The following is a 71,676-nucleotide window of genomic DNA, read 5'->3' as shown; positions in this document are numbered from 1 at the left end:
CCCCGATGACCCGCAGAGTCTAAGTACCGGGAAGAAAGTGCTCGGGGAGGTGCCCGGTCACCCCCGAGCACCCTAGTCCCCCGACGATCAGAAGAGCTATGTTCCGGGAGAGAGTGCTCGGGGACTGCGCACAGCAGTCCCCGAGCGCACGGTTCCCCGAGGGTCAGTGTGAGAGTGCTCGGGAGAGAGTGCTCGGGGCTGCACGTGGCAGCCCCCGGGCTCTCGGTTCCCCGAAAGATCTGTGCAAAAGTGCTCAAGAGAGAGTGCTCGGGGTTGCATGTGGCAGCCCTCGGTTTTTCGGTTCCCCGAAGGTTCGTACAAGAGTGCTCGGGAGAGATTTCTTGGGGAGGTAAACAGTACCCCCGAGCACCCGGTGCCCCGAGGACAAGGATAAGCATTCTCGAGAGAGAGTGCTCGGGGAGGTGAACAGTACCCCCGAGCGCTCGGTGCCCCGACGACCCGGAAAGGCCCCCGAGGGGCCCACCGATGAGGTGTCAATCAGTCAGAGGCCTGAGGCCGCATTTAATGAGCGTGCGCGGCCTGTCATTCCCAACTGCTCCCGCCGCAGTGTCAGTTCCTGCCACGTTTTGGCAGAGAGGCGTGGGGCTATTAATTGCACGGGTCCCGTCCCGTATCATCCGGTGTGTCTCGGGATAACATCGCCAGGATCAAGGCATTCCGCCTGCCGCCCTGCCGTGGCAGAGGAACAAGACAGGGCGGGCACGCCGGGTAGCTCTGTGGCTGCCTGGTGGGCCCTCTCAACGGCGCCCGTTGCCAGGGCGTTTATGGTGACAAGTGACCGGGTGTGCGCCGCGTTTTTCACCTCCCCGGTCACTTCGCCCAGAGTAAATGATGACGCCTTTCCCAGTCATGGCGTCTTGGAACTTGTGCCCCCTCCTTCCCGTTCGGGGCATGTCGCAGCCGGTGAGTGCATAAAAGAGCCGGCACACAGAAGAGAACGGGCAATCAACCGCCCCCCGATCAACCAAGATTAGACCGAAAGAGAATCCGATCAAAGATACATCCGAGACGTCCAAGAGACCGCAAGCATCGAGCACAGAAGCACCAAGAACCAAACCGTAGTCCCTGCCCAAGAACAAGGAGCCTCAAGCTCTTAGTTAGACACAATATTCTTGTAACCAGCAACATCCTTGAGGGACTTCCTCAGGACAGTTATTACATCCACACAGGAGTAGGGTATTACGCCCCCATGCGGCCCGAACCTGTCTAAATTTCCGGTGCATTTACTTCTTTCTACACTAGATCATCATCCCCACCACCGGCCGTTGCATTTACTCTCATTCATTTCTCCGGCGAACTTGTTCAGGATCATCCCCCCGGCCGAATCTCTAAAAAGGGGTCTCTCGGGATCTCTGCGACAGGAGTTAATCCTCCGACAGAGTCGGCGCGTGATACGACCGTGGTTGAAGACGATTCTAATCTTCCGGATTTCTGCGAGTGTTGCTTGGGCAATTATAGGCAGCCACCTGAGCAGCAAGGCAAGCAACTAAGCATATTTCATCCTTTTTGTTCAATTGAATGAAGTCTAAAATTGATAAGCTATGCCTTATGTATGTTTGCATAGTTAGTAAGTCAGTGTCGGGTTGGTGGGGTAGAACCTATGTTAAATTGCATATCCATATCCTTGTAATATTGGTAGCTTGGTCGATGTCTAAGAGTCTATCGATATGCTTAGCAATGCATAGGTCAACAGTAGAAGTCGAACGACGACGCATCCTGTTGTTCGCGAGCATAGGGCTCACTTATGGATACAAATGCGTAATGATGTTGAGATGATTGGATGAGTGGTGAGTATGAGATGAGATATGGGCAGTGCTAGGGGTGTTATCTGCTCCGGAGGAAAGTCCTGGATGCAGGCCGGAAGAGGAACCAGGACACAATAGACCGCTTGCGTCGTTTAAGCACCGATCATCGGTGTAGTTGGCTTTAGCACTTACCTTACTCACCACATGCCAATCTAATGGTAAGGCTAGCCAAATACCTCTGTAGTTGTGATCATTTGGGCATGAACATCGACGGTGTGAGCGGGCGGGCTTGTAAGAGGTGCTAGTTTGCTCCGGGAGTAGTTCTAATACCTCCGCACTAAGCGATGCATGATCCAAATGGTCGGGGCTTATTGAGAAAGGTTGACATGTGATGAGGACATCACTCTTTCGGATACACACACCGAGTATTCCTCCAACAATAGGTCCATTGACACGAGCTCTTGCACGTCAACTAAATCATGAGGTGAGCTCGTTCCTTAGTGTTCCTTTATATTTTGATAAGGATGGGATGCTACTGAATAATTGTGATGTATTGTTACTTAGGAACACGGGAGAAGAACAGCAAGGGCGCCCAAGCCAAGGTGGAGGTCCAATCAAGTTCGAGTCCGTTTCGGAGTCCAGGACCAGCCTGCACTAAAATCGTCGCCCAGGACGCATACGGACTCCGTTTTTGACGTTCTACACATGGTTGGAAAGCTAAGGAGATAAGATTTCCAACGGGATTGGTCTCATGTCCAAATTCTTTTTGAGTCAACAGGAATCGTCAAAACAAGTGGACGTCCAGAATCTGTCAGGGTGCTGCGCCACCATCTTTTGGGCCGTTGGGCCGTGTAACGTCTTGGAGTCCATTAGGGACATGTCCAGGGGTCCTTGGCCGACCCTAGTCTTTTATATACAGTAGCCGCCGCCCAAATTAGGGTTGGGTTTTGATTAGATATTGATCTACACACAGATTGTGAGATTTTCGCTCTTGTTCCGGACCGACTAGGCAGCCGCAAGTGTTTGTGGAACCCCGACTTCGAGTGCTTGAATTCTATTCGCAATATTTCAGATTGCATCTTCTACGTTCTTGCTTGTGTTCTCGGTACGCTTGCAGGGATTGAGCCTTCTTGGCGAGGTCAACCGCGCGACACGGTTGATAACCAACGGAGCTGTGGTGTAGTGATTGCAAGGGAGACGATCTGTTCGGGTCGAAGCCTTTGGATCATTGACGTCAAGTTCTCCACCTACCGACTTATCGCTACCTATCGGAAGATCAGGCCAACATTACTCATCAACTGGTATCAGATTTTTAGGTTGCCCGTTAGGTAATTTCGTTTTTCCCCTTTAGATTAGTCTGTTTTTCATTACCTAGAGTCCAGAAAAAGCCAAAAAAAATTCCGTCAACTTCCGCTGCCCTAGAACCCTTTGTGCCTTTGCAATTTTTGTTTTCAATTGCGCATTGTTGAGTTTGTGTCCGTGGTCGAGTCTTGTTGCTGGTTTTAGAGTCGTGTTCTTGGTCTTTAGTTAACGCCCCGTGCTGTTTTGATCACGCAGCTATCCCATCGCCACCATCCCCACCAACAAGTCGAGCCACCATATTACTCGATTTGCCACCGCGAGCCGCCTTGTGTTACTTTCTGCCACGCCAACCCTAGATAGGTCGCAAGCCGCCTTGTATCAATTGCCCTACCACCGCTATCCTCCTTGTTCATCTCGCGATCCTATTGCTTGCAATACCTTAAAGAGGTCAATTTCTCCAAAAGGTGCTTTGAAAAAAAAAACCCTAACTCGACAGGGGTTCAGTAAAACGGTCATAACTTTCTCATACGGACTCGGAATCAGGCAAAAAAAAAATTTCACAGACATCTACAGAAAAAGTTTTGTCGAAATTTTTTTCCCAAATTCGGCTCGGAAGATTGAGTATTCGAGCTGCGAAGTTTCTGCACGATTTTCAGAGAACGTGCTTGATTTTCTATAGGCCACATCTTGCATCCGTTTGAGCTGAAAATTTTTGTGGTTGTTTCTTGTGTGCTCCTAGTTCAGAAAAAAATATCAGAAAAATACGAAAAAAAATTCGTGATTCCTACTAGTGCTAAAAGACAAAAAAGAGGAGCACAGAGAGAACACCCAGATAATTGTGCTGTTTGATGTGTCTTTCTCTGATCTTCCTTTTTAGCTTTGTTTCAGCTGTTGTGCTAGGACTAGGGACACGTGATAGACCAGCAACTGTGATTCATACTTTGAACACTTATTTAGCTTTGCTCATCTGATTACAGTTATTGCTAATCCTTGCTACCATATTGTGCCTTTCCAAGCTCCACCTCCTTTGATCCGAACAGGTTCACTCTTGCAATCATCCCACGCTTCCAGACTTGTCACTGGTTGTTCCTCCTTGCTGCGTTGGTAAGAACATTTGTAAGAGTGTGGTAAGACGCTTGAGTGTGTGTGATTCCACCTTCCACTACCTAGTAGTTGATTGGGATAATATTGTGTTGTCCTTTGTTTTTTTCTACTAACCATGTCAGGTGATGGCTCTCCATAGGATTTTAAGGATTGTGTGTCCAAGAAAGAACTCAACAAAGCCTTGCAGGATCATACTAGACTATTGACAGACATTAGAACAAGCATTGCTAATCTCGTCACGCGAGTCAACGACCTTGAGTTGCGACAGCCACCACAGGATGATGAACATTCACATGATGATGATACTAATAATGGTGACCAAGAAGATGGTGAGGTTTTTGTTGGGCAAGATGCGCGTGCTGAGCAATGTCCTCGTGCTGAACAATTACGTCGTGACCAACAACAACGTCGTCAAGGTAATGGAGGTAATAATGTTATTCGCAACGGTCGCGATGATCCTTATTCTAAGATTAAGTTTTCAATGCCTCCTTTTGATGGTGCATATGATGCTGATGCTTATTTGAATTGGGAAATGACGGTTGATCAAAAGTATAGTGCTCATATGGTTTCTGAAATGCATAGAGTTAGACTAGCCACTTGTGAGTTCACGAATTATGCTATTATTTGGTGGAATGGTTTAGTTTCTAGTGGCTTAGAACCTGAATCATGGCCTAGACTAAAGCGTGCCATGCGCAATAGATTTATTCCTCCTGATTATACACGTGAATTAAAAAAGAAATTGCAGTGCTTAAATCAAGGTTTTAAATCTGTGCATGATTACTATCAAGAGCTTCAAATTGCTATGCTTCGTTGTAGTATACAAGAGGATGATGAGGATACCATGATTCGTTTTTACTCCGGATTGAGACGTGAAATTCAGGACCTTGTTGATTATAAAGATTACAATACTACCAATAGGTTGTTCCATTTTGCTATCTTGGCAGAAAAAGAACTGCAGGGTCAACAACAGGTGCAGAAATTGCGGAACAATTTTGGGAGTACACCTACTTCACGAGTACCACCGGGACAAGCAACAACATTCCCTTCTACATCTACACGATCTACTGCCCCCTCCTCCAACACTCGGGCGCGTTCAGCAGGAGCACCACAACCATCACGTGAGGTGAGTAAATCTAGTGTTTCGCAGGATCCAATGCCAAGCTTTTCTTCAGGTGCAGCTACCACGGGTCGTACAACGGGCATTGTGTGCCGTCGCTGCCAAGGTATTGGCCACGTCATGAAGGATTGCCCAAGCCAGCGAGCATACTCCGCAACAGCAGATGGTGGATATGTTAGTCATAGTGATGTCGAGGAAGAATATGCATTTGAAGCTAATCTTGCAGCCGATCATGACATGGATAGTGAGGGGGAGGAGATTAGTGGTACCGCTGCCACAGAGAGTTATGCAACACGCACCTTCATTGTGAAGCGAGTTTTGAGTTCTCAAATGGGGCAAGCAAAGCAGCTACAATGCCATAATCTATTTCAGACATTCCTCATTGTCGAAGATGCACGTGTTCGTACCATAATTGATGGCGGGAGTTGCAACAACCTCTTAAGCTCCGATCTTGTGAAGAATCTTTCCTTGCCAACACGTGCACATCCTCATCCATACTACATTCAGTGGTTCAATAACAGCGGTAAGGTTAAGGTAATACAATCTGCGAGAGTACATTTTTCTATTGGTTCCTACCATGACTATGCTGATTTTGATGTAGTGCCTATGCAAGCATGTTCACTTTTGTTAGGCCATCCTTGGGAATTTGATACCGATGCTACACACCATGGTAGAAGTAATAAATACTCTCTCATGCACAAGGGAAAGAAAATCTCTTTGCTTCCTTTGACACCTGCTGAAATTGTGCAATGTGATAAAGCGCTAACTGAAAAAGAAAAGAAAGAACGTGTTTATGAATCTGAAAATCAGCAAGTAGCTCAATCTGTTTTCCCACCTAAGAAAGAGAAGAACACACCTAGGTCCAAAGGCATTAAGTTAAAGGGTGGTGTTATGCTTGCTACTAAATCTAACCTTGCTGAAATTCAAGATAATGATACTTTTGTGCTATGCTTTGGTATGCAAAGAGATTTTATTTTCAATTGATGATATACCTAGCTCTTTGTCTGCTGCTGTCACTAACCTTTTGCAGGAGTATAAGGATGTCTTTCCAGCTGAGATACCCCCGGGGCTGCCACCATTGAGAGGGATAGAGCACCAAATAGATTTGATCCCGGGAGCGACTTTGCCAAACTGCGCTGCATATAGGACCAATCCGGAGGAGACTAAGAAAATTCAGCGATAAGTCCAAGACCTTTTGGACTGTGGGTACGTACGAGAGAGCCTTAGTCCTTGTGCTGTTCTTGTTCTTTTGGTTCCTAAGAAAGATGGTACATGGCGCATGTGTGTTGATTGTAGAGCCATTAATAATATCACAATAAGGTATTGTCACCCTATTCCTAGGCTAGACGACATGCTTGATGAGTTGAGTGGTTCTATTATTTTCACGAAGATTGACTTGCGTAGTGGTTACCACCAAATAAGAATGAAATTGGGAGATGAATGGAAAACTGCTTTCAAAACTAAGTTTGGTTTATATGAGTGGTTAGTGATGCCTTTTGGTTTAACTAATGCACCTAGCACTTTCATGAGATTGATGAATGAGGTTTTACGTGCTTTCATAGGAAGATTTGTGGTGGTGTACTTTGATGATATTTTGATCTATAGCAAGTCACATGAAGAACACATTGATCATCTACGTGCTGTTTTTACTGCTTTGAGAGAGGCATGTTTGTTTGCTAACCTTGACAAGTGCACCTTTTGCACGAATAGAGTTGCTTTTCTTGGCTATGTTGTTACTCCACAGGGAATTGAAGTGGATGAAGCTAAAATTGATGCCATCAAGAGCTGGCCGACCCCTGGGACTATCACACAGGTGAGAAGCTTTCATGGCCTTGCAGGGTTCTATCGGCGTTTTGTGAGAGATTTCAGCACCATTGCTGCCCCACTCAATGAGTTGACAAAGAAGGGTGTTCCGTTCCAATGAGGGCCAGCACAAGAACAAGCTTTTAATACGCTGAAAGAGAAGCTTATGCATGCATCTTTACTCCAACTTCCGGACTTTGGTAAGACTTTTGAGTTAGAATGTGATGCTAGCGGCATTGGAATTGGAGGAGTGCTACTACAAGGAGGTAAACCCGTTGCTTATTTTAGTGAGAAATTGAATGGGCCATCTCTGAATTATTCGACTTATGATAAGGAGTTGTATGCTTTAGTGCGAGTTTTAGAAACATGACAACATTATCTTTGGCCCAAGGAGTTTATTATTCATTCTGATCATGAAGGTTTGAAACATATTAGAAGCCAAGCCAAACTGAACAAACGTCATGCTAAATGGGTTGAATTTATAGAGTCATTTCCTTATATTATTAAACACAAGAAAGGTAAAGACAATGTCATTGCAGATGCGTTATCTAGACGTTATACCATCCTGTCCCAACTCGATCATAAGATTTTTGGTTTAGAAATAATTAAAGGATTATATGCTACTGATTTGGACTTTAAAGATGCTTTTGAACATTGTAAAGAAGGAAGAACTTGGAATAAATATGTGCTGAATGATGGATTGCTATACCGTGCTAACAGGCTATGCATCCCAGCTAGCTCTATTCGCCTATTGTTCTTGCAGGAAGCGCATGGAGGTGGTTTGATGGGACATTTTGGAGTGAAGAAGACCGAGGATGTACTGGCTTCTCACTTCTTTTGGCCTAATATGAGGCGCGACGTCGAGCGCTACGTGGCACGTTGCACTACTTGCAATAAAGCTAAGTCTCGCTTGAACCCACATGAACTTTATATGCCTCTTCCTGTTCCTAGTGTGCCTTGGGAGGATATTTCTATGGATTTTGTTTTAGGATTGCCTAGGACCACGAGGGGGAGGGATAGTATATTTGTCGTTGTGGAGCGTTTTTCAAAAATGGCACATTTTATACCTTGTCACAAGAGCGATGATGCTACAAACATAGCTGATTTGTTTTTCAAGGAAATCATTCGCTTGCATGGAGTGCCTAACACCATTGTTTCGGATCGTGATGCAAAATTTTTGAGTCACTTTTGGAGAACACTTTGGAATAAACTTGGGACAAAGCTGCTGTTTTCGACAACATGTCACCCTCAAACCGACGGACAAACGGAGGTTGTGAACTGCACATTATCCACCATGTTGCGGGCTGTTTTGAAGAAAAATTTGAGAATGTGGGAAGAGTGTCTACCCCATATTGAGTTCGCTTACAACAGATCAGTTCACTCCACCACCAAGGTAAGTCCGTTTCAGGTAGTGTATGGTTTTAACCCCCGTGCCCCTATTGATTTACTTCCTTTACCAACATCCGAGAAATTGAATTTTGATGCTAAGACACGTGCTGATTTGATTCTGAAAATGCATGAGTTGACTAAGAAAAATATTGAAAAGATGAATGAGAAGTATAGAACTTATGGTAGCCAAGGTCGGAAATATATTACTTTTGAAATTGGTGACCTTGTGTGGTTACATTTGCGCAAAGATAGGTTTCCTGATTTGAGAAAGTCTAAATTGTTGCCTCGAGCTGATGGTCCTTTTAAAATTGTGGAAAAGATCAATGATAATGCATATAAGCTTGAGTTGCCTGCAGATTATGGGGTTAGTCCCACATTTAATATTTCAGATTTAAAGCCTTACTTGGGAGAAGAAGATGATATTGCATCGAGGACGACTCCAATTCAAGAGGGGGAGGATGATGAGGATATTACTCTTTCGGATACACACACACCGAGTATTCCTCCAACAATAGGTCCATTGACACGAGCTCGTGCACGTCAACTAAATCATGAGGTGAGCTCGTTCCTTAGTGTTCCTTTATATTTTGATAAGGATGGGATGCTACTGAATAATTGTGATGTATTGTTACTTAGGAACACGGGAGAAGAACAGCAAGGGCGCCCAAGCCAAGGTGGAGGTCCAATCAAGTTCGAGTCCGTTTCGGAGTCCAGGACTAGCCTGCACTAAAATCATCGCCCAGGACGCATACGGACTCCGTTTTTGACGTTCTACACATGGTTGGAAAGCTAAGGAGATAAGATTTCCAACGGGACTGGTCTCATGTCCAAATTCTTTTTGAGTCAACAGGAATCGTCAAAACAAGTGGACATCCAGAATCTGTCAGGGTGCTGCGCCACCATCTTTTGGGCTGTTGGGCCGTGTAACGTCTTGGAGTCCATTAGGGACGTGTCCAGGGGTCCTTGACTGACCCTAGTCTTTTATATACAGTAGCCACCGCCCAAATTAGGGTTGGATTTTGATTAGATATTGATCTACACACAGATTGTGAGATTTTCACTCTTGTTCGGGACCGACTAGGCAGCCGCAAGTGTTTGTGGAACCCCGACTTCGAGTGCTTGAATTCTATTCGTAATATTTCAGATTGCATCTTCTACGTTCTTGCTTGTGTTCTCGGTACGCTTGCAGGGATTGAGCCTTCTTGGCGAGGTCAACCGCGCGACACGGTTGATAACCAACGGAGCTGTGGTGTAGTGATTGCAAGGGAGACGATCTGTTCGGGTCGAAGCCTTTGGATCATCGATGTCGAGTTCTCCACCTACCGACTTATCGCTACCTATCGGAAGATCAGGCCAACATTACTCATCAACATGAGTACCCACTTGTATGGATCTGTGTGGTCATGCAAGCCGTATGGTCATCAAGTCGTGTGGGTCCAGGAGTATCCCTTGCAGGGTATAAAAATATTTTGAAATGCCGCGCTCTCAGTTAGGAGCATGCTTCTGTTCATCTACATCGATCGTAGAATTTTCGCTTGTGGTTGATGGTTGGATATGTGGGAGATAGTTGAGTTGGTTATTGTTACATGTATGTTCATAATGGTTCCAGCTATTTATGTTCAGTTGGTTTTTGCAGGGTAGAATTATGATTTGTTGGTTAAGTTACTTGCTCACACATGTGTCTAGGTTGCTTACCGCTTATGTTTAACTTAACCATGTGGCTTATCCTTACTAATGGCTCAATGCATAATCCTTCGAGTCGAGCTATGTATATGTGCTCTATATGGTTTAAGTCTTGCGAGTACCTTCATACTCATGCCTGCATTTTCAGGTGCTGCTGGTGTGGAAGAACCGGTGTTTGGCTACTTCGTGCCTACCGATCAGGATGACGGGCAAGAGTAGTTCATCCTACTCTCAGAGGTTGTGTTTTGGGTAGAGCCTAAGGGCATGTTGCACCACTCTCTTTTGTTGTATAGGTTTATGTTTCCGCTACATAGATGTTGTTGTCTTTTGATGTAAATTGTTGGAAATGGTTGCATGTTAAAGACTTGTAATATAAATGTTAATTACTCGCTCTTTATTAAGTTATGTTGTGATGTGTTATGTTGGAAAGACATGTGTTCCGATCTTGGGCACAAAACACGTGCCGGGACTACCAGGATGATATTCTGTTTAATCATCGAAGTTGTGATTATGAATAATGATCCTCCCGGTGATTAATTAGAGTATTATTTGGATAGTTCCTCACAGGTTGATCACATAAGCGCAGCTTGGAGCAGATCTTATGAATAGCTGAATTATAGTCTACCATGGATTTGAAATCCTGAAAATGAATGAAAGACCATTTGCGAAGTACTTCGGGCAGAATCACAACTTTTTGCTGATCATAACACTCTTTAAGGGATACACAAAGAGCCCTTGGATCTTCTTCCATAAGATACTCATATTTGAGATCCGGATGAATATGGTGCCTTGAAAAGTATAAGACTCCATATTTAGTTGTAGCACACATGTATCTCGAGGGTAGGCCTGTTCAAACGTCGGACCGGGTAGGGTAATGGGTCGGGCTTTGAAAAGCCTAACATGAAACCCGTAGGCCCGAGCCCAACGTCGGGTCGGATTGCTAAGCCCGAGCCCGGCCCAACATTGAATTTTTTTCGGGTTGGGCTCTGGTTTTTTCAGGTCGGGTTAGTTTTTTGGGTTTTTTCGGTTTTGGGCCTGTTTTGAAGCCCGAGCCCAACGCGACTAGAACTATGGGCCTATGTTTTAAAGCCCGGCCCATGCACCGGTCGGGTCAGACTTTTTTGGGCCGGGCCAAGTCGGATTCCTCGGGCCGAGTTGCCCATGAATAGGCCTACTCGGGGGCATCTGGTAGAGGTTTTTCTATTGCAGAAATAACATCGTGCAATGTCATAGAAATCTTGACATCCATTGCCCAAGTGAGATAATTACTCCTAACTAGTGAGAGTTACTAAAAATCTTTGTTGATTATATGTGCCATATCCTACATGAAATACCATGGATGTAATTAATTTACTATGAGAGTAAATTAAATATCATGGAAGTGTTGTAATAATGCAAAATTAAAAATCAATATGAGTATTGAATAATTATTGGTGTAGACCTTCATGACAGGCGAAATATTCGCTGCTAATGTATTGGATTCCACTTCTAAGGAAGTAGTGATATGTGGTCACTGTCAAATATATAAGACTATATAGACTCTGTACATAAAAAATATTGGGAAACACATTAAAGGTAATCACCAAAAGGTGTATACCTCGCAACAATAGGCGATTAAGTCGCTGCTATAACATGGACTCCATCCAAGTAAGACGGACGATGCTACAGTCGCAGTCAATGTTATAGGCTCTACTACCTTGTGTTTTGACAATATTTTATGAAAAGATAGTCACCGAAAATTTTGCACAAATAACTGCAAATTATTTAAGCTAAAGCTTAAAGAAATAATAAATTAGAGAATAAAGAAATCAATAAAATAGATGCATAAAATAAACATGTATATCAAACTGCAATTATATTGATATGTGAAGTATTATTGATGTAATACATTGGAATTGCAGAAAATATACATCACTATGCTATTCCATAGAACCTGAGGGTCCAAAAAGCATTTTTACATGAGGTAAACAGAATAGAACATAAATTACACATAGTTTGAGGACTAAAACATAAAAAATAGAGGTTCTTTATTTTAATTTAAGTTCTGTCATGCAGTTAAGTAAAAAATCAAGGTCTTTTACATAAATTTGAGTGCCAGTTTAGATAAGCAGGCCATTGTGGCCTGGTTTAGCCCACTTTGGCCCATTGGTGGCCAGGTCCACGGCTCATGACAAGACCGGCCCATTGCATCGTCGCCCAGAGGGCCTAGCTAACACGCTCGCTAGCGCGGCCCATCTTGACGGTTCCTAGCATGGCCTCGGTGCGGCCCAAAGAAGTTGGCAAGGCCCGCAGAGGCACGACCCATTGACGTGGCCCAAAATGGCCAACGAGGCCCTCCTCGCCTATGCCGTATAAAAGCAAAGACCAATGGGGCAAGGGTTAGGGTTCCTGGTTCCTCCCCCCCCCCCCCGAGCAGCTATAGAAGTGGCGACGCTGTCATCGCCTTGCGCAAGTGTCATCGCCACCGCCCTGTGTGCCGCCGCCGTGGTTGCCATTGAGTGCCATGTGCCACCGCGAGCCGTGCATGCCATGTGTTGGAGTTGCTGTCTTGTGCGCATAGCCACCGCCCCTGTGCACCGTAGCCACCGTTGAGCATAGTTTGTTGCCGCCGTAAATGCCGTAGCCGCCAAAGATGTGCCGCTGGATTCTCATCCTCCTCCCCCTCTTCTCCGGTGGAGTGCCCTATACGGGCCAACATCAACTGGATCGCCGCCCTCAAGCGGTGCTAGCCTAGGGTCGGTAACCGCCGTTGGCGGCGTGCTTCACATGGAGGGTATTCTGTGCTGCCTTGGCCTCAGCACGGTGGATTTCCGGATTGATGTTGTCGGTAAGGTCAAGGCCGATGGGGTTCCACGGGTGGTGGAGGCCCGAACATCGGTTTGCTACCGCGACCGCCGTGCAATGAAGCCGGCGGTAGTATAAAGATGGAGTCATGGAAGGAGTCATGAGAAACCAGATTGAAATATGTCTTGGTTTATATGTGATGAATGATTGATAAGGATGTCGATTTGATTTGTCGAATTTCGGATTGCTTGAGCTTGTTTATCTTAAATTGCTTCTAGAATGCTGAGTGTTCGCATTTCTTTCCGGATAGTCCACAGATATGCAGAGGGTTTGCTCTTTTTTTCGGATAGTCCGTAGTTTTTAAAATTAACTGGGATTTGTGAGTGTCCGCATATTTTTGCGAAGAGTTTGCATTTTTACGGAGTGTCCGCACATTTGCGGAGTTTGAACATTGTTTTCAGCATTTGGATTTCAATTGGATTGTGCTCTGAATTGATTTGAGTTTGGGTTTCAATTGAACATTTTGATTATGGAACTAACTTCATATGGAGTTGGAGATATGTGTTTGCTTGTCTCATGGTGTGCAGGTGATAGATGCAACTTGGTGGTCGACGGTGGGTGATCGGGGTCAAGTGGGGTGCTTATTGCCGGACGATCAAGGAGGCCGGGTGGAGTTAAGGGTGATTCTAGCGGTACACGTGGAGGTAAAACAAAGTATGAAAAATGGATAAAGATAGCATGTTGACAAAGTTAAGAGAAAGGGATGCTGGTGCAAGTGACAATGAGGACTGAGAGATCAGGAGCAGGAGAAACTTGCTGGCGGTCAGGATTGCATGACGGAGTACACGCATCGACATCAAAGCGCTTGCTTAAGGTGCAAGCAAGGCAACGAGTCACGCTTTGAGAAGCGTGCATGCGGTTTCGCGGTTTGGCCTCAAAATAATGGGAGGACTGGAGGAGTACGTGGCAACATCATGAAGCTAAGTCATGAAGGCATCGTGGCCGTCCGATGAATGGAGAATAAAATAGACCAAAATACCCTCGGTGGTAGGTAGGAGTGTACTACAAGAGAGTGGTATTTTGGAAAAAAGCTAAGAAACTTAGGGGTCGAGTTTTCTAGCTTATAAATAGAGTTGCAGGGCTACGATAGAGTTCAAACCAGCCACTTGAGCCCCCTTGTGCCATTCATTTGAGAGCTTAGAACTAGGGTTTTAAAGTAGAGAAGGATGAATGCTTAGCCTATGTAATATGTGAGAATTTTGAGAGATAAATCTTTATAATTCGTCTAAAATAGGGTTGAATTCTTTGAGTAATGAAATTTATATATATATTTTTGCATATACTTGAATTCCCCTTCTCCTAATTTCCCTCTATTAGTCCCTTGCAAGTTTTTAGTTTCCGATGTTGTTTTTTGTTTTTTCTTTTGGATTGAAATTTTAACACCTTGCAAAGTTGTTCTTCTTGTTACTGGAGATAAACATTTACATACTTATGTACTTGAGTGGGTCTTGAGTTACTTTTCCTCTAAACAACCAATTTGGAGAGTTCCCTTGTCTGGTATTCTTCTCTTTGATCTTTTGATGATTTTTCTCAAAATCCGAGATTTATGTGAGGTTGAATCATGAATTAGTTTGCTGAGACACATAATATTTTATTCTAACCATGATACCTATTTTTTATTGGATTTTCAAGTTTGGATTTTGATTTTCCATTCGCTGTTCTGCAGAGTCCGGACTCTCCGCATCCAAGTCCGGAGTCTTCTATTGAGTGTGATGCTGTCGATGATGCTCCCTTCTTCTCTTGAGTGTGTGCTGATAACGTGTTCATGTAAAATGTAAACATAGAGATTGAGAGATCAAAGAACTGAGAGATCGATTTCATTGATTGATATTTGTGTTCCTTCCGAACGGGCAACTCCCCGTGAAAGGACGTAGACAATCGTCGGCAATTATCCGATGATTTGTGTCGGTGTTGATCCCGCTCATAACAGGTTTCTTTAAAAAAAATCAGCGAGGAGTTGCAAAAGGGTCATGCATAGCTTTCAGCAACAGTGCTGTGACGGAGTCGGGAAATGGTGTGGCCTTCGAGGCACTGCGGACTGCTAGCGACGCGGCATCGCTACAAGTGCAGCAGCATTTTGGATATTTGCAGCTTGGTGGTTTACTAATTAAAAGGTGATTAATTGGTGTGCAACAGGTGAGCAAAGCAGCTAGCTTAGGGATTTGATTAATCCTAGGCGTGCTCAAAGTGGACCAAATCTCATGATGAGTAAGAATTTATCCAGTTCCATATTAAATGCGTGAATGTAGTGGACTAAAAGAATTTTGCGGTTTTTAATGGAATACTCCATCCGTTAAAAATACTTGACACTTTAGAAATAACACGGTCTTCGATGTTTATTTTTTACCACTATTTTATTATAATATATTTACAAAATCTAACGAACTTATAAAATTATGAAAGTATTTTTTAAATAAATCTAAACATGCAATTTTCATGTTTCTAAACTAAATATGTTAAAAATTATTGATCATCAAAGTTTTAAATTTTTTAATAACATTTTGTTTAAAATATCAAGTATTTGTGATCAAAGGAAGTAGTAGGTAATAAAACGTCTCTACCGCCTAAATCAACTAACTTGCAGTAATTTTAGAGTACAACTCACTTGTCGATTTGTGGTCGCTAACCATCTTGTAGATTCTAATTGCCATAATTAACAAAAAACCCTTTTTTAAATACTATTACAACTCGTAAACGTACGCACACACTTATACCACATACACACGTATTCACATAGCGCTTACTGAAGAACAGAGATGAGAAACTTGAAGTTTGATAAAGTCAATATATATATGCCTCATTGTCTATGAGTATATTATATACTACTGAAATAAAATTCTGTTGTAGTAAGACACAAAAGAAAAAAATTTAATATTTAATCCTTTTACATTAAAACTTGCAGACATCGTGTCTCGCACCTAGAAAACCTTGGTTTTTGATGATGCGGCATCCTAATTGGCAGATGAGTTGACATGGCCGGTGATTCAGTAAAAAGAAAGTTGTTGCGCCACGTTTCAACCTCTTTTTGCTCTTTTACACTGGGATTCGACCTGGATGCCGCATGTACGCCAACATGGTAAAATCGATGACGTTGCAACCAAGCTACTGCCTCCTACCTTGGTTCTTTTTAGAGCAACTCCAATGGACTCACCTCGGCATCGTCAGATTTAGCGAGTTCGATAAAAAAATCGCTCCAACTGTTTTGCTATCACGCTCGTTATTTTCGCCCGCTGGCTATCCACTCTGGCTGGCTACCCACCTCTAGATAGCGGCAGAGAAGCTCGCTATCGAACAGAACGGACAAAGGAACCGACGCTGACTGTGACCCGTGGGTGAATAGTACTATCCAGCTCTGATTTCTCCTTTTTCATCTTCTCTGTTCAAACAGTGATCTTCTATTACTTAAAAAATTTAAATTTTTTTTACATGTTTCATAATTCATGTGCAACTCATTTTAATTAGATTCATTCAAAAAGCTTGTATATAATTTAAACTAAAATTCTCTAAAAAAGACTACTTTTATAACTTCTAACAATTGTTAGGGTCTCAAATAAATTCCAAAAAATCTGAAAAAATTATTAATATTCTTCTTATATGATGTAATAATTTTATAATTATTTCCAGCCCTAGGTTATATGGTGAAAATGTAAGTTCCTTTGTAATGCTCCATTTATATGTATTTTTATCATTTCATGTGATATTTTTCTTTTAATTCAATTTGAATTCAAATAAAATTCAAACATATACAAATTTTAGCCGCTGAAAATATAGCTATTGTAAATATTTTTTATTTATATGATACAAATAAAATATAGGCGAGTAAAATTTAGTAAGCGAGATTTAGGGGGTCGATTGGAGCGCGTAGAGAAATAGAGAGAAAATCTTTTGAAGAGACTCTCTATATGAAAATATAGGGAGCGAGATTTAAGAAGACGGTTGAAGATGCTCTTAGATGTCGTTTTAACTTTCGGCATATAAAACAAGATTACAATAAATTCTTTCATACATGACACGTTTACCCCTCTATTTCTCTAACATTCAATCTACGACACATAAGCCATCAATCCATCATACTTATTGAATTAAAACTCTACTTTCCAATAGCCTTTAATATGAACACTCTAGTAAAATACAATCTTACAAACCTAAAACGATATATATTTAAGAATAAAATTAAATTTCTAAAATAATATCTATTTAAACATAGAGGTAGACTATACCACCCACGAAATCGGCGTCTCCATGCGGCTTGCGTAGGTTTCGACATTTGGAAGACAAAATGTAACAATTTTAGAGGTAGGATGAAAGTTAATTCCGAGAAGAGCCACGAGAGGGACAAATTTTTGAAATTGTTAATAATAGAATGATTAATTTTTTATGCTCGTAATTTCGAGTTGATTACCAAAGCCAACAAGCAATTAATAGGAGGGGCATTTGGTGAGAAATGTTGCCAACAAGAACAAGACTACAAAATTGCTAATCAAGACCAAACTATTGAACAATATCTAATTATCTATATTGGGCTAGAAGTATATTAGTGGAGTAGAAAGCTTAATTTACGTGGATATCGATGATCTCTTCTGATCCGTAGACAATGGCAGCCTAACGACGGTCGCTAGTTGGTGACGTCCTTGCGATCTTCTGAACTTGGACCAAAAGACGTGAGCTCCCGATTCCCATACACTGTTCACGTATAAATACCAGCACTAATATACGTAGCACAGTCCCAATTCCCAAGGGCTACTAACAAATGAAGCTGCATTAAACATATGGCTTATTTGCCTCATTTGTGGGCAGATGTTGGATTTTGGGAGTTATCGTGATTCCTCCGGTCCATGGTGAAAATAGCAGGAAGCAAGTATCTCTTGATTTTTCAGTTTATGGTAGTTAGGAGCTAAGATCTTGGTGTTAAATTCAGCATTGTCTTGTGCATATCAGGTTTCAGTCTATTTCCTTCTTTTGTCTTTGTGTCATGGCTACCTGCACCATGTGGGTGAAGAGGCCGGAACATTATTCTATCCTGGAAATTCCTTCATCTAAAAAACTTTCTTCATTAAAAAACATAAAACATATGGCGCATGTGACAGGGACTTGTTTGTTTCTGTCTAACTACAAATGATCACTGCATAGAGTATTTTAAGCAACAAATTAGTGATCATTGCTCTGTGCAATCTTTTCTGGAAGTGAACATCAATGCACCCGACATCCGTGATTTTTTTAAGGGAGGGTTTATTTATCTGATGATTAATTTTGAGAGTAAATATCTGTCGAGTTTTGATCCATTGGATATAGATCGGATGTCCTAGATCAGCCTGGCATTCATATAAGCCCCCGCCGCTTGCTTTCGACACCACCGCCGCATTACGCGATAGCCCCTCGCCTCACCGTCGTCGTCTCCGACGCTAGCGTGGCCCGCTCCTCCTTCGCCGCCCCTCTCCCTCCTCCTGATCTCTCTTCCCGGCACCGCCTCCCCACCCTCCTCTCCGCGCTCACCCACAACCACCGCCTCCCTGCTTGGCTCCGGTGGCACCCCCGCTGTCAGCAAGCCGTCGCCCGCCGCTAGCCACTACATCCCTTATGCCCCCGTCATCATCACTAGCCCACCATCGGTCCTCCGCCACCGGTGGCGAGCGGCGCCCCCGCCGCCCCGCCCACCACCCGCAACTACTACCGAGTTGACAGCCTCCTTCGAAGCTCCCTCTACAGCCTGAGACCCTAAACCTCCCGAAACCTAAACCCCTAACCTCAACCCAAAACTCTAACCTCGCCGGAGTTAATGGAGCTTGGGAAGTCTAGCATGTCAATCCTGAGATGAGAAATTCGACAGATTTTGCGCTGCTAATTCTGTTCAGATAAATAGCAATTCTTTATTTTAAGCAGGCTGCACATTTTGATAAATCGGCCACACATGCTTGTGCGAATTGAATTGAGTTTTTTTTTGGGCTATTTCTCTAATTGTTCAGACACGCTTGCCCTTCGTGATGCATAACTGTGGACAAATTTTGTCTACCAAAGTGATGCAGAGGCTGAAATAAGTTTTTATTTTCTTAAAAAAAAACTCAAGCAGAACATCCCGATAGTTAGTGACGCGTGGGCACGTATAGGTGAATTGCGTTCGTTGGCAAAATGCCAAGTACAGAAGTTGTCATCTCGCAACACAAGAGTGTTGAAGTTTGCCTAACTTTTATGCCTAGCAAGCATATCTTTGACCAAGAAACATCTAGAGTTTCTAGAAAAGGCCCATCTATGGATTAGGTAAAAGAAATATATATACATGGTCTAGCTTAAGGCAGATCAGTCCAAGGCATAGCGCGGGAACGAGCTCATAGCTCGGTGGTTCGGAGCGATGGTGCTCGCTCCACCCACCCGGGTTTAATCCCTGCAATCATATGGGTATCTCACTGAGGATTTACTCCTTCAAAATAAATTACTAGCCTCACACGTGTAGGGCCACAATAAGACTGCGATATGCATGTCGTCTGCGAAGTCTGTGTGACTTTGTTGATCCGTAGAGACTGTGTGACTTCGTTAATCTTTATAGGGACAACGGTGTGACTGTGATATGCCTGTCGTCTGTGAAGCCTGTGTTACTTTGTTAATCTCTGTAGAGACTGTGTGACTTCGTTGATCTTCACAGGGACAACGGTGTGAGTATCGATTGCAGGTCTAGCGCGTATGTTTAGATGTGTGTTTATGTACGTGTGTAGGGTGTGATACATGCTTGAGCATGCATTCAAATACTCCAACGTGTTCCATAGTATTGAGCCTTAAAAAAAAAGCCCAAGGCACGGCACATTTCTAGCTCCGCACTTGTGTGAGCATGATTCTATATCTATCTGCGTACCAATCTTGAGGTGACAAAATCATGGTGCCTTTGTCACAATCAGCAAACTTTTTTTTTTAAGCCTCAACACTAGGGTACAAGATGTAGTATGTGAATATACATCTAAACTCATACTATACTCTACAGATGTACATCCACATACACCTTAAAACATATATTAGACCTATAACCTATATATACACCTACTGAAGAGATCTACAAAACCTTAGGCTCTACAAACGATAGACACATCACATTTTCATTATGATCTACAAACACTCGAGACTGTTCGAAAGAAATCTATATACATAGATAAGCCCCAATGAGTCACGATAGTAGAGGCTCGACGCTCGTAGATAAAGGGCATCAACTATTCCTACCACTGGGCTAACACCCTATGAAAAATTTATTGCCAAAACAAAATTGATAAACCCGATAATCCTGTTTATCGACGGGGGCCGGTAAATTTACTTATCTGTCAAAATTTTTGGTAATTTTTGAATTTCACGTTTTTTTATTCCCGGATCCAACACGCGAGCAACAAAACGTCGGCTCGCAGGCCACAGCCGCTAGACCACCCCTCCAATCCTAATTCATTTATGTGTTATTTTTTATGTCAAATGATTTGGATGTAATCTATATGATTTTCTAGATAAACTGAGTTCTTTTTTTTCGAATTTAGTCCGAATTTTTTTATCTATCGTCAATAGAATTTCGATAAATCCGATAATCCTGTTTACGCTAACCTTCGATAAATTTTTTATTATCGATAAATTTTTCCTTGCTAATAACAGCCCGTTTTCAGCAAACTTTCTTGTTGGGTGACTGCAAGATGCATAACTTGAACCATCTCATCAGGTCTTTCTCTTTTCCTGAGATGACCAACTCAACAGTCCACACACTAAACTAGATTGGATAAGCCTTGGTTTTTTTTTTTCTTCATATCGTGTGAGGTTCCTTAAAAAAAATTTATGAGGTTATATCTTTAGGTCTGTTTATTTCAGACTACTTTTGTTTTTTTTTTCTTTAGTCCAAATAAACAGTTTGCTGATAAATAGTCTCTCTAAGAAAATAAACTAGAAATTAAGAAGCTACCTAAGATTAGCTTTTCTAAGAAGTAGTGTGTTAAGAAGCTAAAAAATTGTTATAAAATCTAACAACTAAAATCAAAAATACTTTTAAAAAAACAAAAAACACAACCTTTAAAAACCAAAAACAAAAACCTAAACAAACATACCCTTACTATCCTACCCTTACTATCCTAGCGAGTAGCCAAGGCTTTCGGTTACCCAACAGCGCATATATTGGATGAAGCTGGGTATATGCAAGAATCTAACCCATTGCTTTCGAAACATGGGTATATGCAAGAATTATCATGTTGGAACACGTGGCTTTTTCTAAATTCTTGTAGGCATTAAATTGTTCGACGTGCGAAATCCGAGCCCTGCAAACAAGTAGGGTACAGCCTACTGCCAAGTGGCCAAGAGCCGAAGGCTCAGGCTGAGGTCGTCTTGTGACAACGAGTCGCATGGTCCATGCGCGCCCAGATTTCTTCAACAAAGGCCGGCAAGAACACGATATCTGCTGTAGCAAACAAGAAGAGGAATTGGACCACACGGACAACTGAGGTCCAAGAAAGCGCTCATAGTAGGGGATTACTATCTTCTTTAAAGGAAAAGATTCTTCAGATAATTTCATCATCCCTTGTCACTTGGAAACCATATTCAACCAGTTAATGAAAACAATACTTCAATAAAAAAAATGAAACGATCGGGTTAATAACTTAATATAAAGGATTTCTCATCATCTAGTGACATTCTTTTCCAAAATCATCCAAGCAACCACGACCTCCAAACCTAGTACAGTTGAACGGGTACCTTTTTTATCACCCCTAATAGTCCAATCACAAATGAAGATCGTGACCAATTCAGCCAGGAAATGGAATACCCATCAAAAAGAACAAAAAAGCTATGTTGTGGGAGGACGACTAAAGCAATGGACCACCTGCATAAGATTAACAAGAACGAACTTCCTAGCTAGAATAGGTATACCCATAAAAAAAAGTTTCGAATCACGAGGGTTCCAGAATAACAAGTACTGGAAATTTTCTTTTATTCGTAATGCTGCTAGAGTGATAGGTGTTCATTCTCCTGTCGTTTGCCAATCTTCATATGGAATACGGATATATCATGGCAGTTCATCGCACAGGCTTCTTTGGGCTGGAACTGGGAGTGTTCAGCAACAGGGTTGTGAATTTGAAGTTTCCAGAATACATAGCATCTTTGTCTGCAGTTCAAACATACCAGAACAGAAGGATCTGTTGACTTTAACAAATTCAACCGTAAAAAGATTTATTATTTAATTTGAGTTGCAGAAATTTAACCTGTCAATGATAAACAAGTTGCCTCCCTTCGTGTATATCTTGCCAATGCCTAAGATTTAATAAACAAGTAGTTTTAGGTTTGTGAAATATGAGTCATGAGCTACTTTTTTTAAAGTTGTCTCCATCCGGAGGAACTTGCCTGAACTGCAGGGGTAGCAGCTGCATCAATCGCTTCCGAACCTTCCTCAGCATATATATTCCTAGCATTCAATAGATGTAACCATCACACATAATGTCAGAAGATTTATACTGTGAAAGAAAGACAGCAACACAACTATGACATATAAAGAAGTTACATTTTATTTTCTTAAAGAAACATAGTGTTAAACTGTTAATACATATTCATTAGTAAAATCAAATTCCCTAAGAATGGAAAGTAAGAAATTTCGCTTTTCATATCTCCCTGTATAAGTTGTTTCGGTTAGAATCCACAATACCGTTGGAATGATCTAACTGCTACAAAATCACCAAACCAGTTTGCTTAGCTCATAGCAGGAATATATGGAATGACTACTCCATGGGGTAGGTCAGTCTAGAAGTAGTGGTCCTCAGTGTGATACAACATGTGAGTCACAATAAGAGTCCACTGATATATTCCATCTAATATCAAAATGTTTAGGTAACTCCAGACAAAACCTTAGGACTATACTGAACCTAGCCCTTGAAGTAAATTGTTACTTGGGTTGTGACATAGAGACCTGTAGAAGAAGAAAACTAAATAATTACCTCCAGATGACATTTACAAGATCATCCTGACGAGCTTCTGGGCTTATGGCAGCATCATATTTCACAATGTTTCCGTAGAATATTTTCTCTAGCTCTTTCATCCATTTTATCAAGAGCAAATTAACCTGTAAAGGCACTAGCATGTTATACACATCAACTTTCACAAGAGATATCATGCACAGAAAGTAAAGAACCTTCAGATCACGTAAGAGGAACAGAAGAAACATGATCAAACACTAGGGATTCAATGCTTTTAGATATCCATGCCATTTCCGTGTCTCCTTAAGAACAAATAAAAACTGCAGCACTTTATAATAAGCATTGTACACATAATACCAGCTTCGATTAGTAGGTGTTTGGCAATACTTACTAGAAGTAAGAGAACATTCTACTTTTGGCCCTGTACTTTTAAATCATGATAAGGGGTCAACAAATAAGCTGCTAAAGTTCAGCGCATTGGTTCATTATGTCAACTATGTGTGAACCAATATTCCAAATAAAAACTGAGGGCCACATAAATAGAAACTGGAAATAAAGAGAACAGCAGAACCACTTCCACCATATGATATCCAAAACTTTTGCTAAATTATAGGAGAACTACAAATACCGGGTGCTTCCATTATGTATAATGTTTACATTGAGGGGATGGGGATGAACTGGACATATTTAAAATATTTCTTGCCAAAAGTCCGAACGCCAGACAACATGTATTACATAGCCAAATGAAGAACACTCATTAGATATTTTGACCACTGTTCCAGATCCTTTTCCTTTTTTTTTCTTTCTTTTTGACCCTGATGAGCAGACAAAACAAAATCTGATCCATAGTTTCTTGCAGCTGAACTGACAAATCTGACATTCAGATTAGTATCACGGTTCTTACATAGAACTTATAAAGACCACTTAGACCAGACATGTGTAGGATGGCAAAGCACATTATGCCAATCAACAGATATCCCTGACGTGCAACTAATGAGGATTACTGCCATCAAGAATCAAGATGATAGCAATGCATATAATTTAACCTCCTACATCAGTTTATCTTATAGAATGGCTGAACAGCTTACCCCAGCTTTAGAAACTCTGAGCTCTACATCATGATTGTAAATTTCATAGATATACTGTCCGAATTTAACACCATCCTTCCCTTCCTCCTTCAAGCGGCGTAGAACAAGCCACATATGGAGAACAAGCAACGAAAATGTTGTTTTAAATGTTTTCTCCAACTGAAACACTGCAAAGGTACATGCAAGATATTTCTGTCTCAAAATATATTGGGAATAAAAAGATAAAAGAGAAATAAAGCAGATAACTAAATATTACTCATCCTATCATGAAATACATATCTGGTCTGAACAAAGGTCACTCATTTGCAAAACAAGCTAAGAATCAATTGAGGTTTAATGTTCTGCAATACCAAGGAACTAATGATGCAGAATAGTATCAGTTATCTCATTCAACTTCACTACACCTCACATCAACTTGTAGGCTTGTAGCACATATACTAGAGAAGGGAAAGCACCATTGTTAAAAGAAAAAAACAAAGCCATGTAAAGTATCAACTGCGAATCTTTGGCTGGTGCCGTGCCCTCCACTAAAGCTACTAGTTTGTTCAGAGGAACAGCCAGTAAACTTCTGCCAAACAGCTCAGACTGCACAGTTATGCATCTATATGACTCCCAAGCAATTCAGCATATTAGGAATTCAGGATCAAGTTCTAGTTGCTAAACTAGTGTAGATCAACCACTCAGATATTAATGGACACCACCACCGTACTCTTCTTAACAAATTATTACCAGTCTATGCATATTTTAGTCTGAGTACATAACAGAATGAAAACCAAGAAACAAACACCAAATGCAAAAAGGTCAAGAAACCTGAACATAAACAAAATTAAAAATAAATAAATAGAAATAAAAATACCAACAAGCAGGAAGGTGTACCATCATAGATAACAGGCATGTCAACTTGAGAAGTGATTCGATCATAAACAACATTTGCTCCTCTAATGGACTTGCTTTGCTTACTGTAGAACAACAACAGTGTGAGCATGAACCGTTTGATGCCCTTATAGTGTGGGTCTTCTGCCCTAAGAGGGGAGTCAGGTGGCAATGCCAACGAACAGGGCTTGGATAAGAACATAGAATTCAGTCTGACCTGCAAAAGGGGAAAAAAGTCCCTAATGTTGCAAGTATAGGAGTTAAAAATGTATCCTGGTGATAAAAATTTAAATCTTTGTAGAATGTGAGATGCTCAGATACACAGCTAAGAGGAGCATTGAGTAGCATTGGATTTCATAAATGTCAAATGCGACACTGTGCAAGGAAGAAATAACTTGTTGGATATTGCATCTATATCATATTGCTGACTTGCTGTCATCTCTAACTTGATCTTACAGGTCGTAAGCTTCAAAACATGGACCTGCCTCATGCCTACGCCTATTTCTTGAAGAAATTCAACAATCTAATGATTGCCAGGTGGAATACAGTAATCTGTGAACCAAAAGAAATTGCAGCAACAACATGTACACAACCTTACAAACGTAAAGGCCATGACAATGCAGAGCCACAGTATTTGCCATTTTGTGTGCTTTAGTTTGGTAAACCGCCCGCAAGCTCCATCAAGGGACTCTAAATGATGTAATTTGCACGCAACACATTCCTCTCTAATATCTATTTATAGTTCATTACGGAATGAGACAATTTCATAGATAACTGATCCGTGTAACCAAGTTCCAGAATAACAAACTACAAGTTACTAATCGCCTCAGGAGGAAAATACACAAATAACACATCGAAAATTACGCATGCATGCCTCCAAGAGCACTCTCTTTCCACATGAACACCAAACAAACAGCTGATCTAGTTGCTACCTACGTTGGTATGCAACAACCGCGGCCAAAAATGCTTGAACCGAATCACTACCACATCCAGGTCCCAATAGTTACTCGGAAAAGCAACCTCTCTTTGGGTACACGCATCATCCTAAAGCCCTATCCTGATTAACCAGATCAGTACGCCCAGAGAGTGATTAACCAGGCGTAGCGATTACTGATAAAAATGCAGTCCCAGAGATGAGAGAGTGGAGATACCTCGGGCCTCGGCCCGGAAGCAGCGGAGGCGGAGGCAGCGCTACGGCTGGGCGACGTGGCCGTGGCGGCGGCGGCCTTGGAGAAGGTCCTGGAGAGGATTTGGGGAGGCGGGGGCAGCGACGGAGCCTTCGAGAACGCCCTGGAGAGGACGCGGGACTCCGCCGAGACGGCGGCGGAGATGCGGGAGGCGGCGGCGCGCCACCGCGACATGGTCTCCTCTTCGCTCCGCTCCGTTCCCTTCCCCTCGCGCTTCGAAAGCCTCTCGGCGGCTGCGCAAACCAGCAGGTAGATGGTTATGGCTCACCGTTCACGGGTCCGTGGGCACGCCGCGCGGGGTCCATTCCACAGAGACTCACGTGGCGCGTGCCTGATCGCTGACACGTAGGCCCTCCTGGCCTCACGTCCACAGCTTTGTCCCGCGGCTGGGCGCGGTCCACCTCTGCCCGTGCACCGATCACGCGCGTCTGGAACGGAACGGGATGGACTGGACAGCCTCCAGTTCGGCCCCCTCACTGTAGAGGAACCACAAACCCAAACCCACCGATCAGCTTATCCCCTCCGTACTGTGCGAGCAGGAGAGGAACACAGAGGGCGAAGCGCGCCATTTGGGGGAGATGGAGGTGATGCCCTCCTCCCGCTCCGTCCTCTCCTCCTGCAACCGTGAGGCATCCTCCTCCGCTGCCTTCTCCCAATATTGATTGCCTAGATGCGCGCCGTCTTGTTTGCTAGTTCTTTTCTTTCACCGCCCCGTTTGATTATGGAATTCTGCCTTGCGATTCTTGCAGGGCTGGTTGCCCCATCCAGGACGGCATCCGCGAGTGTCAAGCGCAAGGGAAAGAGAGGATTAGTATGTTAACCCTCGTTTAGCCATTGGAAATGTTGCTCATGCCATGTGTGTTGTTGTTGCGCAGTTCTTTGGTTGCTAACCTGCTTGTTCGTTCAACTGAAATGATGTTTTTGGCAAATGGTTTTGTTGAATCAAGCGTTCTGCTGTTCTTGACATGTCAAGAGACGCACTTTACCGCATTGCATTGCACATTTTGTTATCAAGAATTACGGTGTTGTTAGCGTGTACAATGGTATCCTGAATGGAGACTCTTGTTATGCAAAAACTCCAATATATTGGGTGGTGAGAAGAAGGACGTAGTACAGGAGAGGATCCGGAGGAGGGCAGCTCTTGCTTGGCTGCTGACTTCGCCGGCGCTGCCGGTGGCATTCTCGGCCTATGGGAAGACTAAAAACATGAACCCTTACGATGAAATTCGACTGCTTGAGCAGAATAAAAAGATTCAGGAAGCCAACCGTGCCCCAGATGATTTCCCAAACTTCATCAGAGAAGGTGAGCAATCGTATTCCTGATCCGTTGCGTACAACTTATGAGCCATAGACTATGTTTGCAACTCATTTTACTTGATTGGATGTAATTCTATGGAAAACTAAAAGTATACAAACCAAGTATATTTTTCACTGCCAGAGGATGTTGAACTTCTTTCCCTTACCTATCGCTAATTGATTTATAAGGCGAATTTTGAAATATCATATTGTCCCAGCTTAATTGGTTTTTGGTTATTCAGGGTGTCACATTTGATATATTTCTTAATTTCTATTTTTCAGTCTGCCAATAACTTGAAAAGTAACATGGAGATTGTATCTGTGCTGTTGTATCTGTGGCTTTTTGGGTGTGGACATCGACGGTGTGAGTGGGCGGGCTTGTAGCGGTACTAGTTTGCTTCGGAAGTAGTTCTAGTACCGCTGTGCTGAGCGATGCATGATCCAAACGATTGGGGCTGGTTAGGAAAGGTTGTCACCAGAACCCTTTGTGTGCACTTTGGCCGGTGGCATAAGCCGAATGATCCTCGTGTCGTGTGGGTCCAGGAATATCCCCTGCAGGGTGTATAAACAATTCGAACTGCCGCGCTTTCGGTCATGAGAATACTTCTGTCCATTTGCATCAGTCGTAGAGTTTCGAGTATGGTTTGTGGTTCGGTATATGTGAGATGATGATGTTGGTTCTTGTTACTTATTGATACATATGTTGGTTACAGTTATACTTGTTCAGTTGTTAGTTGTATGGTAGTTTTCATATGTTTTGGTTAAGTTTCAATCGCTCACACATATGTCTAGGATGCTTAGTGCATATGTTTTACCTAACCTGTGGCTCATCCTTACTAATGATAAATGCATAATCCTTAGAGTCGAGCTATGTATATGTGCTCTATATGGTTTAAGTCTTGCGAGTACCTTCATATTTATATCTGCGCTTTCAGGTACTCCTACTGCTGAGAAAGAGACTGTTTTTGGCTATTTTGTGCCTACCGATCTTGGAGGCGGGCAAGAGTAGTGCATCCTACTCTAAAAGTGGTGTTTTTGAAACGGTGCCTAAGGGCATGCGGCGCTGTTCTCTTTTGTTGTTTATAAGTTTAACTTTCCGCTGCGTAGTTCTTTTGTGGTTAGGAGTTAAGATGGTTTGTCTCCTCCTAACTCGCTTTTATTGTAAATTGTTGAAATCAGTTGCATGCTTAATACTTGTAATATAAATATTTATTACTCGCTCTTTATTAAGCTATGTTGTGATGTACATGTTGGAAGATATGTGTTCCGATCCTTGGGCACAAAACACGTGCTGGGACTACCGGAGCGGTATTCTGTTTAATCGCTGAAGTTATGATCGTGTCAATGATCGACTTAGTGATTAATTAGAATACTGTTTGAACGGTTCCTCACACTAGCGCTTCCGAATCGAGTACCTTCTGACCAATTGCATTGAAGAAAAAGCACAGGCTCATGATAGCCTCTCGAACACCAATTGGCAACATATTTCTAATTCCAATTGCAATCATCTGCATCAACATCACATGGCAATCACGAGTCTTCATACTGCCAACCATTTTCAGCTCTTTCACCGAAACGAGTCTTCTAATGTTGGACGTGTCGCGAGTCGAATGACCCCAAGGATTCTAATGAGAACAACCCTCCTCTACCACCGAGCATGGCGGAAGTGCTCATGCAAATTGAGCAGAACCGCCAGGCCAACACGACACTTCTAGAGGCTCTCGTGCGCAACACGGCTCCTCATGGAGGAGGTGGAGCCGGGCGCCGAGATGATTTCTCGGATTTCTTGCGGACTCAGCCGCCTACCTTCACGCGGGTTGAGGATCCTCTGGACACCGACCACTGGCTTCAGACGATTGAGCAAAAGCTTGCTCTCCTTAGATGTGAGGACCACGAGAAGGCGCTCTTCGCTGCCCATCAGCTTCAAGGCCCGGCAGGCGCGTGGTGGTCCAATTACTTGGCCATGCACCCCGCCAATTATCGGGTGTCTTGGGCGGAGTTCCGCCAGGCATTCCGGGATTTCCATATTCCTAAGGGTTTTATGAAGATCAAAAGAAGCTAGTTTATGGACCTCAAGCAAGGAGGCAAAACCATCATGGAGTACGTGCAGGTGTTCAACCATCTTGTACAGTATGCTCAAGATGAGGTCAACACCGATGAACGGAAGCAATACCGCTTTGTCAACGACCTCAACACCAAAATGCAAGATCGGCTATCGGCGCATGAGTTCGCTGACTTCAACAAGTTTGTGAGCACATCTCTCACGGTGGAGTTCAAGCTCAAGAACCACTAGGAGGACAAGAAGTGAAAAAGGGGTCCATCGCCTTCCGTGGGCGGGAGCTCTCAACGCGCCCACACAGAGAGTCAGCCTCCACCATCTCACGTGTCGTCATCAGCTGCTCCACGTCCGATGTGGATTATGTAGCGTCCAGCTTTCTTCGCTACACAAGGGCAGACGGCAAAACCTGTCGGCTCTCAAGTGAGCGTGACCGGTGACCCTAGCGACCCGTGCTACAACTGCGGCCGTTTCGGTCACTATGCTCGGGATTGCCCATATCCAAAGTCGGGAGCCATGGTGACCGCTCGAAGGCCACTACCGGCTCAGTCTACACCTCAGTCCTCTCAGGCAATCCACGTCCCTAAGCGTGGCCGAGCACGCCACATCACCACTGAGGACGTTCACGAGAGTGACACCGTCCTGATGGGTACGTTGCTTGTGCATTCACATTATATCATAGCTCCAGCAGTTGTTCTTTTCGATTCTGGAGCTTCTCACTGCTTCATAGCGGCAAGTTATACTTGGCGTCATGGGTTGACAGTCAGCACCACCCCTATACCATATCTTATAGATGCACCTGAAGCTAAGATCCTTATTAAGCAACGCGTGCCCAACACCTCGGTAATCATCAATGGGATTTTTTTGTGTGAATTTGTTAGTGATGGACTCGAAGGGGATAGACATCTTATTGGGGATGAACTGGCTCACCAAGAATAAGGCGGTCTTAAATTGTGCTCAGTGACAGTTACTCTAAATGGTCCGTCCGGCACCCTATCAGACCAACGATGGATTGCCTTCAATTTCAAAAGCATAAACACCACAAACAACAGCGTGCATTTCTCCTTATAGCTAGGATAAAATGGTGTCTTCGAGTCTCACACTAGTTTCTGGAATTTGGTAGACTCACCATCACTATACTCATCATGCTCCTCAGTGTCGCGCACCATTTGGTCCACATTCTCCACCAAATCCACATAGTCATCATTGAATCCTAATATGTCTGCGTCCCTGAGATAATCATCCATATCACCAGCTGGTGGGAGTCCTTGATCCATACTATCATCCAGGAGGATATGATCTATTTCCCTTTCATTAAGGCCTTCCTCGCCGTGTTTGATCTAAATACAATATCTCTCTTTGAATCCATGGCTTAACAAGTGATCGTACACATCGTCAGATTTTGAGAACTTCTTCTCATTCTTACAAACATAGCATGGACATTGCATTGCCGTTTTACCATGACCTTCCATATTCACCACCGCGACACACATGAAAGACTTCACTCTCCTCGTATACTCGTTACAAGTACGGCAATCAAGATACATCCAACTTCGGTCCGTCATCTATAAATTGAAAAAAAAAATCATTGTTAATAGAAACGACAGAGTACATAAAATTGAATAAGTATAAAAATTCTAACTAAATTAAGCCAATTTCTTATCTAAGGTGAAGTATCCTAGCTAGCTACTTTCTACATAGGCAAAGATAGGTCCTAATCCCATTCGAGAAAACGTGGTCAGAGTAGGTTTCCATGCTCTTTACGATTCTAGAGAAAATTTCTGCAGTATCTCCTCGCTATTCTCCAAATACACATCTCGATAACGAGCCAACATGATGTGTATCTAGAGAACAACAGGGAGATGACTCCGAAATTCTCTCTAGAACCATACAAGAGCACAGAAACCTATTACTCAGGCCACATATCCTCGAACTGTCTAAAGTTCATGGACAATTCAGGAGTAAATATGATGAGTTGCCAGGTCATATTTATAATCAAACACTACAGAACGAGAGACGTATATTCACTTTTAGGAATATAATTAACATAATTGCATCATAAACATATCAAGAATTGCACCTAGTAGCACATAATAGCAAGATAATTTCACTTTTAGGAATATAATAGCACCATAATTGCACCATAAACCTATCAAGATTCTACTCAAACCCTATAATCTAGCAAATAGGAGCAAGAGGAGGAAAGGGGATACAAACCTACAAAGGCCAAGGGAGACAATCCACTTGTATCAAAATTTTAGAGAATAAGCAAAATTGTTGATTCTAACTCGAACCCTAGAATCCACCATATATGAGCAAGAGGAGGAGGAGTGAGGGGAGGCAAACCTTCAAAGGTCAAGGGACAATCCCAACTTCAAATCACCAAGATTTGGTTGGTCCTTAACAGAATCGGCAAAAAAATCGCCCCTTGCCGAGCAGCTGGCGGACATAAACTGTCTGGTCGTGCTGCTCAGCGCATAGGATCACTTACGACATTCACATTAGTGATAGGTGTCCTCATAACCCGTCACTAATGACACTAGTCTCGACCAGTCCAAAAGCAGCACATTAGTGACGGGTGACAATTATGACCTGTCACTAATTACTTTTACATTAGTAACGGATATCCTCATTTACCCGTCACTAATAAGTGACCCCAGATATGAACCACGCGAGGCTACATTTACTGACGTGTGTCATCTTTACCTGTCACTAATGACTATATCATTAGTGACGCGCTTTTAGGTGAGCCGTCACTACTATATTTAGTGACGGATCATTCCCTCACCGTCACTACTATATTTAGTGACGGATCATTCCCTCACCGTCACTAATAACATCTTATTAGTGATAGATCTTGGTCGGATCCCAACTCAGGCCATATATTAGTAACGGATTGTCACTGGATCCATCACTAATAATACATTAGTGACATGTTTTGATCGGCCGTCACTTATTTTTTTCTGTGAATATTGTGCCTGTTGTTATTTGGTGCTAATACACTCATAGCCTTGAGGTTCTGATGGGCATGGGCATGCATGCGTCGAGGCAAGGCGATCTGAGCTAAGCCTGACCAAGATTGACCTGTGATCAGAATCAGACTTGACGAGATATAAAACTGCAAGTCTGCGTCTGAAAAAAGAAAAAAAATGGGATTGCAGAGACAGCACAAAAGCATACAGATTAGCCCATTTGAAGGAGATCACCAGAGCTATGAAATAGTCTAAGCAATAACTCTTCTCCCTCTGTTTCAACATTCAAAGTTTTGTGACTTTTTATTATTTTTTCATAGAAAAATACTAGCAATGTTCTCAAATTTCAAATCAAAATAAACCAATCACAAACTTTGTCTAGTCTCCTAAGTAGCTAAAACCAGTGTACTAAATAGTATCGATAGTGGCCACAATTGTGCCAGCAATAGCGATAGTGGGGCCCAAATGCTACCAATACGAGGTAGCAGATTAGAACATAACAGCTGCTATAGCACTTCTCATGTCGCTATAGCACTTGTGAGACCGCTTTAGCGGCCACTATTCAGCCATGGTAGTGATTCATTACTAGCGCGTTGTTTTTTTAATTTAAAAGTTAGTTGTCTTATTACCTTGTTGTATGCACAAGTTATGATCGTAGACTCTAAGTCTTAATTGACTATTCTATTTGCACGATTTTTATGATGGTAGAAAGTCATACTCCCACCGTTTAAAAATAGATGATGTTTTAGAGTTAAGCACGAGTATTAAGGTGAAAGATAAAATGATCATTTTACTGTCGAATATCTAACTATAGGTATATGCGCATAAGGAGTACACCGTATACAGATAGAGTACACCGTACACATGTGTCGAGGGTAAATCCCTGACAATGATTCCGGGGTATGCTGGACAGTGGGCGCGTGAACGGTGTTTCAGGAACTGGATGTGTGGGTCGACAGTGAACTCAGGGACACAGGGAGTTATACAGGTTCGGACCTCCTGGAGGATAATAGCCCTATATCCTGTGTGTATTATGGAGGATCTCAGTTGATTACAGATAATGTTCTAGCTGGTTGCCAGACTTGATCTGCCTTGTCCTACAAATGGGGTCCTCATCCCTTTATATAGTAGGCAGGAAGAGAACTTACATGTAGGTCTAAATAGAAAATCTTTGTCCATCCTAATATCTAACCCAAACCATCATTACGGAGGACCAAGCATGCCCACTTTCTCTAAGGGCTCCGTATATCCTGTCGTTGTGCGCCGCCGTGCTAGCCTGCAAAGTCCCACTCCGTAGCATTCAATGCTAAAGGACGAGATAACGCCCTTCTGTGCCGCCCCCGTCCACTTTTTGGCCGGGCTGCTGATGACGTCCCATCTACCGTGCACTGTCGTGCAGGCCTGCAAAGTTCTGCCCCGCAGCATTTAATTCTACGGGACGGGACAATGCCCCTTTGCGCCGTCCATGACTTCATCCACTGGAGCTGGTGCTTGGGGAAGGAAAGCACTTGAGTGGGTGTCAATAAATGCGCTTTGGATATGTTGTGTCAGATCTTGCCCTGCGACCAGTGGGGCTAGTCGCGGGTTTATGCGATGGCGTAGGGAGACTGATTGCGTAGGCGTTATACTAGTCGCTAGCGTTTGGGAAATATACACCTCTAGTCGTTAAGTACCCCGCGAGGCCTGTTAGCTAGGGTACCCCTTTACTCAATACACTGACAGTAGCTCCCAAGCCTCCCCATGAACATGGTCTAGCCTGGTCTCGCCACTTGGGTCCCGGGCAAACGTAGTTCGCCCAGGGAGTGGTCATTGACGCCGTCAGTCCTCAAAGTTCAACTCTAAACTTCACGTCATGTGGGGAGGTTTAAGAGTCCTGAGAGATAAAAGAGGGTACGCTAGAGAGAGACATTGATTGTCGCTGGACCTGAAGGACTCTTAGTTCCTTCTGCGCGTCCCCTCAGGTTTCGAGCGGTTTGAATGCTACGCTGGTTGCGGCGCCGTTGTGATCTTTTAAAGGACGTGTGTTTGATGGCTTTTCGAACCACCCCCTCGCCTTCCTTCTTACCTTCAGGCCTTTAGTGCCTAGAGTCCAATCGTCTCCATCCCTTATCGCGCTCCGCTCCATAGTGTAGGCAGGCCCTAAGGCCATAGGGTACTCCCCTCCTTCATCGCCGGAGGGGTTGATGATCTTGGATGACTCGACGGGGGTGGAGTCACCTCCGGCTTTGGATTCGCTTGTCGTGGTGCTTTTGGAGGTGGCATTTGTCATGGGTGCGCTGGCGAGGTCGAAGCTGGTGCTCGCAAGATTGGAGCTGGCGACAATCAAGCTTACGTCCTTCCAAAGAAGGCTGCCTTCTACTGGTCTGTCTCGCTCTCCCGCTCGGGCGGATCCCTCAGCTGGGGTTATCGATATTTCTAATGATGAGGAGGGGATCGATTGGGACCTTTTGGAGAAGCAGATCGATAAAGAGGAAGAGTCAGAGATGAAGTGGAAGGGAGGTCTTCAGGGTGCGCCGGGGTCGGTCATCAGCTCCAGCAGGGACTTTTCCTCTGCTACCTTCCCTGGACTTTATACAAGTCATCGTCTAATCCCTGGAGCGGTGAGCTGCCGTTCCAGGGAGGAGTATAAGAGGTTCTGAATGTACTTAACGTTGCCTAGAGGGGGGTGAATAGGTGTTTCTGAAAATTAAAACTTAGCAGCGGATTAATCAAAGGCCGGATACTCCGGTGAAGGTCGGATACTTCGGTCTGTCCGAAGTATCCGGTCTAATCCGGAATATCCGGGTTATACAAGGTTTTGAAAACAAATGAATCTAAGCAAGTTTACTAGAGTTTAAAAGATAACACTAGTTCTACTATGAGTAAAATGCTTAAACAACAATAGCTAGCAGTAAGATTCTCACAAATACTAGAATTTGGGAAAAATCCCAAAACTACAACAATTAGTAAAACTTGCATAAATGAGGAGACAAGAATATATCTCGGAGTTCGGCCACCTTACAAAGAAGTGCCTACGTCTCCGTTGAGGAGCTCACAAAGAGCCGGGTCTTTTCGAACCTTATCCTCTCCTAGCGACCACAAAGATCAAGCTAGGTTTTCTTACTCAAGTCGATGGCGATTACAAACTTCCCGTGACACTCCACAATTGTTGGGTGCTTTACGGGCGACGTCTTGCCATCTAGGAGCATGAGGCTCCAAGAGAAACGATCACAAATGAGTGCTCGATGATGAACTCAATGTTCAACAACTCAATTACTCCTCCAAAACACAATCTCTCAAATTTGGCGCAAAACTAAACACTAGAGATGTTTGAAGGGCTCTTGAATGCTCTTAGGAAGCTTTTTCAAAGTGGAGCTCAGCAGCAACAGCAAGCAATAAATGCTAGGGGGTGTGGGGGTATATATAGCTAACCCTCAAAAACTAGCCATTACTGTTCTGACTCACTTACCCCGGAGTATCCGGTGAACACCGGAGTCTCCAGCCTGAAATCCAAAATAGGCTCAGAACTGTGTCAGAACTAGCCGTTACGGTTCTGTTGAACTGCCCGGAGTATCCGGTGAACACCAGAGACTCCGGTCTTTTTAAAATAAAGGCTTAACCGAGGCTCTCTGCCGGAGACTTTCTCAAAGACTCCGGCCAAAAATTCACCAACGACCGGAGTATCCGGTGAACACCAGAGACTTCGGACAATTAAAAATAATTCAGAACCGAGACTCTCTGCGGAGTCTCTCTCGGAGACTCTGGCCTAAAACACTAAGTACTGGAGTATCCAGAGAACACCGGAGACTCCGGACTCAGGACATTCTTCCTATTTTTTTCGGTGTCCGTGGGTGAATGTGTCTCTCAACTATTGGTTCTAATAAGTTACTTTAAGCATTGAGATATCATTAAAACTAACAATTGCATCCCTCTTGATAATACAACTTTCCTAGACTCAATTTCAAAGATAAAACAAATTAAATCCTATTGAGTACTACAAACCGCTTCTCTTTACTTTTTGAGGGACGTCAACGTCGTGTATCTTCACAAATGAGACTAAAACCTGTTCATAGCTTCAATAAACATATTAGTCCCTTAATCATTTTATCATCAATAAGCCAAAACCCACTTAGGGGGCCTAGATGCACTTTCAGGTTCCTTGACTCGTTCAGAGGCAGATAGAGGTGAGAGTCCGACGGACTCTTCGTATCAACTTCGCTCTAGTCACTTGAGTCCAGGAGGATAGGTTAGGTATGTGCCAGGATAGATGGTCCGATTGGATGTAACTGGCAGTCTTGTAACCTATCCTCTTTATGAATGGAAAATGTTGAGGTTTTACGATGCCCGTCTTTGTTCCGGCCCCATCTCAGGGCCTCGCCGACGGCCGAAGGACTAAAATAGGAGTCCTGTGGTTTTTTCGGACCGACTAGCCTGGACCACTGTTTGGAGCTTTCGGAAAACCTTCCCAGTGTTGATGCGATTAGTTGGCTCTGATTGTCCCATACCGCTTGCTAGTTAGATTCTTGGGGCGTAGAATGGATCATAGCTCGACAAGTCCTTCGGTGGTGACCAATGCTCGGCCCGAGTGAGGACTTGTGACCTTGTGGTTGTTATTTCCGGCCGCTCGTAACCCCATCATCGTGCGTGCATACGGGATGGGGCTTTGCACTGTTCTGGGTTCTCTGGCCGCCTTGTTGTTTGGCGCCCAGGTCACCAGGTTCCGTTGTGGCCGTCAAGTGTGGTTACATGCTATGGTCGGAAAACCAATCTATCAGGAGCCTGTGGCTAGTCGGAAAGTCCTGCAAAACAGGGAGTCTGGTTTTTTGAATTTGAAAACTTATAGGTCATATTCCACGCTTGTTCGGAAGGTCCTACAAAATAGAGAAACAACCCCATTTTTGAGCGAATCTACACATAGAACTTGCGCAACAGGGCGATGTTCCAAGAGTTGTGTAATTCACGACCAACCTCCATGGATAACTTGATCGCACCAGGTCGGGTGACATCAACCACTTTGTAGGACCCCTACCACTTGGGGCAGAGTTTATTCCGACCGGTTTTATTCTGAATTTGCCTAAGGATGAGATCGCCTATAAGCAGTGTCCGTTCTCGCACCTTCTGGTCGTGGTAGCGTTTGAGGCTCTGCTGATATCAGGCGGCTTGAATCAGAGCGCAATCGCCGAACTCTTCGATCAGGTTTATGTCATCCTCTCATCTCGCCACCTGGTCATCATCCGAGTAGTTGCTGACTCGAGGCGACTGGAGGGCGATTTCTGAGGGGAGCATTGCTTTAGTGCCAAAAACCAAGAAGAAAGGGGTTTCAAACGTAGCCTGACTGGGGGTCATTCGCAGTGACCAGAGTACTGTGGGGAGTTCGTCCACCTGACGTATTGAATAGCTTTTAAGCTGATCAAAGACACGGATTTTGATCCCTTGCAGTACCATCCCATTCGCCCTTTCGATATGTCCGTTGCTTTGGGGTGAGCCACACACGCATAACAACCCTTGGTCCTGATTTCTTCGCAGTAGTCTTGGAAAGCACTACTGACGAACTGAGTTCCGTTGTCCATGATTATGTGGTTTGAACTACCAAACGACATTACCAGCCCTCATATGAACTTAATCGCTACTGTGGTGGTGATCTTCTTGACGGGTTCAACCTCGATCCACCAAGTGGACTTGTCGATGGCCACGAACAGGAATTCAAAACCGCCTTAGGCTTTGGGAAACGGTCCCACGATATCGAACCCCCAGACAGCGAAAGGTCAAGAGAGTGGTATGGTTTGCAGTGCCTGAGCTGATAGGTTGGTATTTCGGCCATGGTACTGACACGACTCACACCATTTCATCAGCTCGTAGGCATCCTGGAGGACAATGGGCCAATAGAATCCTTGACGGAATGCTTTTCTGACTAGGGTGCGGTATGAAGCGTGGCTACCACATATACCTCTGTAGATATCGGAGAGCACTGTGATCTCCTCTTCATGAGAGATGCATTTCAGTAAAATGTTATTGCTCCCTCGGTGGTAGAGGCATCCCTCTATTAGGGAGTATCTGCGGGCTTACTACGAGACCTTTTCTGCTGATACGTCATCGTCAAGGACTGCTCGATTCTGAAGGAAGTCCAAGATCTGATCCATCCAGGTCATACACGAATCAAGCAGGGCAACCTCATGATGGTCGCCCGAGGTCGACGGCACCGAAATAGGCGTTGCCTCCAAAGGTGTTGCCTCGGGTGCTCCATTTCTGAGCAAAGCATCCCCTTCACCTTAGCCTGAGACTGCGGTGGATGGTCGTGAGAGTCTTTCTTCAAAGACTCCGACCGGGACAGGTTCACGAGAGGAAGCTAGACGGGCCAGCTCATTGGCTTGGAAGTTGTCCTTGTGAGGGACGTGCTTGACCTCAAAGCCGATGAAGCACCGCTCTAGTATTCTCACTTTGGCGAGGTATGCCGCCATTGTCGGGTCAGAGTATTGAAACTCCTTTTGCACCTGTTTCATGACTAGTAGCGAGTCCCCTATCGCTAACAATCGTTTAATCCCAAGTGTGGAGGCTGCTCGCATTCCGGACAAGAGACCCTCATATTCAGCAGCGTTATTAGTGGCTGAAAAATATAATTGAACTACGTACCTGAGGATGTCACCGGTAGGTGAGGTCAGAACTACTCCTGCCCCGGCTCCCTTTAGTGTCAATGACCCGTCGAAGTGCATGGTCCAGTGCTCGTCTGCCTCTAGTCGTTGTACCTACTCGGGCTTGAAGGACGACCACTTGGCTACAAAATCGGCCAGCGCCTGGGACTTGATAGAAGTTTGGGGGATGAACTGGAGGTCGAATTCCCCGAGCTCTACTACCCACTTTGCCGTTCTTCCTATCGCATCTTTGTTATGGAGGATTTCCCTAATTGGGAACGAGGAAATCACTTTGATTTTGTGAGCCTGAAAGTAGTGTCTGAGCTTGCGAGAGGCTATCGGGATGGCTTATAGTAGTTTTCTGAGCCTGTGAGTACCGAGCCTTTGCATCATGCAGGACCTCACTGACGTAATACACTGGTCGCTGGAGCCCTTCCTGCTCGATGACCAGGACCGCGCTTGCGACCTGTGGTGTTGAGGAAACATAGAGCAAGAGCACCTCATCGGGTCGAGGCGCGGTTAGTACGGGAGGGGAGGAGAGGTGCCTTTTGAGCTCTTGGAATGCTGCTTCTGCCTCCGGCATCCATTGGAAGTGGTTGTTTTTCTTCACGAGTTTGAAGAGTGGCAGTCCCTTCTCTCCTAGCCTTGAGATGAACCTACTCAGAGCAGCAATGCATCCTGTTAGTTTTTGAACCTCCTTTAACCTGGTCGGGGGTTGCATTTGGTCGATGGCCCTGATCTTGTCATGGTTCGCCTCTATCCCTCACTAGGACATGAGGAATCCAAGCAATTTTCTTGACAAAACCTCGAACGTACACTTCTTCGGGTTCAGCTTCATGCGGTACTTTTGGAGATTGTCAAATGTTTCTTGGAGATCTGCGACTAGGTCTATCTTGGTCTTGCTCTTGATGACCACATCATCTACGTATGCCTCGATGTTTCTTTCGAGCTGTGGTCGGAAAACGAGTTGAATACACCGTTGGTAAGTGGCGTCGGCTCTTTTTAAGCCAAAAGGCATTTTTTACATAGCAAAAGACCCCAAAGAGTGTAACAAAAGTTGTTTTTTCCTCATCATCCCTATACATACTAATTTGATGGTACCCCGATCGAGCATCCAAGAAATAGAACAGATCGCTGCCTTGCAGTTGAGTCAACTAGCTGATCGATTCAGGGAAGTGGGAAAAGATCTTTTGGGCATGCCTTGTTGAGATCAGTGAAGTCGACCCATATTCTATACTTACCATTGTGCTTCCGGACCATAACTGGGTTATCCAGCCATTCTGGGTACTGCACCTCCCGGATGAAGCCTGCTTCCAGGAGCTTGTCGATCTCCTGACGAAGTGGTTCCTTTTGGTCGGCCGCGAACCGACGCACCTTCTGCCTTACTGGTCGTGCTTCTGGTCGCATAGACAACTTGTGCTCGATCACATCCCTGGGGACTCCAGGCATATCAGACGGACTCCATGAAAAGATGTCTACGTTTGCCCAGAGGAAGGTGATGAGTGTGAGTTCCAATTTGAGGTCTAGTGCGGCCCCTATCTGGACTGACTTGGTTGGGTCGGTGTCGTCCAGACTCACCGTCTTGAGCCAATTGTCTGGGCTGGCGATGACATGAACCTTTACTGGCCGCCCACTGGGTTCAGCGGTTACGGGCTGCGACCCTGGAGTCAGTTCAACTATGTCGAGGCTCCTCTTGTCGCAATGCATGGCTGTTTTGGCGTTGCCAGCAATGATGATGGCCCCTGTTGGCCCAGGGATTTTGATCGCCTGGTATGAGTAGTGGGCAATGGCCATAAATTGGGCCATCACTGGTCATCCGAGGATCGTGTTATACGCAGTCCCGTAGTCGGCCACATCGAAAAGGACCCTTTCAGTTTTGAAGTTTTTCGGCGAGCTGAAGGTGACGGGCAGCTCGAGTTGCCCTAGCGGCATGGCCAAGGAGCCTGGGGTGATTCTGAAGAAAGGTGGAGACGGCCTCAACGAGCTTCTCAGAATCTGCAGGGCGTCCAGTGTGTCGGCAAAAAGGAGGTTGATGGAGCTTCCTCCGTCGATGAGCACGCGGCCCAGGTGGATATTCTGCACCGTGGGTTCGACTAGGATGGGGTAGCTACCAGGGCATCTGACGCACACGGGGTGGTCGGCCTGGCTGAAACTGAGCAGGAGCTCTGACCACATCAGGCGCAGGCTCGGGTCTGATGCGGTCACCCACACCTCCCAGACCATCGACTTGTATTCCCTATTAGAGAAATATGTCGCGGCACCTCCGAAGATGTGATGGACCATGTGATCAGCCAGCTGGTATCCTAGTGCCTTCTGGTCGGGGGTGGCCCCATCCTTATCTTCATTGTCGTGCTTGTGCTTGTGCACTCTGAACTCCTAGTCGATGATGCCTCACACGGCCTTGCACTCGATCAGGCCGTGGACGTCTGTACGGTAGATCGGGCAGTAGCCCCGACCCTTTTTTCTATCTTTCTTTTTGAAGCGCCGGCGTGTTAGGCCGGTTTGCTCGACTACCAAGACCTCAGGAGGTCCAATCTTGTGCTTGCTCTTCTTGTCCTTCCGGTGGACCCCTTTGGAAGGGGCGGGCCGGTCGGACACAGGTCGTGGCCTGGCGTCGATCTGTCGCTCTCGAGCCTCAGCGGCCTACGCGCACTTGTCCGCGAGCTCAAAGAGCTCGGTTGTGCAGTTTATATTCGGATGGCTAGTTTCTCGATCATTTTCTGGTCTTTGACCCCTCGTTTGAACGCTATGATCAAGGATTCTCTCGTGATCCTTGGAATGGTATTCCAGCATTCTGTGAAACATCGGAGGAAGTCTCGCAATGACTCCCCTTGTCGCTGTCAGACCTGATATAGGTCATCCTCGACCCCTGGTCGGGCGTAGGTCCCCTGGAAGTTGGCAACGAACTAGTCGCATAAGTCCTCCCAGGAGTGAACCGACCCACGGGGGAGATTCATCAACCAAGACCGGGCGGAACCGGTCAGGGCAGTAGGGAAGTAGTTGGCCATGACCTTCCCATGGCTTCCTGCAGCCTGCACCTTGGTGGTGTAGATCTGCAGAAACTCTTCCGAGTTGGTCGAGCCATTATACTTCTCGGCTAGGACCGGCTGGAACTTGTCCGTCCAACGCACTTCCCGTAACCTGATGGATAGTGTGTTACACCCTGTCCCGTAACGGGGAGCCACTCGTTGTTGGGCAACGGCGTGCGCCCATGGGGAGAGACAACGGTCCCGGGGTCCCGGTGACGGTGTGGTAGGGCTGCTTGCCCCTTTCCTACTCCCACCGAGCCCTGTCCTCCTGCTGTCTAGTGGCCACCTGGATCTAGATCACGTCACAGAGGTCACGTTGGCACAGAGAGTCACGCAGGTCATAGTGTTGGTTGTCCAGACGTGGTGGTGGTCCACGGGTACTCCCCATAGTTGGGGGAGCATGGGACCTATTCCATCGTGGGCCCTGCCATGACCCTTGGCGACTGTGACCCTCACCGGACCTTGCGATGGGCTTGGTCCATGTTGACGTGGTTTGGCGTCGAGCGGTCTTGACCAGGAGGGTGAGATCACACAGCCATGGTGCCACAAGTGAGCCCTCCGATACAGGTACCGGTGGGTGGCTAAGGAGGACCCGCAGGGTCTGTAGGTTCTGCGCCGGTGTCATGGTCTTATAGTCGAGACGCTGGGCGTGGAGCGGTAATTAGTCATGAGGGTGGAAACCCCCGGCGTTTGGGCAGCGCGATGGCCTAGGCGATGACGCCACCGTAGACTGCGCCCTATGTAGGGGCTCCTCAGGACGATGCTGGGGATGTGGGCGCTGTCTTGAAGCACCTGCCTGTCCGGCACTAGGCTGGTATCCCTCTAGGCGTAAAGCTGGGGGTTCACCACCAGCGTTTGAGGCGTGGGGGCCTTCAGCGCCCCATGCTGCATGGTCCGCCATCTAGATTTCCCGTTGGGTCTCGGAGCTCCCGGACTCCTGCTCGGTGTCCCATGCCTACAACACACCGAGTTCATCCGGGTGGTACCCCATGATGAACACCTCGTCGCGGCCGGGGTCCTTGGAACAGGACTCAGCGGTTACCATGGATTCGGTCATGGGTGGCCTAGTCAAGTTTTTTCAAACTTGCTAAAACGATGAAACGCGCCCCCAATCTGGCGCGCCAAATGTTGAGGGTTAATCCCTGATAATGATTCTAGGATATGCTGGACAGTGGGCGCGCGAACGGTGTTTCAGGAACTGGATGTGTGGGTAGACTGTAATATCAGGGACATAGGGAGTTATACAGGTTTAGGCCTCTCGGGGGATAATAGCCCTACGTCCTATGTGTGTTATGGAGGATCTTAGTTGATTACAGATGATGTTCTAGATGGTTGTTAGACTTGATTTGCCTTGTCCTACAAACAGGGTCCTCATCCCTTTAAATAGTAGGGAGGAGGAGAACTTACATATGGGTCCAAATAGAAAATCTTTGCCCATCCTAATATCTAACCCAAACCATCATTATGGAGGACCAGGCGTGCCCACTTGCTCTGAGGGCTTTGTATATCCTATCATCGTGCGCCACCGTGCTAGCTTGCAAAGTCCCACTCTGGGACAGGACAACACCCTTCTGCGCCGCCCCCGTCCACTTGCCTAGTCGGGTTGCTGATGACGTCCCATCCGTCGTGAGTCACCGTGCAGGTCTGCAAAGTTCCGCTCCGCAGCATTTAATGCTATGGGATGGGACAATTCCCCTCTACGTCATCCATAACTTCGTCCACTGGAGCTGCCACATAGGGAAGGAAAGCACTTGAGTGGATGTAAATAAATGCGCTTTGGATAGGTTGTGTTAGATCTGGCCCTGCGACTAGTGGGGCTGGTCGCGGTTTTATGCGATGGCATAGGAAGACTGGTCGCGCAGGCGTTATACTGGTCACTGGCATTTGGGAAATATAGACCTCTAGTAGTTAAGTCCCCCTGCGGGGCCCGTTTACTAGGGTACCCCTTTACTCAATACACCGACAACATGCTTAATGATTCAGGATATTGCGGACCCGAATCTGTCGGACCCGATACACTCAGAGATCTCGAAGACATATAGTAGAAAGGTCTTGATCGTGTTATTTGACTCAAGTACGACCAGTATCAAGGTTGGATTCGGCTATCTTGCCTTGGCCGACAAAATGGAGGACTCCCTATCGACTATAGCCGGGACTAAGGTGGTGCCTTGACCCCCATATAAGGCGGGGTCCCTGACCCCTAAAGGACAACTTCAGAACCACGGAATGATCTACGCATACGCAACTCGACGCAAGCAACATCAAGACCCTAGCAACTGGAGATACTCGACGACTTCAACCCTAGATTAGCCTAAATCCAATCCTCTCCATTGTAATAGGCCTAACCATATTACCTATACTAGAGATAATCAACATACAGCAGTATCTGCACAGGACGTAGGGTATTACTACAATTAGGGGCCCGAACCTATATACATCGATCCCTAATCTCAAAGGTACCCTTGTTTAATTACAGATATATTATCGGGCACTAATCTTCGGAAGTTGGCGCGCTGGCATTCATCTATTTTTCAGCATCAATCACGTCTCAAGTGCGCGTCCACGTCGAATTCTCCGACGCCGGCTTCTATGACCACATCGAGTCAGCGGCAGTCATCTTCGCATCGCCTCCTGCCGAATCTGAGATCACCTTCAGAACTATGGCATACCGCTGGGACGATCAAGGTGGACTGATCCACACTTGTATCATCGAGTCTAGCCCATTAGACGCATACCGCAATGTGGGACACCTCGATTGGGATCCCGAGGAGCCTAACATTCTTCGGTTCACGGACACCAAAAGCGACGGTGAAAGTCATGAGAGTAGAGATGACAACTCTGTCGACAGCCAGAGCAGCCAAATAGATCAATTTGTGTTCATGGCCGGAGTAGTCGACGGCACACCCACTGACCAAAACATGGGAGATCGAAATGTTGTGGTAAACAATGGTGCAGGAATCCCTGAGGGTCTAATAGTGGCGGCTGCCGCCTAAGTACCGGCATCGCCGGAGAGTTACCGCTAGGGACACCCACGACTGGAGCCTTGCATGCCCCTGATACCACTCATCATCGATGGAATACGGAGAGTCAGGTGAACACTAGTATTCGACGATGACTGGTCATGGAGATGCCTATTGGTCAGGTCATGCCTCTACCGGCAACAGCTCCAAGATTGAGGAACGAACTCCCTCAAAACAACAATCATGGGCAACATCGGCTCGACCACAACCGAGCATTGGCAGTGGTGTCTTCAGCACTCCAGAGGCCAACGTCCAAGGTGCTCATATGATTCTAAGATCCTTTCCCGAGTTGGATCGGGTGAATCCCTTAACCCCGATGGTCAACCAGCTGAAGACTCTGCTCAATGTGGCTCAGATCCAGGCTACTCGAGTGAACAACCATAGCGACTCTAGGCACCCCAACCGGCAAGGCACAGGTTCGAGGAGCCATGAACACGGACACCCCCAAGCCAAGGGATCGCAAGCGGGAAGCCCGGGTGGTCGAGCTCGAGCACAGCCCTGCAGGTCAAACTGTAGCTACTCCATCCATAGGCGTAGGAACCAGGAAGACCTTTGGAACCGCATCCCTCACAATAGGCGTGACTTATGGGAAGTGACCGATAACCGCCATGAGGAGCGCCGTGAAGATGATCGTCATCATAACAACCATATATCTCCAGGACGGAATGGTTTACATGACTCCCCTGTCCGAAGGAGCAGGTGTGACAGTCCGTCCCCATTACCCCTTGAAGAATTCGATGGAGGTTGCGAAGCCTTCGCACCCAAGCTCCGGTCAATACGATGGCCCAAGAAGTTCAAAGCGAGTCTGATCCAGAAATACGATGGGAAGCTCAACTCCAACGTGTGGTTATAGATTTACACCACTATTATTCGAGCAGCTGGCATCGACAACAAGGTAATGGCCAATTACCTAATAACTGCCCTCGATGGACCTTCAAGGTCCTAGTTGTTGAACCTGCCCTCCAACTCAATCCGATCATGGGCCGAGTTGAAGGCTCGGTTCATCCGGAGGCTCAGTTCATGGGCCGAGTTGAACCAGGGCAAGGACAAATCTTTTTGGGACTTCATCCGGAGGTTCAGTAATATGCGTAATACGATCTCGGATATCTCTGACAGATCGGTCAACATCATTTTCAAGAGAGGCATCAAGGACAAAGATCTGGTCGAGAAGCTAGCTACCCAAAAAAATCCAGACAATGAAAGAACTATTCAAGCTGGCCAAGTTTGCAAGGTGTGCTAAAGCCCAAGCACACACCAAAAACCCTCAGTCTGGCAAAGACAAGCCCGAGTCTTCAAAGAACGGGGGAGGGGGAAGCAAGTCTGGTGACAAGCGCAAGGATCTAGACACGACCATAGCTACGACCTAGAGGAGCAAGTCGCATAACACTGGAGACAACAAGGGTCAAAGTCGTGGTAGCGAGAAGTGGTGTCCCGTCCATCGGTCCAACGAGCATGATTTCGACGAGTGTCAAGTTATCAACAAGAAGCTTGAAGAGAAGCTCAAGGCTACTATTGTTGACTACCATAGCAAGCAAGCCAAGCCAGGAGTTGACGATGATGAGCCCGAATTCCATAGGACCGATCAGAACTTGGCACACAGTTTTGGAGGATCCACCACGTACGAATCCAAGAGGCAGTACAAGGTGGTTGAAAGGTAGGTTAACCTGGCTCTGACTGGGCCTCCCCGATACCTCAAGTGGTCGGAGGTTCCGGTTACCTTCGATCAAGCTGACCACCCAGCCACGGTTCCACACCCAGGTCGGTACCCGATTGTGGTCCAGCCTACTATCCTCAACATCAAGGTTTTTCAAACCTTGGTCAACGATGGTAGCTCGCTCAACCTCATCTTCGCTAAGACGTTAGAAAAGATGAAAATCCTAAGGTCAGAGCTCAAGGCAAGAGCTGAGCCTTTCCATGGTATAACTCCAAACTCATCGACCATGCCTCTTGGTCAGATCGAGTTACCAGTCACATTCAGCATGCCTAAAAACTTCCGTACATAGAAGCTAACCTTCGATGTTGCGAATTTTGACACGGCATACAATGTGACCCTAGGCCACCCAATGTTGGGCAAGTTCATGGTCGTGGTGCATTATGTGTACCAGACGCTCAAAATCTCATGTCCCAAATAGGTCATAACTATCAAGGAAGATCAACGTCCAATGGTCAAGTGCGACAAGCAGAGCCTGGAGATGGTCGAGCACTTCTGCTAAATGGTGACTACTACAAAAGACAGAGTCTAAATGTCAGAGGCGTCAAGTCACCGGCAAGAGCAAGGACGGTGCCAAGGACATCAAGCTCTTAAGTCTCGCTGATACTTCCAAGTTCAACGTCGCCACCAAGGGTGAGACCGACGAAGGCGCCGAGGACAAGAAGGCTGGTGGTGGTATCAAGACAGTGCCCCTCAACCCGTCCAAGCCGGCCAAGATGGTCTGGATAGGGGCCAACCTTGACCCCAAATAGGAACTCAAGCTCACCACTATCCTTCGGGTGAACCAAGATGTGTTTGTGTGACAACCGTTCGATATGCCTAGAGTCCCTAGGGAGGTGATAAAGCATCGACTAGCTATGGAACCCGATGCCAAACCGGTGGTGCAGCAGCAGGTCATCAAGGAGGAAGTCAACAAACTCCTAAAGGCGGGCTTCATTCGAGAGGTTCATCATCCTACATGGCTCGCGAATCATGTCCTCGTGAAGAAACACAACGGCAAACAGGGGATGTGTGTCGACTTTACCGACCTCAACAAAGCTTGTCCCAACTATCCTTTTCCTCTTCCTCGCATTGACCAGATCATCGATTCTACGGCAAGTTGTGCATTGCTATATTTTCTAGATGCCTATTCGGGGTATCACCAAATTAATATGGGGATAGATGATGAGAAAAAAAATTGTTTTTATTACTCCTTTTGGTGTATTTTGCTACATAAAGATGCCTTTTGGTTTGAAGAGTGTTGGTGCTACTTATCAACGGTGTATTTAAAATTGTTTACAGCCCCAGGTTGGGCACAATGTTAAAGCTTATGTCGATGATATTGTAGTCAAATCGGGGTATCACCAAATTAGCATGGGGATAGATGATGAGAAAAAAACTGTTTTTATTACTCCTTTTGGTGTATTTTGCTACGTAAAGATGCCTTTTGGTTTGAAGAGTGTTGGTGCTACTTATCAACGGTGTATTCAAAATTGTTTACAACCCCAGGTTGGGCACAATGTTAAAGCTTATGTCGATGATATTGTAGTCAAATCTAGAACCAAAGATGCATTGATTAACGACCTCACGAAAATATTCGACAACATCAAGAAGTATCCTATGATGTTTAACCCTGAAAAGTGAACGTTCAGCGTTCGTTCCAACAAGCTTCTTGGTTTCCCAGTGTCAAGTCGAGGCATTGAGGTCAATCCACACAAAATCAAGGCTCTCGACCAGATGCGATCACTTCGAACATTGAAGGAAGTTCAAAAATTGACATGATGCATAGAGCCCTTGGTCGATTCATCTCTAAGATGGACAAGTGAGGGATGCCTTTCTTTAATATGTTAAAGAAATACGACCGGTTTGAGTGCACAGAATAAGAGGAGAAGCTTTCCAAGTCATGAAAGGGTATTTATTATCTCTATTAATTCTAATCCCACCTAGCGACAGAGAGGAGCTCTTTTTGTACATTGCAGCTACCCCACAAGTTGTAAGGACAATCCTAGTTATCGAAAGGGAATGTCTTGATAAAAAGGTCAAGATCCAGAAACCTATTTACTACGTGAGCGAAGTCATACACAATGCCAAGCTATGATACTCGCAAGTGCAGAAGATGTTGTACGCAGTCCTGATGACTTTCTGTAAGCTACGACATTATTTCCAAGCGCACAATGTCATTGTCATGATGATGTATCTGCTAAAGGATGTCATACGCAATAGGGAGGCTACTGGGCGAATCATGCAATGGGCGGTCGAACCCAACGAGTTCGACGTGGACTACGCACCATGTACAAGCATTAAGTCAGGGGGTAGTAGCAGAATTCATCGTCGAGTGGACAAACGTTGAAGAAATAAAACCAAGCATGGTCGAGGACCACTTGATGTTTTTCTTTGATAGATTGCTCACGCTCTAAGGCTCGGGGGCTGGCATTGTACTCAAGTCTCCAACGAGCGACAAACTTAGGTACATCATTCAATTAGAATTTAAAGCTTCCAACAATATTGCAGAATACGAGAGACTGGTAACAAGATCCATATACCTGCGTCACTTGGAATCAAATGACTACTTGTGAAAGGGAACTCACATCTAGTCGTAAACCAAGTGCAAAAGGAGTATCAGTGCTTGAACGACAACATCGCGGCTTATCCGAACAAGGTACGAAAACTCGAGCAAAAGTTCGAAGGGCTGGAAGTCACGCACATCCGGAGACGTGACAACTCCACCGCCGATGCCTCGCTTCATCTCATTCACCAACACATGTGGGAGTCTTTGTCGAGAAACCCCTCGAACCATCTGTCTTGATAGCCTCGAGTACAGATGATGCCCAACCCAACTAGCAATTTGGTCAGGTCAGCGAGGCAGAACACGCAGACAATGAAGTTACACTACTTGAATGTGAGCTGACTTGGATGACACCATTTCGAGCCTATCCCGAAGGTCGAGAGATCCCTGTCGATGATGTGTCTGTAGAGAAAATTGTTCATAAGTCCAAGCTATACGCTTTGGTAGATGGCAAGCTCTACCGAAAGGGGAGTAACGGAATCTTGATGAAGTGCATCACTCAGGAAGAGGGAAATAAAATATTGTTCGATATCCATGGAGGCACGTGTGGCAATCATGCGTCTTACTGCACCTTGGTCGGAAAGGTTTTCCACCAAGGGTTCTATTGGCTGACTACCCTGCAGGATTCTTACGAGCTGGTCAAAAAGTGCGAGAGCTGCCAATTTTTTGGAATTCAGACCACTTGAACAACCCAAGCTCTGCAAATAATTTCTATTTCTTAGCATTTCTCTGTCTGGACTTGGATATCCTAGGACCGTTCCCAAGAGCCCAAGGTGGTTATAAGTTCATATTCGTGGCTATCGACACGTTCACCAAGTGGGTCGAGGTCGAGCCTGTATGAAGGATAACCGCATAAGTAGCTAAGAAGTTCATGAGGAGCATAATTAATCGATACAGCATCCCACATCGAATAATTACAGACAACAATAGTCAGTTCAGAAGCAGAACCTTTATTGTGTTCTATGAAGAATTTGCTTCAGTAGCTCACCCTCAGAGTAACGATCAAGTCGAGCACACCAATGTATAGTATTGCAAGGTATCAAAACTTGGGTCTTCGATAGGTTGAAAGCCTACTCGAAATGCTAGGTGAAGGAACTTCCCTCAGTACTATGGGTCGTTCGCACCTCGACTAACAGAGCCATCGGTGAAACTCCTTTCTTCTTAGTCTACTGAGCTCCCGACTGAGTTGCAGTTTGGATCGCCATGAGTGGAAAGTTACTCGAAAGAAGGAAAAGAGCACTTGCGGGCAGACGATATCAACCTCCTCGAAGAGTATCGCGATCGAGCATCCATACGAGCCGCTAAGTGTCAGCAAGTGTTACGTAGATATCACAATCAGAATTTCCAGCCCAGGAAACTCACTGCCGATGACCTTGTTTTACGTAAGGTGGAGAAAGAGGCTAGGTGCCACAAGTTATCACCTAAGTAGGAAGGGCCCTACATAGTAGTCGAAGTCACTCGACCTGGATCAATGCGATTATCTACTGCAAACGGTGAAGCACTCGAAAACTCATGGAATATCGATCAACTCGAAAACTCTTCTGCTCCTCCTTAGGGCAGCAGCTGATCGCCTCGGGGGCCGGTCGTTGGCCATTGAAAGGGCTAGGGAAAGTGGTTGAGGTGAAAACCTTGCTCGTGTTGGAGCTGCTGGCCGGCACCAACGATGCAGAAGGACCCTTCACAGGACGCAGAGAAAATCTGGTGGCTGTCGATGAAGCCAATGACCGCACTTTCTTCCCCCACCGGAGACTCGGGGGCTCCATCACTGAAGACCTCAATGGCAGCCTGGTCGATGATCTCGTCAAAATCATCACCATCTTCATCCCCCTCCTCCATAGTCTACGTCAATTGTTGTTGTGCTGCTCGCTCCACGGCATCGACGTCGAGGAAGCGCAGGAGGTGTCGGGTGAAGGTCAACGACCTCTGACAGACATTCTGCATCCTCTTCTCCTAGGTCCCTCACTTGTCTCCTCCTCGTCAGAGGAAATGATGATGGTTCCCGGCGGAACCATGGCAAGAGGCTTTGGGGAGAGAGGTAATACTTCTTCTGTTTCCTAGCAATTCTTGGGAGACGACGGTGGAGTGAAGGCCATGGTCTCAAGATCTACGAGTACTACTAAGCAATGTGCAAGGAAGAATGGAAGGAGATTAGGGTGAACACGGATGACCTTAGGTCCCCTCTATTTATAGTCATGGGAACGGGTAGAACTATAGACACGAAACCGTCAAGATCCAATAGCGCCGGTTGCGGTTTCGAGGTCGCCTTGGTTACATGGTGTGTTAGGTAGAAGCCAAGACGTTATGGCGCGTCCAATCCCTGTGAATGTCAAATCAAGAGTTGCGGTGAAAATGAGCACAAACGGGAGTGGATTTTTAAGGTTCACCTACCCAACTATTCAAATTCAGTCGATGTCAATGACATAGTTACAACCGTATGCTTGGGGGTTGATACTTCGAGCATGTGGTCGAGAGTAATGAGTCGATGCTTACGCTCTACTCTATGTCTTGATTACCATATCAAGCAGAGAGCTGGGGGCTACCTCACGCATTTTTATGCTTATGCTATACTCTCCACTCGATCCAGTCATCGAGTAGAGAGTCGTGGGCTACATCATATATTTTTTATGCTTATAGTTTACTCTCTGTCTTGATTATCACATCAACCAGAGAGCCGGGTGTTACATCGCATAATGTCAGTGCTTATGCTCCACTTTCTACTCAATCCAGTCATTGAGCGAAGAGTCAGGGCCACGTCGGGTATTTTTTGATGCTACATCTCTACTCTCTGTCTTGATTATCACATCAAATAACGAGTTGGAGGCTACATCACATGCTTTCTATGCTACAACTTTATTCTCCACTTGATTTAGTCATCGACCAGAAAGTCAAGGGTGATATAATATATTTTTGATGGTATAGGTATGTTCTTTCTTACTCTCCAATCGGGAAATCTTCTCCTTGACTAGAGAGTCGGGGGCTACATAGTAATACCATATTTCATAAATACATGGTTTTTGCAAAAATTATCTATGTACTGGCTACACTGGATGGAACCAACAGAAGCATGTGTTGGGTCGATGACGGACAACTACACCTCATAAGACATAACGGCCTCAGACATTGTCAGACATCTCGTGCCTAACTGCCCACAAGGTTCTGAAGTTCTAGTCGGTCCCACATGTGTTCCCTATCGAGTTGATGTTCGTATGCTAGCTAAGTACGCAAGACGGTTAAAGTTTGCAAAAATCATCATGATATTTGTTTTTTATAATTTTGCACTAGTTTCTTTTCCTTACTCTTTTGGCTACTTCGAGTGTTTACTCGAGGGCAAATTCATTTAATAATGTGTCTAGTTAAGCTTTCAGGTGTCAATGGATATATAGTTAGCTAGTTCGCGAGGAGAAACGATCCCTTCAGCTTCAAGTTCTTGGAGTTTTGACTCTTGCATCGTCGAGATCGACTAGGCATCAGTCAGGAGCTTCATGTCATCAAGTTGCTAGGGAGAGGCATCGACGGTGTCACGTCAAGCTTCTTCTCAAGCTAGGTAGGAGCGGCGGTGTTCACAGAAGAGCTGGAAGCCATGGGGCTAGGTTTTTGTGCTGCTGCGCGTGCTTGGGCGAAGAAGGATGAGAGCTTGTGGGTGAAGATTGACGGTGAGAGGGTGAAAGAATGGCTACAGTCTAGATTTGTATGGATAAATAACCAGGAATTTACCATCTCTTTGGTAACCACTCCCTTCACTATGGTGCCACGTTTGGTGTGAAAGGTCGGGTGATGGTGTCGTGCGAATCTTTGCATACCCATCCGTGCGCATTAAATGCGCCCATATCCAACAGTTTAATTTTTGAGTTTTCGCTTTTAACTCTACTCAGAGTCGGGTGTTGATAAGTCGAGTTTTAAGCCTTTTTGGAATCTCGAGTGCGGACAATGGTAGAGCGCTCGATCCAACCGCGTTTCCACTCAACACTTGGAATAGGACATTTCCTACTTGATTCTTTCGACCAAGCCTGATGAGCTTATGGCTCCTTCGGATACGATCAATACCATCAATAATCCTCAAATTATATAAAGTCCAATTACAAGAGCATGTGCACGACAATTAGACCATCAAGTGAACTCGTTTCTCGTTGTTCATGCTTACTTGGATGGATTACTACTAAATTCTTGGATGCTTTATTGCTTAGGAACATGGGAGAAGCACCACAACCTTACCCGGACATTAAGGCCAAGTCTACTCGAACTCGAGGCTAAGCTCTAGTCGTGGTCATGGTCGTGGTCGAGTTGCGGGACATCACGTCAGTTTTAGGCAATCTTGGATATTTTATTTTAGAAAGCTTACGATGAGCCCTTTCCAATGGATATGAGCTCGACCAAATATACCATATAGTTTAGTCAGAGTCAAAGAAATAAGGTGTTGCACCACCGTTTTGGACCTATTGGGTCTTGTAATCGTGTCGGGGTTGGAGTCCAGGTTGTGCACACCTCTTTCTATGGTTGCACAACCCTAGGTCGACCTCCTAACGTCCTCCCTATATATACACAGTAGCCGTTATAGTTTAGGCTTGGGTTTTACTTAGATTATTCTGTTTTATACAGTTTCATCGCTTGTTCAATTTGTGGAACCTCAACTCGAGTACTTCATTGGTGATTAGCAATATTTATATTGCATCTACCTGTTCTTACTTGTGTTCTCGATTCGGTTGCAGAAAAAGCCTTCTTGGCGAGGTCAATCACGTCTTGGCACGGTTGATAACTACGGAGTAGTGGTGTAGTGGTTGCAAGGGTTCTCGATCTATTCTATTAAGAGCCTTTGGATCATCAACGTTGAAACTCCACCAATCGACTTATCATATTACCTTCGGAAGATCAGGCAAACGCGCATCAAAGCCTAGACTTGGCAGTACTCGAGTTGGCGCTTGTGAAAGCCCTCCCTACTGAGTAGAGTTATGGGGCTACTGTCGAATATCTAACTATAAGATATATGCATATAAGGAGTACACCGTATACAGATAAGGTACACCGTACACATGATTAATGACTTCGGATATTATGGACCTAAATCTACAGGACCCGATACACTCAGAGATCTCGAAGACATATACTAGGAAAGTCTCGATCGAATTATTTGACTCGAGTACGACTAGTATCCAGGTTGGATTCGGCTAGCTTGCCTTGGCCAACAAGATGCAAGACTCCCTATAGACTACGACCGGGAAAAAGGCGATGCATTGAACCCCATATAAGGTGGGGTCCCTAACCCACGGAGGATAACTTCTGAACCACGGAACGATCTACACATACGCAACTTGATGCAAGTGACATCAAGACCCTAGCAACTGGAGATACTCGGTGACTTGAACCCTAAATTAGCTAGATCCAATCCTCTCCATTGTAATAGGTCTAGTCACATTGTTTATACTCGAGATAATCAACATAAAGCAACATCTTCACAAGACGTATGATATTACTCCAATCGGGGCCCGAACCTGTATGCATCGTGTGTCTTGTTTCCTGTTCGATTCCTTATCTCAGAGGTACCTCTGTTTAATTACAGATATATTGTTGGGCACTAATCTTCAACACTAACCATTTTTTAATAACATTAATTGCATAAAAATGAGATTTGTACTAGTTACGTGCTTGTGCATTGTAACTGGAGCCATAAAAACTTTACTGAGAAAATCTTTAAAAAACAAAAAACAAAAAAAGAGGGGACACACTAGAATTTATCACGTGGGCGCAGGACTCGTGAGTCCTGCGTGGGACTCTTTTGTTACTTTTTAAATAGTAGTAGATTAGGAAGAAGTTATTTAATGGAGAGGTAAGATTAAAAATTTTGGACTAAAGTTGCCTTAAAATTGTAGAACGTTATATATTTTGAATATTGTAGAAGATGCTAAAACGTCATCTATTTTGAGACGAAAAAAATATTATATATATTAGTACATAAAGTTTTTGGTATTTTTCAAATACCGCTATTGGAACTTAGCGTCCGCTATATCTCACGCTATCTGCTATCCACTACAACCACGCTATCCGTAATTTATTAACTTGGCTACAACTTGAAACAAACGAAATAGGGAGGGTAAAGCAGTGCCTTCAGATAAGCGGCCAGGGACGCCACTAGCCGTTGGATTCTTTTGATCCAACAATCAACGATGAGAAACCCCTTCGTCCAAATAAAACCAACTAAGGCCCTCACCAAAAACCCTAGCCTCCGTTCCCAACCCCCACCGCAGCCCCCATACCGAGCGCTCCTTCCTCTTCGGGAATTCCGTGCCCAAGTCCTCTCTTGCGCGCATCACCGAGAAGTTGTCATGTCCATGGCCGGGTTGGCGTTGCGGCCAGGTCAACGCAGGACTACAGGAAGGCCGACACCAACTCTGTCATCGCTACACCAGTCGGACGCGGGGAGTACCTCCGCAAGGAGGAGGAGCTCATGTGAGGTGAAGGCCGAGGCTTGGTTGGTTCTTCTCGAGTGAAATTAGTAACATTGGGTCTCATTATTGTGTCCAAGCTTCAGCCATATGCATTTCACTGTATTGAATGATTAATTGATTATGACATTAGGTGGTTGCGGATGCCAATTTCAATCTCTGTCAGTGCTAATAGACTTTTTGACTTTTGAGTGACTCAAATTGGGTATTTGGATCAGATTACTTGCTGAATTATGTGAATTGATCAAGCAAACTCGTTTCTGAAAAAGAGATGTAATGATTGCTTCATCAATTGGCAGTACTCTCACAAAATTCACACCAACGACCACCAACTTGAAAAATGCAGGTATTATGGTGGCATGTACATTTACTATTTAGTAACAAAATATAAATTATTCAATTAAGCTGTTTTGATGCTCCACAGGGATGAAGCATGGGATTTTGGAGAAGAATATACTCGGTGAAAGTTTCGAAAAGGCTTAAACTCGTTGCAGATCTATTAGCACTGACAGAGATTGAAATTGGCATCCTAAAAGGCATTCTAAAGGAGTTCCATGGTACTTTTAGGATGTTGTTCCTTCATCGCAACTGAATCCAGAAGATGAAAGAGGGCTACCAAAAGAGCCCTCATCTCCTTTTTCTAAGCCCTGTTTGTTTTTTTATTTTAATTATGGATTCTAGTTTCAAAAACAAAAATAAACGGTCACAATTGAAAACTGATTCTCACAATCCACTAGCTAACTTAGGGTGTGTTTGGTTAGAGGACAAGTTGAATGGGATATAAACATCCATATTTTGTTGGATGGAGCGATCCAATTTCTTATTTGTTAGTATAGATTGAATGATCCAATTTTTTGTTTGGTTGGATGGATAGAGCTTAGATGTGGTTAGCCAAAATTTTATATGACCGTTTGTCATATATTTATTTTTGTCACAAAATAATCATGCAAAATCTTATTTTAATTGATTTCATTGTAATGAATACAATAGTATAATTAGATCGCAAATCAGATAAACGATTTAGGAGATAATATCATTTAAAAAGTGTTAACAAAAAACATTTACTCTGATCAACCAAAATATGCCATATCAACAGGAACAAAAGCTCATCCAGAACATGAATTACTCCATCCAATAGTTTTTTATGGATATATTCATCTAACATCTGAAAAGAATATTCTCTTTAGATGATTATCCCATCCAATTTACCATCCAACCAAAACACTTAAAAAACTAGACGACTATGTCCCATCTAGAGATATCCCTCCAATCAAACACACCCTTATACTATGAAATCCCGCAATCCACAATCTGTTGGCCTAAAAGCATAGTTTCCTTCTTTGCAAAGAACAGCAGATGAATTTTTCATAGAATTCTATTCCTTAGAAAGTTCTCCGAATCATCTCTTTTTTCCCTTGACTTGGGTTTTCCCCGTTTGTAAAGCACTGTGGTACATTTGGGTGGTGTACACGAAGCACCACGATAGCTCCACTCAGCTAAACTATCCATAAATCTATTCAGGCATCAGATCCAGCGCAGCTGTTTGGAAAGGTGGCCAGCAAGTCAGCATTGCCTCCTTTCCACGGACGTGAAAGCGAACAAGAATCCCTTGTCTTCTAGCGAGACCGAACCCAGATTTTTTTTTATTTTAGCTTTTTTAAACTAATATTTTATTAATAACATGAGGGGAACAAAATTTACAAGAAGTAGCCTTTTTTATCACGCCAAAATTTTTAGCGTCACTCCCTAACTTAGTCACGCTAATTTATATGACGTGACCAATTTAGCCACGCTAGCATCCGCCCCAGTCGGGAGTTAACATGCGTTGGATGAACAGTACCCAACATAATTTTAATTTTGTAATTTCTTTCTTTCCCTATTTGGACAGTAGAGTTGCCGTACTCCAAAATTCACGAAACTTTTTCTGTAGTTCCTATAATTCATGATGAATCCATTTTAGAAGGATTCATCCCATTAACCCGTGTAGGTTTTAAAATAAAAAAAAATCCAAAAAGCTACTTTTAGAACTTCTATCAATTTTTATGGCCTCAAATAAATTCTCAAAAATCTGAGAAAATTCACTAATATTCCTCTTATGTGTTGTAATAATTTCTAAATTTATTTCCAACCCTAGGTTACTTGGTGAAAAAATGAGTTCCTTTGCAATGTTCTATTTATATGCATTTTTATCATTTCGTACTATTTAGCCTTGTAAACGCCCTCTAAATAATTAGCAATTGTGTTCGATTTTCCTCCAAATTTTACCAGCGCTTAATGCAACATGTACAGATCCTATTTACAAACATGCACATCCAATAGATCGTAGAATTTGAATTATTTAATTTTGAATGTTGGTATCTGTTACAATTTGTTCTGTAATACTTAGGTGACTTATGGAGAAAAAAAATTACCATTTGTGGTCTAAATCTTACCAAATTTATTGTATGGACAGTTCAGAATATGTTTTAGCTGAACCACACGCATGATTTCTATTGGCTAAGTGTTAAGGCTACCTACGGCCTTTGAGACTACAGGGTGAATTAGGTATTTTGAAATGTACATTTAAATTAGCAAATAATTTTTAATTTTGTCTAAAGTTGGTAATTGATAACATTAATGTTCTTAGGTTCAAACCATGAGATATGTTCATCAAGAAGTTATACACAATTTAGATTATATTGAATGAAACAGTGGTAACCATTAGTAGTTTAACTATGGATTGGAAGGAGACATCCGATGGTGATTACATATGAATGCTGGCAGCGGCCCCTCTCGATTCCTGAGCTGTACGGCCGCTGTGCAGCAGCATTCCACGGGCTGCAGCCTGTCGACGCCACATGCTCCCCTGCGGCGGACGGACACGCGTGTGTCGCCCTCCTGCCATTTGGCGCCTCCTTCCTCTGCCTCCTCCCTGGACTGGTGACCGATCGTCGCTTCCGCCGCTCCGTGCTTCACCGTCGGTTCGGCTCTCACTCCCTCCCTCTCTGGGTGCTTACAGTTCTTGGTTTCTCCCCGACGCTTGCCGTTCTTATTTCCGTGGAGTTTTACACATCTTATTTCCGTCAATTAGTCTGAAGTCTGAACTCCACCTAAGTTGCCCTTTTGTAATACAAATCATATTTCAGTATTTTATACAGTAGGCGAGACTCGACCATAGGATAAGAGTTTTTATATAGTATTTTATACAATATTTCATAAGAGTTTTTGTTTTTAAATTCAATGTTTTTTTTTCTCTTATCATTGTAGACCGTACCACATAAATTTGCATGACGTTTTAGGAAGAAGATCTAAGGAACGATCAAAACCAAAGCATGTAACGGTAATCTGTAGGTTAGCAACAAGCTTTGCTTATGTTTGAGGAATTTTGTCGGTGCAACATACTTTTTAAGCTTCTATGTTATTTGGAATTTTAACAGCCACTTCCAATCATATATTTAGATGTGGTTAGCCAAAATTTTATAGGACCGTTTGTCATATATTTATTTTTTTATCAAAATATAATCATGCAAAATCTTGTTTTTATTGATTTAATTGTAATGAATACAATAGTATAATCGGATCGCAAATCAGATAAACGAAGGAGATAATATCATTTAAAAAGTGTTTAAAAAAATATTTACTATGATCAACCAAAATATGCCATATCAGCAAGAACAAAAGCTCATCCAGAACATGTATTGCTCCATCCAACAGTTTTTGGCTGATGTGCTCATCTAACATCTTAGAAAAATATTTCCTTTAGATGATTATCCCATCCAATTTACCATCCAACCAAACACCTTAAAAAACTGACGACCATCTCTCATCTAGAGATATTCCTCCAATCAAACACACCCTTATACTATGAAATCCCACGATCCATAATCTGTTGAGAAGAAACTTTTCTACGTAACCTAGATTGTGATAATCCATGTAAAAAATAAACAGGGCTAAAAGCATAGTTTCCTTCTATGCAAAGAACAGCAGATGATTTTTTTCATAGAATTCTATTCCTTAGAAAGTTCTCCGAATCATCTCTCTTTTTTCCCTTGACTTGGGTTTTCCCCGTTTGTGAAGCACTGTGGTACATTTGGGTGGTGTACACGAAGCACCACGATAGCTCCACTCAGCTAAACTATCCATAAATCTATTCAGGCATCAGATCCAGCGCAGCTGTTTGGAAAGGTCGCCAGCAAGTCAGCATTGCCTCCTTTCCACGGACGTGAAAGCGAACAAGAATCCCTTGTCTTCTAGCGAGGCCGAACCCGCGATGCAGCTGTCGGGTTCCGATCGAGAGCCGGGCCCCCACGTGCCATTCAGAGTTTCAGACAGACAAAGAAATTTGCATCATCTGAGTTTTAGATATCGTTTTAACCTTTTAGTACATAGAGTCGGTCGTCTCTTGATTATTCACATTTCTAATTAATAGCACCCAAACATCCGTCATCGTCATGCTCATTCAATTTAATTTCAACTTTCAATAGCATTTAATAGGAGCTATTTGAGAAAACATTATATAGAAAACCTAAAACAATATCTATTTAAGAGCAAAACCAAGTTACTAAAATAACATTTATTTAAACGAAGGTAGTTTTATTTAAGTGTGACAAAAATGTGCTATGAGAAATCTGACACCTTGTAGTCTTGTTGGTCTAATCTCTCATCACTTAGCTAGAGCGTAGAGATGACATCCCAAATGCAAAACTAATCATAATATAAATTAGTTTATGTGGGACATAAGATAAAATAATATTTAACTTTGAATATATTATTAAAAATTGTTCGACTTTGACACATATAATCAAATGTTCCATTAAAGTCTCAGTTCCTAAACAGTAAGCATCATACGTCGTATTAATTAATTTCTCCAACCAAATACCATGATCGATACACCTACTACCGTACCAAGCAGGTGCAGCAGCAACACAAGCGCGGCGCCCAACCGACAGCTGGTGACGCAGCTCCGCGTGTAGACAGCGACCACATGCCCGCCGCATCCACTGCTCACCAATCGATCACTCGTCACTGACCACTACCACCTGACCGCTGATTAGTCCTGCCGACAGCGGATTAGCAGCATGTGGCGAACTAATTAATTAACTTTACGCAAGTGATTAGTGGAGCTAGAGTCAGCTGATTAATCTTAATCTTTCGAAGTGGTTAGTGGTGATAGAATCCAGGTTTTTAGATCGGGATCATAGGTAGGATTGTTTTTTTTGCCGAGTAGACTCGGATCGTAGGATCACAATCCTATAGAATTTTTATTTTTAAATTTTAATTAATTTTTTATTAAACATACATTTAACAAGTATAAAACATAATTAAACATAGGTTTAGAAGATACAAACTACGGAGTTCCACTAAGAATGAAACACAATTACACATAGATACATATGGTTTTGAATTCAAATTTTGTCTAGATTGCAACATTAATTGAAGTCACAAACTCACAACGCAACAAGGGAACATCTAAATAACTGTAATCACTACATCACCAGAAATTATCTGCGTCTATAGTTGCATCCGGATTTATCTCCTCACTTGTCCTAGATGAACTACCAACACATGAGACGGCAGGGTCTTCATGGCGACCGGGAGCATTGTCATCCTCTTCGTATGAAGGTTGATCATTGTCTTCCTCGTTACCTTCATCATCTTCATGGTGATTCCTCTCTCCCGTCGAGGGTTTCTAACTGGTGCATTGATTTCTAACCGAGCGATCTAATCCAACGGCTATTTTTTGTCTTGTGCCTAGGATCGAATAAAATAGCATATGTGTCGCAATTGTAACGATTCTACGATCTGTATCACGATCCCAGTGCGATTCCACCAAAAAACAATCCATGTTGCGACTCATATCATCCAGCCTAGGTAGGATCGTAGTATCGTGCGACTCTACGATACGGATCGTGATCCTAAAAACCTTGGGTAGAACCTCATTTTTCTTTTACTTGGATATTTTTTATTATTATTGGTTGAATTTATTTTGCTTGATACCTCCCCAACATTTGTTTGTTTTCCGCTTCTCGGCCATGCCATGGGAGGTGGCTAATTAGCGCATGCATGCCAGCAGCCAAGTCACGCCCCCTTTCGATAGCTATCGGACGAACTGTCGGAACCGCCTTCCTCCTCAGCACCGGCGAGAGCGAGGGCGATGGAGCTCTACCTTCCTCCTCTAGTGAGTCCTCGCCACCCGTCCCTCCTTCTTTCTCGTCTCTGATGATCCCATCTCGGCGTGCTCACCCTCGCCTCGCTTTCCTCCATCTTCTCCGGCGGCTCCCCGTCGTCGGATCCGCCACTCGCTACCCGCCGCCATGCTAACCCGGCGTTGCTGGGCTGTTGCTTTGACGCCTCTGCTGCCGACCCGGCCCACTGCCGGTCCTCCACTGCCCTGTCAGCAGCGCCCCCGCCACCTCCCTCGTCGCCCGCAGTCACTGCCTAGCCGGCCGCCACCCCCAAACCTCCCTCTAACTCTGTTGAGCATAGGAGCTCACCTCGACCCTGAACCATAACCCTAATCCTAACATTGTCGGTGGCTAGCTCTGACTTTACCATCTGTGGCGGCCGCGTAGGGTTGTCAAAGCGTTGAGCGACTCGTAAGAAGCATGTCCGCTCTAAATAAGGTCATGTTTATTTTAGCTAGAGCAACTCGTAAGAAGCATGTCCGCTTTTACAATCTCTAGCTGAAACAAACAGGCAGCTTCTTGCCACAGATTGTAGCAATCTGGATTCCATATTGTCATAATCCAGCAATCCATCTCCCACCAGCTTGCAGCAGATTGTAAACCGTGAAATGACCAAAGTACCCATTGGCTTTCACAAGAAATTACCCACCCCTACCCCTGCCTTACCCCCTCGCACCCCCGATGCCCCGCACCTGACGCCCCTCGTACAGCCTGCGCTCGCTCTCCCATCTCTCCTATGTGCTAACCCTAGCCGCTGCCGCCACCGAAGACCAGCCTCCGACGGCCGTCCCCTCCCTCCCCAGTGCGGATCCAGCACAGCTACCCTCACAGTCGTAATCCCCTTCCTCCTTGACAGTGCCAAGGATGCGGACGGTGTGCAACGCATGCTTCTATCCGAGCACAATGCAGGAGCCGGCGCGGTGGCCCTCCACTGGGCGAGGTACCGTGAAACGACAGAGGAGGCGTGGCCGCTGCTCCGCCGTCACTGAAGACCAGCCTCTGACGGTTGTCCCCTCCCTCCACGGCGTGGCTACTCTCGCCCCAATGATGTCACCGCTCCTGGACAGGGAGATGGGCGAACGCTCGTGCTGCTACTATTGAGGATCGTCACGCCGCCATGCGGTTGGCCTTTGTGCCGCCGCCGGCCATGGATGCGCATATGAGAAGAGCGCCGAAGCCCCGTTGCCGCTCACAGCAACGGGCTTGCGCGCCATCCCGAGGTGCTGCCACCATCCATGGAGAGGCTGGAGCCCATGCTCGCCGCCGTGGAGGTATGTGCGCCGCTCATATGTATGCCCCCGCCGCTTTGTCTGGTGATTTGTATGTCGCTGCCGGCGTGCGTGCCGTTGCGTGTTATGTTCATGCATGCTTTCCCTCTCTGTTGTCTGTGGTAATTGATCTCCGCCGTGGGCGCATGACCTTTGGTTGCACCGGCTTTGAGTTTGTGGTGCCTCCGCCATGGGTCCGTGGCTTCTAGCCGCGCCAGCGACAAGCTTATGTTTGCCTCCGGGTGTGCGTGCCTCTGCTGCCGTGCGCGCACGTCAAGTCGTGTGTGTATCTCCGGTGTTCTCGCTGTTCCAAGAAACTCATCATTTTTCAGAATGTATACATTGTTTCAGCCTGGGATTGACCCACATTTTGTTTCAGCTAACCTAAATGTGCAAGTCGTCATGAATGGAGCTTAGGGCAAATATGTTGTGGCATTGCATTTTTTGTTTTGCAAATGTTTGGATCGAACAAGCTATTGTATGTGTAGGCAATTTTGGTAGAAATTTGTCCCACCTGCTATTGTATGCGGAGCAAGTAATTGATCACATATAACTTCATAAAGCATTGCATATGTATAGTTTGTATTCAGAGAGATTTTTATTCTTCAGTGTAGCGCTCAGAAGACTTGTATCTTTACATTTTTATCGAATAAGAAACATGTCACGAAATAGTAAGCAGGGCACCAAAACAATTAAGGATATTACAAATTTTTGTCATGCACAAACAGTAATCCGACTCACAAGAATCCAGCAAGTAAACATCCTTCAACTTTTGAATACTTAGTTTTTTATAATCTAATATTCTACCATCCAACTTTTAAAAACTGATTTTCAAAATTCACATATGAAACAAACAGGGCTTAAGAATTTCGCATGCCACGCCATGCCACGACGCGACGTGACACCCAACGATCCTGGGCCCCGAAATAAACCCGCACGCACCGCACCAACCACTACCTTTCTCTGTCTCCTGGCCCCGCATCCTTGGCGTCGGTGGGACCCATCCGTCAGTGACGCGCCCGTTGTTTGCTTTTTGACCTTTCCCCCCAACGGCTGCCGCTTTTTAAAGCGACACCGTACCCTCTCGCTCTCTCTCTCTCTCAAGTCTCGCTTGTACGGGCACAGTAACCACTCCGCTTCGCTTCCACACTACTCCCACTCAGCTGCTCTGCGAGCGCACGGTGCAGCGGCTCGGCGGCGGCGATGCCGAGCTCACGTAGAACCACCGGCCGCGGCGGGGGCGGCGAGGGTGCGGGGAATGGAGGCGGGGACGAGCGGGTGCCGCCGTTCATGGGGAACAACCGCGACCACAACCCGCGGGAGCTGCGCTCGTGGGCGCGCCGCACGGGGTTCCACCCCTCCGCCTTCTTCTCCGGGGAGTCCAACTCGTCGTTCGCCTCCTCCGCCGCGCCGCAGTCCCCGCCGCCGCCTCCTCCCCCGGCCAACTCCCGCCGCCCTCCGCGGCCGCCGCCGGAGCGGGACCCAGAGACGGAGGACGACCGCGATCCCGCGCCGCCGCTCGATCTAGAGCGTTTCCGCGGCCGCGGCCGCGGGCTTGGGTTTGGGGGACGTCCACGCCGCCGCATCGACCTCCGCGGCGAACTCGAGATCCCGCCGGGCTTCGGTGGCGGCGGCGGCGGGGAGGTGGTGGGTACAGAGGAGCCGGACGCGGCGAGGGGAGGAGGGCGCGGTGACGCGAGGAGGAGGAACGGCGTCGAGAGGGAGGCGGCCAATGTGAGCAGGAATGTGAACGGCGTGCTCGCGGACGCGGAGGCGAGGAAGAAGGCGGAGGAGCCCGAGGCGAAGCGGAAGGCGGAGGAGGCGGAGGCGAGGAGGAAGAAGGAGGAGGAGGAGAGGGACGCGGAGCTGGCCGCGTACTACCAGGAGCAGTGGGCGAACGAGGAGGAGGGAGCTGCAGACGGTGCCGCGGGCGAGACAGCGCCCCTGTATGGGGCGTCGGGACTCCGGTGTGGCGTCGCCGAGAACCCCGGATGGAGTGAGTTCGCTGGTCCCAACTTTGTATTGCTCCATACTCCATAGGGATGTGCTGATATAATGGCGAATTGCAAGCTGCATTTTGCACCGAGGATTTTTTGGTCAAGTGTTGCTGATAGTGATGTTCTAGGAGTAATTAACAATCCTCGTGGTAATGATGGTGGCCATACTGACTTCAATTCATGACCAGTTATTTGCTTCACCTAATGCAGCGAATGGTTCATTAGACCAGCATTAGAATCAGAGCAGCTGATTTTTGCAGTTAAAATGGTTCAAGTCAGTTTTGTTGGTCAATTAATTGTCAATATCGCTGGTTTCCATTCTATTTTCCTTGTAGAAATTGGAATACAAAAATAGCTGAAAATGGAATGAGGTGTGTTGTGTGAATTTACTAAAGCGGGTCATTTCTTAATGCAAGAATAGCTGAAAAACATTTCTGGGTATAGATTAATCACAGATTTAGTTGTGCATTATACTCTATTTGGCTTGTGCAGTATGCTCTATTTGGCTATGAATGACTTGAGTTCGTGATCTGGTGTTATCGTCTCCACTGTTTGGATGTTGCATAATGCATGTTTTATATCTTCACTGAACGAACTTTTATGCCAAAACCGAAAGTGCAAAACTGAACCAACCAAACCTTACCGATGGCGAATGTCACCCTGAGTCATTAATAAGTAACTTATCTAATGTTTCAGATTATGTCATGGATGTCTGCCCCATATGCTTCTAGTCACTGCATTTATACTTGAAATGGCTGTAGTTATTTTGAAACATGGAAGGAAGCCAACTATTTTAGGAATAAGTCCATTTTACTCTCTCGAACTATCACGTTTGTCTGGATAACCCTTTAAACTTTTAAACCGTCCATTTTACCTCCTGGAGTGTTTTTTCTCGGTGGTTTTGATGACGTGCAGGTGGTTTCGCCACGTGGCAGTCCTAGTCGGCGTGTCCAGTCAACGTGCTGATATCAGCGTTGCGCAGTAATTCGATTTTTCTTTAGAAAAATTATTCATGAAAATAGATTATTCCAAAAAATAGGATTTATGTTTAGAAAAAAATCCAAAAAATATAAAATGATTTAGATAAATGTTTTAATATGTTTTTAGCTCTGTTTTTATTTTTGTAAATACTATTTAATGTTTTTCTAGTGTAAAATTTATTCAAAAATGTTAGAATAAATTTTTTAATTTGGAAAATAGTTTTAGAAAATATAGATTAATTCTGATAAAATTTAAAAAAAAATTTGATAAAATAAATGCTTTTAATATGTTTTGTTGTATATAAAATTAGTTTTAATTCTAGAAAAATTCGGTTTAATTACAGAAAATTAGTTGTTGTCATTTTTAGCCGTAGTTTTCACGTCGTTTCTAGCCGTTTAAAATTAGTTTAGCCGTACTTTTTGGACACATTTTGGGCACATTTTGAGCGCATTTTGGCACATTTTGGTCATATTTTAGCCACATTTGATCACATTTTGACACATTTTAGCCACATTTTTGTCACATTTGGGTACATTTTTGGCACATATGAGCCCATTTTAAACACATTTTGAGCACATTTTTGTTAAATTTGGGCACATTTGGCCACATTTTGGCACATTTTAGGCATATTTGGCTTCATTTGGACACATTTTAGCCATATTTGGGTACATTTTGGGCATATTTTAGGCACATTTTAGCCATATTTTGGGCATATTTTGAGCACATTTTGGGCATATTTGGACAAAATTTGGCCAAATGTGCCCAAATATGCCAAAATGTACCCAAATGTGCTCAAATATGTCCAAAATATGGCCAAATGTGCCAAAATATAACCAAAATATGTCCAAATGTGCTAAAAATGTGCCTAAATATGGCCAAATGTGTCTAAATATGACCAAAATATGGCCAAATGTGATCAAAATGTGCCCAAATGGGACCAAAATGTGGTAAATATGCTCAAATGTGCCCAAAATGTACCAAAAATGTGCTCAAATATGCCCAAAATATGCGCAAAAGTATGGCTAAACGAATTTTGAACGTCTAGAAACGACGCGAAACTACAACTAAAAATGACGAAAACTATTTTTCTGGATTTAAACCTATTTTTTCTAGAATTAAAACTAATTTTATATGCAACAAAACATATTAAAAGCATTTATTTATTCTAACATTTTTGGAATAATTTTTACACTAGAAAAACATTAAATATTATTTACAAAAATAAAAACAGAGCTAAAAACATATTAAAACATTTATCTAAATCATTTTATATTTTTTGGATTTTTTTCTCAACATAAAATCTATTTTTGGGAATAATCTATTTAATGAATTATTTTTCTAAAGAAAAATCGAATTACTGCGCAACGCTGATGTCAGCACGCTGACTAGGACTGCCACGTGACGAAACTGCCACCATGTCATCAAAACCACCGAGAAAAACCACTCCGGAGGGTAAAATGGACGATATTGATAGTTCGGGGAAGTAAAATGGATAGTTTAAAAGTTCAATGGGGTTATCGGACAAACGTGATAGTTCGAGGAAGTAAAATGGACTTATTCCACTATTTTATTGTCCTCTTGATATTTTTCCTAGATATCAAGTCAAGTAAACAATCTGCCATCATAGGGATATGTTAATATGGATTCTTATTTCATATTTCAATTGCATAATTTGCCATCTTTTGAATCCCAATAGGAATATTCCAACTCCAATATTAATCAAACAACCGTTCCTGCATGAACTAAGTTTAGCATCTAGGGTCTAAAAAGTGATTTTAGGTTAGCTGACAACTTCACATCATTTTATTTTGGGTAGTAATGAAATTTGCAATTTCGTAGGAGCAAAGTTCTTTGTTGATTAAATCACACTATTTATATCATTAATTATTCATTATATTGGTTTCAAAAAATTAATTCCTCATTGTAATGATCCTTTAAAAAAAAAAAAAAAGATCAGCAGGAGAGCTTCGGTCATTCTTTGATAACGGAAGATAATGATCCAAATTTGACCAGTGATTCTTTCACTGTTAGATGATTTTTTTATGTCAGTCCAATTGTAACTGCTGGGATAACTATTAACGTAATTTTCTCTTTCAATTGCAGTGCCCCTCATATTTTATGGCATACAACATTACCTGTCAATAGCTGGTTCACTTGTTTTTGTTCCTTTGATATTGGTACCAACCATGGGTGGATCTGATGTATGACCTTCCGTTCCTTTCTTAATTCCTCTATTTGCATTGAAAACTGCCTTCAAATAATAAGTTCATTTCATGTCGCAGGAGGACACTGCAACTGTCATTTCCACCATGTTATTAGTCTCTGGTCTGACAACAATACTTCATACTTTTTTGGGTTCTCGGCTTCCATTGATTCAAGGAAGTTCTTTTGTATATTTGGCTCCTGCATTGGTAATTGCGAACTCCGAGGAGTTCAGAAATCTTAGTGAAAATGTATGATTCGATCCTAGACTCCTTTTACTTTACTGCACTTTTCCTCCTGCATCATACACGCAATGTGGAAATCGGATACTAACCTGCATGTAATGCAGTTGTCCTGTTTTTTTTGGTATTTCTGGGAGGTTCAAATGGGATAACATAATGTAGTGCCAAGCTCAACTTTTCCCTGGATATAAATGACCAAAACTTTAGGATTCAAACTGGGGCCTGTTTGGGAAGGGGGGTTTCAGATCCAAGTCTTTAGGATTTAGTTTAAATTTGTAGATTTTAGATAAAATTTAAGCTTACCATGAGCTCGAAGATGGAAACTTGTGGTCAGTTGTGAAGCATGAACACTAAACTGCTGCACTACTGCTTGGGACAATGTATCATGGGTATTTGGTTGTTTGGAAACATATGAGATAGGCATCACCCTGAAAATAGAAATATAAGGACAAGTGCTTTTAGCTATTGGATTAGATAAGTCAGTGACGTCTTTGAAAGACCCCTAAATGTATTCCTCCACCTTCACTCCCTATCAAGCCAGTTTCTAGTGGCAAGGACGCAAGGGTGATCTACGTTGATCTGCACCAGCCATATCTAATCTGAAAGCAGCCAAGATTTTCATTTAACGATGTGGTTCTTATTTCAATAAATATGTTTCCTTGGTTATATATAAGAGGTTATGTTGCATGTGGAGTCATGTTGCCAGGATACGATGTGGAATGGTCTGTGCTTGCATTGAGCTATATTTTAACATTCAGCATTGGGTTTATTTATCTACGGATTTAGCCTTGTAGATACTATGAACAAAATTTCACCTTTTTGAAGATAAATGGGTCTCCATTAATTTTGATTTATTCTATATGACATGCAGAAATTCAAGCACATAATGAGGGAATTACAGGGGGCTATACTTGTTGGTTCAGTTTTCCAGATAATCTTAGGGTACACTGGTCTTATGGCACTGTTTCTGAGGTATGTCGAGAAACCCAGTCACCCATCTTTTCCAGTCTAGAACACACACCATGAGAATAGAATATATTAAAACCTAACTGTGCCTTTACAGGTTAATAAATCCAGTAGTCGTGGCACCAACTATTGCTGCAGTTGGTTTGGCATTTTTCAGTTATGGTTTCCCTCAGGCTGGCAGTTGTGTAGAAATCAGCATGCCCCTCATTGTATTGGTTCTTCTGTGCACTCTGGTATATCCTTACAACTTTTGTTTGTTATGAACAGGTGACTCGTTCATATCTTACCATTCTATTTTCCTTGCTTAATGCTTGTTTGTAGTTTTCAATTATTTCCACTGTGTGTTTTTTTTTCTTGAACTTGTATTGATCCCATACATTACTGATTCCTGTACTTATCCATTTCAGTACATGAGAAAAATATCCCTGTTTGGCAACCGTATCTTCCTTGTCTACGCGGTACTCTTCTAATCCTCTCCCTGTAGATTCATCATCGTACGGGTTGCAATGGGATGTAGGCATACTGTCTTTTTTTTACTGGAAGCCATGTTGAACCAGCAATTGGTTGTGTGCTGACAGCACTGGAATCTGTATTGGCAGGTGCCCTTCAGTGTTGCAATTGTTTGGGCATATGCATTCTTCCTAACTGCTGGTGGAGCATATAACTTCAAAGGGTGCAACTCAAATATACCCAGTTCGAACATATTATTGGATTCATGCAGAAGGCATTTAGAAACCATGAGGCGTTGCCGAACTGATGTTTCTACTGCATGGAGAACTGCTGCCTGGGTTAGGGTTCCCTATCCGTTCCAGTGGGGATCCCCAACATTTCATTTCAAGACAGGTATCGTCATGGTAATAGTTTCACTGGTTGCATCAGTTGATTCGGTAAGTAGTTTCTATCAGCAGAGCGACCACTCTCCAACAACTATACAAAAACTCCAGATGCTTAACGACTATCATGCATTGACATGCGATACATCTGCAGATTGCATCATACCATGCTGCATCACTGCTGGTCAATTTAAGTCCGCCAACACGTGGAGTTGTCAGCAGAGGGATTGGACTTGAAGGGATTTCAACTTTTATTGCTGGATTGTGGGGTACAGGTACCGGGTCGACAACACTAACTGAGAACATACACACCCTTGAAACGACCAAAATGGCCAGCAGAAGGGCTTTGCAGCTCGGGGCAGCCTTGTTGGTCGTCTTCTCGTTCTTTGGTATGATGACAATTCTTTATGACAATTGTATGTCAGCATTTATTTATTGTGGACTTCCTAAACCTGAATTCCTTGGGTGCAGGAAAAATCGGAGCTCTCCTTGCTTCTATACCCGTGGCTTTGGCCGCCTCCGTGCTGTGCTTCACCTGGGCGCTAATTGTCGCACTCGGCTTGTCCACATTGCGATACACCCAAGCAGCAAGCTCGAGAAACATGATAATAGTTGGATTCACTCTGTTCATCTCCCTGTCCGTCCCTGCATATTTTCAGCAGTATGAACCCAGCTCCACTCTTATCCTGCCAAGCTATCTCCTTCCGTATGCCGCAGCATCAAGTGGACCAGTTCGCACTGGCAGCAGCGGGGTGAGCTCTCTCCCTTCCTCCCGCATGCGCAGCCGGAATAGCGGGAACCCGTTGACGATGTGTCGATTAATTGCTCCCAAACTTTTACTGCTCTAACTCTCCAAATTTTCCCTGCAGCTAAACTACGCGGTGAACGCCCTCCTGTCCATCAGCGTGGTGGTGGCTCTCCTTGTCGCGCTCATCCTCGACAACACGGTGCCTGGCAGCAAGCAGGAACGCGGTGTGTACATCTGGTCAGACCCGAGCTCCCTGGACGTGGATCCTGCGACCTTGGAACCTTACCGATTGCCCGAAAAGATCGCGTGCTGGTTCCGGTGGGCAAAGTGCGTAGGCATCTGACGGCTCTGTGCATAGTGCTGCTGCAACGCCCGGTGAAGATTCTATTTATTCCATTGCTACCTGATACTGTAGCCTGTAGGATTCACTATATGGGAAATATATACGGATCGTACTTAGTGGCCTCTTGCTGCGGTTAGCTTCGAGGCACTGTATTTATAGTTAGATTAGAGAGGACGTGGCTGAGCTCACAC

At 44.5% G+C, this 71,676-nt stretch overlaps 3 protein-coding genes across 5 annotated transcripts in view; 2 read left to right on the top strand and 1 right to left on the bottom strand.

Moving 5' to 3' along the window:
• Positions 1-21,579: 21,579 nt before the first annotated feature.
• On the bottom strand, positions 21,580-26,327 carry LOC133892560 (uncharacterized). Its single transcript, XM_062333409.1, has 7 exons — positions 26,032-26,327; positions 24,884-25,097; positions 24,008-24,174; positions 22,941-23,065; positions 22,354-22,414; positions 22,215-22,263; positions 21,580-22,117 (listed from the first exon to the last, which is right to left on the bottom strand). Exons 1-7 carry the CDS (start codon positions 26,239-26,241, stop codon positions 22,029-22,031), a joined length of 915 nt encoding a protein of 304 aa, XP_062189393.1. The 5' UTR covers positions 26,242-26,327; the 3' UTR covers positions 21,580-22,028.
• A 194-nt stretch (positions 26,328-26,521) lies between these two features.
• LOC133892561 (peptidyl-prolyl cis-trans isomerase FKBP20-2, chloroplastic-like) lies at positions 26,522-56,086 on the top strand. Of its 3 annotated transcripts, none has more exons than XM_062333411.1 (4): positions 26,522-26,691; positions 26,817-26,884; positions 27,151-27,370; positions 55,960-56,086. In XM_062333411.1, the coding sequence occupies exons 1-4, from the start codon at positions 26,646-26,648 to the stop codon at positions 55,983-55,985; spliced, it is 360 nt and encodes a 119-aa protein (XP_062189395.1). In that variant the 5' UTR covers positions 26,522-26,645; the 3' UTR covers positions 55,986-56,086. The 3 variants fall into 3 exon arrangements, with proteins under 3 accessions (XP_062189395.1, XP_062189396.1, XP_062189394.1); XM_062333412.1 differs by lacking the exon at positions 55,960-56,086 and adding an exon at positions 27,646-28,050; XM_062333410.1 differs by lacking the exon at positions 55,960-56,086 and adding an exon at positions 28,299-28,578 and having other exon boundaries at positions 26,523-26,691.
• Positions 56,087-64,262: 8,176 nt separating this feature from the next.
• The window catches only part of LOC133892440 (nucleobase-ascorbate transporter 11-like), a 7,585-nt gene continuing 171 nt past the window's right edge, over positions 64,263-71,676 (top strand). Inside the window, exons 1-10 of the mRNA XM_062333212.1 lie at positions 64,263-65,169; positions 68,255-68,352; positions 68,434-68,604; positions 69,467-69,567; positions 69,659-69,794; positions 69,969-70,019; positions 70,161-70,448; positions 70,549-70,783; positions 70,866-71,146; positions 71,264-71,676. The exon at positions 71,264-71,676 is cut by the window's right edge and continues 171 nt beyond it. Of these exons, the coding sequence (XP_062189196.1) occupies positions 64,377-65,169; positions 68,255-68,352; positions 68,434-68,604; positions 69,467-69,567; positions 69,659-69,794; positions 69,969-70,019; positions 70,161-70,448; positions 70,549-70,783; positions 70,866-71,146; positions 71,264-71,485 (2,376 nt within the window). The 5' untranslated portion in view covers positions 64,263-64,376 and the 3' untranslated portion in view covers positions 71,486-71,676. The remainder of the gene's footprint in view (positions 65,170-68,254; positions 68,353-68,433; positions 68,605-69,466; positions 69,568-69,658; positions 69,795-69,968; positions 70,020-70,160; positions 70,449-70,548; positions 70,784-70,865; positions 71,147-71,263) is intronic.

Source organism: Phragmites australis, chromosome 15 (genome assembly GCF_958298935.1).
Source record: "Phragmites australis chromosome 15, lpPhrAust1.1, whole genome shotgun sequence".
In the NCBI taxonomy this organism is placed as follows: Eukaryota; Viridiplantae; Streptophyta; class Magnoliopsida; order Poales; family Poaceae; genus Phragmites; species Phragmites australis.
This window is presented reverse-complemented; position numbering and strand designations above follow the sequence as displayed.

Excerpts from the sequence above, each read along its gene's own strand:
- LOC133892561 (XM_062333410.1), top strand. The coding sequence starts at position 26,646 with ATGGAGGTGATGCCCTCCTCCCGCTCCGTCCTCTCCTCCTGCAACC. Across the intron at positions 26,885-27,150 it reads GAAAGAGAGGATTAGTATGT|ATATTGGGTGGTGAGAAGAA; the intron begins TAACCCTCGTTT and ends AAAAACTCCAAT. Across the intron at positions 27,371-28,298 it reads CCCAAACTTCATCAGAGAAG|GTACTCCTACTGCTGAGAAA; the intron begins GTGAGCAATCGT and ends CTGCGCTTTCAG.
- LOC133892560 (XM_062333409.1), bottom strand. The coding sequence starts at position 26,241 with ATGTCGCGGTGGCGCGCCGCCGCCTCCCGCATCTCCGCCGCCGTCTCG. Across the intron at positions 25,098-26,031 it reads CTTCCGGGCCGAGGCCCGAG|GTCAGACTGAATTCTATGTT; the intron begins GTATCTCCACTC and ends CCCCTTTTGCAG. Across the intron at positions 23,066-24,007 it reads TCAGAGTTTCTAAAGCTGGG|GTTAATTTGCTCTTGATAAA; the intron begins GTAAGCTGTTCA and ends GTGCCTTTACAG.